The 72,089-nt window shown below is 37.9% G+C and overlaps 3 protein-coding genes across 3 annotated transcripts; 1 reads left to right on the top strand and 2 right to left on the bottom strand.

The window, feature by feature from the left end:
* Window positions 1–7,944: 7,944 nt before the first annotated feature.
* Window positions 7,945–9,180, bottom strand: LOC111884077 (uncharacterized). The gene has a single exon (XM_023880405.3). It carries the CDS (start codon window positions 9,163–9,165, stop codon window positions 8,092–8,094), a length of 1,074 nt encoding a protein of 357 aa, XP_023736173.1. The 5' UTR covers window positions 9,166–9,180; the 3' UTR covers window positions 7,945–8,091.
* An 18,755-nt stretch (window positions 9,181–27,935) lies between these two features.
* On the top strand, window positions 27,936–32,049 carry LOC111884045 (eukaryotic translation initiation factor 3 subunit C). Its single transcript, XM_023880375.3, has 4 exons — window positions 27,936–28,092; window positions 28,273–28,347; window positions 28,492–30,267; window positions 30,878–32,049. The coding sequence occupies exons 2-4, from the start codon at window positions 28,321–28,323 to the stop codon at window positions 31,847–31,849; spliced, it is 2,775 nt and encodes a 924-aa protein (XP_023736143.1). The 5' UTR covers window positions 27,936–28,092; window positions 28,273–28,320; the 3' UTR covers window positions 31,850–32,049.
* A 3,961-nt stretch (window positions 32,050–36,010) lies between these two features.
* Window positions 36,011–37,564, bottom strand: LOC111884059 (pentatricopeptide repeat-containing protein At1g09900). Its single transcript, XM_023880389.1, has one exon. It carries the CDS (start codon window positions 37,562–37,564, stop codon window positions 36,011–36,013), a length of 1,554 nt encoding a protein of 517 aa, XP_023736157.1.
* Between the last annotated feature and the right edge of the window lie 34,525 nt (window positions 37,565–72,089).

Here is a 72,089-nt window from a genome sequence, read left to right on the forward strand (position 1 = left end):
GAGAAAACCATTTAGAAACGCATTCTTAACATCAAGTTGATGTAAAACGCAGTTTCTCAAGACTGCTAAGCTAAGAACAATGTGTATTGTAGATGCTTTAATAACAGGACTGAAAATCGAATTAAAATCAAAATTGGGTACCTGGGTATATCCTTGGGAAACAAGGTGCCCTTTGAGGCGGTCCACAGACCTATCTGCATGAAACTTGGTACGATACACCTATTTTGAGCCAACTACATTAACATTTTGAGGGCGTGGAACAAGGTCCTAAATGTGGTTATCGCGTAAGGCACTGATCTCATCATTCATTGGAGTAACCCAACCTGGAGATTTAGAAGCAGATTTCAAACCTTTAGACTCAGATATTTTCAACAAAGTAGTAAGAAGATCCGATCCATTTATCATTGTAGCAAGTGCAGGTTATTGAGGATTAGGTTGGAAAACACCACATTGAGCTCTTGTAACTGGAGTTGTTGAATTCGGATTAGACATATTTGAAGGTTGAAGTGGTGTTGGACTGTCATCGGAGGGAGAGACCAAGGAAGCATCCGGTTATGGAATAGAAAAACCCCCCAGATCTTGAAGAAGGGGCATAGTGAGTAGAGTCCGGGCAAAGAGAACATGGATTGGTATACATATCAGATTTCTTAGATACTTTAGTAGAAGTAGATCCTAGTGTTTTGTTTACTGTGCATGTAGATGAAGGATCAGTGAAAGTAGAAAAATCCAAGTGTCGCTTAGGTTGGGATGAGCCATCATAAGGAAAATATAACTCGTCAAATTGTGTGTGTCGCGTAATATAAATACGACCTGTTGTTGGATCAAGGCAGTGAAATCCTTTGTAGTTGACATTGTATCCAATAAAGATACATGGTTTACTTTGTGGTTCAAGTTTATGGGTTGTATAGTCACAAAGGCATGGGAAAACTCGGCAACCAAATGGTCGAAACATGCCATAATCAGGATTGGCACCATAGAGTAGTTCAAAAGGGCACTTGTGATCAAGGAGAGGTGATGGCATGTGGGTGATTATATAAACAACAGTACAGAAAGAATCAAACCAATATTTTGCATGCAAGTTAGCCGGAAACAACATGGTCAAACCCGTTTCAATAACATGGCGGTGTTTGCGTTTAGACCGCCCATTCTGTGATGGAGTATATGGACATGAGAGTTGATGATGAATGTCATGCGTTTGTAAGGGTTCCTTAAAAGGTACACTGATAAACTCTCCACCACCATCGCTTTGAAATATTTGCATTTTTTAGAGAACTGGTTCTCGACTAAAACTCTTTAAAATGCCAAAAAATTTGGATTTTGATTTCAGCGGATACAACCAATAGAAACGGGAAAAATCATCAACAAATAATGCATAAAAACGATAACCATTGTATGAAGTAACAGGGGCAGGTCCCCATAGATCACAATGAATTAAACCAAGAACATGTGTAAATCGTTTTTCATTTAAATAAAAAGGAGTATGGTGGCTTTTTCCAAATTGACAAGGTGCACAGATATGCGAGTCTGGCGATAAAGATAAAAGTACTTTCTTATTTAAAATAGAAATAACATAGTGCCCAACGTGACCGAACCGAACATGCCAAAGAAAAAACGAGCCATGGAGTCTTTTTCGTTTAAGTGTTGTTGAGAGTGTCGAGTGAGCTCAATGAAGCACATATAAGTTACCTTCAAGTCACCCTTGAGCCAGAGGTGTTCCTGTCTTTCGGTTCTGAATAAGAAAGTGTTTATCAGAAAAAAGAACATCAACTTTGTAGTCACGAGTAAGGCGACTGATAGACATGAGATTTCTTGTTAAATGTGGAACAACTAAAACATAAAGTAATTTTAGATTAGGTGTAATTTGACAAGATCCAACACGCGAGACATGAAGAGATGTGTCATTACCACCAATTACTTTAGAATCACCTATGTATGTAGATGAAGTGTCAAGATTTGAAGGTTGAGGCGTCATATGAGCGGCGACACCCTTATCAACATACCAATCAACAACATTGTTCATGGAGCATGAATTTGCAAAAGTCTCAGCAAGGTTTGTAGTATTTTGATGATTTTCAGAAGCATATCTTTGAGGGAAAGATAGAGCTTTGTGGCCTTCTATGCCACATATTTGACAACGAGGAATATAAGTGCATTTTCCACCACGACCATTTCGAGAATACCCCCACGGTTAGAATTAGAGGAGTGACCACGACCACCAGCATGACTAGTGTTGCGTTGCTGTTGATTTGAACGAGTAGAAGCAGCGGGTCTGGTGTTTCTATAAAACACCACCTGGGTGGGAGAGCAAGCTGCCATTGACGAGTGAAAGCTTTCAAAACTGATACCTTTTGAAACCATTTCCTCAAAACTGGGTAGAGGAGTGAGAGATAAGTGGGTAAAAGCAAACTAGGTAAAGGACTCACCTAAACCACGCAAGAACCAGTGCAGTTTATCAGTGGCATCAATTGCATGACCCATGGCAGCTAATTGGTCACATAAGTTTTTAAACTTCTTAGAGAAATCAGCAACCACTTGATCTCCTTGGCGAAGAGATTGAAGTTCATCTTTAAGTTGAATTTCATGCCTTTTAGATGCATGACTGAAGGTTGCTTGAAGAGTGGTCCGTATTTGGTGAGAAGTATGACAGCCAACAACAATAGACACAACTTCGAGTATAAGGGAGGCATGTAGTAAGGTACGAACCCTCTGATCTGCTCGAACCCATTCTCAATTGGTGGAGCAATAAACGTGCCGTCACAAAATTGGAATAAGTCAGAACAAATTAAAATAGGTTCAACTTGATTGAACCAGATCAAGTAGTTGGTGGCATCTAGTTTATGATTACTTACCGGATGAACCATATTGTTGAAGGAGAGAAAATCATCAGTTCCATTTGTGGAGACGGTAGAGGTTGTAGAGGTTGTGTCAGAGGAAACGGAGGTAGGGGACATAAGGATCGAGGAAAGGTTAAAGGTGACCTAATGATCTCCTGATACCATGTAAGAATAATGATTTGTACCCCAATTGGGAGTAGGAGACTTGAATTTATACACCAAAATTAACAGATTACAAGATTTACAAGGGATAAATACAGAGTGATAAACAAGCAAAAGATAATGTATCTAAAAATATACATAATCTATATCATTGTGCAGAATCATACTTATCTTCTAGAATATTCCCAACAAAAAGTCCTTTTAAGAACCACTTTGATACCTTATACAAAACGATAACATGGAGAGAAAAAAACTTTATTAACACTAATGAAGAGCTTAAATAGCCTCATGTGTAAAAGCTAAGAAAGAAAGAACACGATAAATACAATCAAAAGATCAATATCTTATCAATTTAATCTATCAAAATCCAATAAATGTCCAATGAGATTCAAAGTGTTGATTGGTTTATTCATCATCATCATTCCAAATTTCCAGTGACATTTTTCAGTTTGTTGTTTTGTTGCTATTGTCTTTCATTGTCATTTTCAATACCATGGCAAAACCTTTTGTTTTGTTATTTTTTTTAAGAAATATCATTTTTAATTGATAAAACTGCAGAAATGGATCATGTGGTTTGTCAATTTCTTTGGATAAGGTCCAAAAAAAGTTTATTAGCAAAAAATATCATTATTTTGTGGTTTAGTTGTGGTTTTGATATCTATTTCGTTAACTTTAACACTTGGTTGTTAATTTTTTTTAAAATGACAATTTTACCTTTAAGAATCATTTCTTTAGTTCTATCTTTTAGCTAAACTAAAAGGACCATTTCTGTAATTCTTTTTTTATATTGAATTATTATACATTAAATCTTCATATTTTTAATTATACTAAATTATTATACATTAATTCATTTCTTAATTTTAATTATATTGGATTAAACTTTTTTATTTGATTATTATATATTAATTAATACTATTTTTAATATATAATATTTAAATATTAATAATATTACATTATTATATTATTATTTTCTTATAATTATTTTTTTCTTGGATTAATCTTTTAATTTTTTATTAGCTTAATTTTTTTATTCAATTATTACATTTAATTTATAATTTTCTTTATATAATCAATATTATTTTATTGGATCAGGTACTAAGAAAAGAAATGGTTCAATTATTATCGGTTTTATGCATATTTACGAACCAGAACGAACCGTTTGGTTTTTACAAAAACACAATTGAACAGATGAAATTGAATAAAAACACATGGAAAAAACCATTTTGTACAATAAAATTTGGTGGTCTTTTTCACAACTATTTACATTTATCTAAAAAAAACTTATGATAAAAACTTATAGTAATGTTATGAAGTTTTATGATGCATTTGTATTCATCTAAAATTATATTTTGTTTCGATATTATACTTTATTTTCTTTTTAATGTATGTGGATTAGTAATAGTTATATGTTTAATTTAATGTATTTGGATTGATCTACAATTTGTTTTTATGTGTATTTTTAATGTTTGAACTGACGGATTGTGAAGAGGTTTATGTCGGTGTCTTCAGGCAGCGTAAGGTAGAAGAGGTTGAGGCCCCGTTTGATAAGCATCTTTCCAGGTCCAAACATATCGTTTTGGCTGAATAGACCGGAAAGACTATTTGATTTGCACAAAAGAATGGGTCTTTCTCGGTAAGATATGCCTTTCCCAGAAAGCCTCAAAATCATATCTTTCTGGCTGAATAGGCTGGAAAGACAATTATATATCAAACCCCGCCTCTTTCTTTCTTTATTGGATTATTAATTTTTTAAATAACTTTTTTAAAATTTATTTTTTTATTGAATTATTACTTTTTTTTCATCATTCAGCACAGTCAATCAGATATACAATCAAACAGTATGGTTTCTTTTCCAGTCAGAAAACTTTCCCAGACAGCACTGTAACGACCCAAAAATCACGACCAAAAATTTCTTTTAAAACATTACTAACTAGATTTATAAAAACGTATCATAAGTCAAACATAACTTTCGAGTATTAAGTTCAAAACATAGTATCATTATCAGAGTCAAACATTCGCAAGCTGACTGACTATGGTGTGTGCTCTGCAATCTTCCCGAGCTCCTCTTTTGAAAACCGAGTGCCTGAAACCAAAATTGAAAACCATAAGCACGAAGCTTAGTGAGCTCCCCCAATCTACCACATACCACACAATAACATATAAAACACATGTTGGGCCTTGCCCACTGCATCGGACCGAAGTCCGAACTAACTGGGGCCTTGCCCCCTACATCAGACCGAAGTCCGAAGCTGACTGGGACCTTGTCCCCTACATCGAACCGAAGTCCGAAGCTGTCATCGGACCGAAGTCCGAAGCTGAATGGGATCTTGTCCCCTACATCGAACCGAAGTCCGAAGCTGACATCGGACCGAAATCCGAAGCTGACTGGGACCTTGTCCCCTACATCGAACCGAAGTCTGAAGCTGACATCGGACCGAAATCCGAAGCTGACTGGGACCTTGTCCCCTACATCGGACTGAAGTCCGAAGCTGACTGAACATAGCATAAACATATCAACTAGCATAAACACATAAACCATGTCTGAGCCACGAAGGCATCAATCATACTAACTACTACATCGGACCGAAGTCCGAAGCTGACTGGGAAATTCGTCCCCTACATCGGACCGAAGTCCGAAAATTACTGCTAGCTAAACGGGCCGGCATTGTGGCCTTAGACCCGTTCCTACTGAAAGGAAACTCACCTGAACTGCTGAGCTCTGCTGATAAACCTCTGGCTGCTACTCGACAATCCCCTGAACCGCTGCTCTTCTAGCTCTCTGAGCTATCAATATACATATAACACTTAGTCTGACAGTCAACTAAGTCAACTCTGGTCAAAGTCAACCTTCCAGGTCAACCCTACTCGCCGAGTCCTCCTAATGACTCGCCGAGTTCATAAGCTCAGGGTCTTTCTATTCGCGACTCGACTCGCCGAGTCATTCTATGACTCGCCGAGTCCAACTAGTTCCAAGTCCTGTCCTGTCCAACTCGCTGAGTCACCACCCGACTCACTGATTCGAGTCTCAACTCGAAGGGTTTGAGGTTTCGCGACCTGACTCGCCGAGTCCACTAATAGACTCGCCGAGTCCAAGGCAATCTTCAACCAACTCGTCAAGTTGTTCTTCCAACTCGCCGAGTTGATGCCTAACTTCATCCGACTCGACGAGCTGTTCATCCCACTCGTCGAGTTCCTCCTCATCTTCAAGATACTCGCCGAGTCCACTCGAAGGACTCGCCGAGTCTATTCAGTCCTTAATCCATGCAGTGGCTTTTCGAGCCAAGCAGGGCTTCCAACTCATAGATCCATACTTCTAAGGCCTATCCCCCACGTAAAGTGGCAAACTTTACGTGTAGATCAAGAGATCTAGGCTTAAAACACATTCAAACTAGGGTTTATGGCAACATACTTCTTCAACATACCAAGGGCTGATACTTTAGGGGATTCTAGACCAAAACAAACATGGATCTGAGGTAGCAACCTCAGATCTGGACCTCTAACTCGAAATGGTTACATATCATGCCAAAATGTCCAAAACTCACACATGAGAATAGATCTAGGTGCAAAGGGATTCCAAGCAACAACTTATTACCTCCAATTGGTCTGAAATGTCTTCTCAATCCCGGATCTACAGTCCCTTCTTGCACCTCCAAAGCCTTTCTTCCTTTTCCAAGCTTTAGTGCACTCTTCAAGGCAAGATCTAGCTCTAAAACGGATATGGTGGCTAGGTTTTGGTGTTCTGGGGTAGAGAGGCAGTAAAGGAACCCTAGGAAGGAGAATGAGACGCTTAAATAGGCTCCAAGTCCTGGATTTAGGGTTTTCCTCGTTCAGATCCAACTCGTCGAGTCTCCTTGGCCGACTCGCCGAGTCGGTCGCTTACACCTCGACCCGGATCCCGCTCGGACTCGCCGAGTCCCTCCATGGACTCGCCGAGTCTCCCCTTAAAATTGAGGTCTTCTTTCTTTTCTTGACTTTCCAAAATTTGGGGTGTTACAAGCACTTTACCAGACAACACTTTCTCAGACAGAAACTATCAAACGGGACCTGATAGTGTTTCCGTCGGACCTCCGATGAAGGTGATTGGCAGTGCTCCTACCGATTTTCAATGATGGCATACACCGTTTTTGCGTAATTAAACAACATTGTGGTAGAACCAATAAAATTAAAAAGAATTAATATTATACACTAAAAATTATTGATCCAATAAAATAATATTTACTATATATAAAAATAATTAATTAAAAGTAATAATCCAATAAAAATAGTTAATCCAATAAAAAATTTTAAAAAATATTTAAAATAAATTAAAACTCCAATTAAATAATATTTATTAATATATAATTATTATATATTAAAAATAATATCTAGTAATATATAATAATCCAATAAAAAGAATTAATCAAATAAAAAAGAAATTAAAAATAATAATAATAATCAATAAAATTAATAATCTAATAAATTAATATTTGTATTTATTAATATATAAATATAATATATTAATAATAATACTTATTAATATATAATAATCCAATAATCAAATAATCCAATAAAAAGAAATTAAAAAGAATTAATAAAAGAATTAGTGTGTATTAGGTCAAGAAAATTAAACGGGAAAAATTGTAGAAATGGTAGTAAAAAGATACAACTATAAAAATAGTCCTTAGAAATAAAAATGTCATTTTCAAAAAATTAACAACCAAATTGTTAAATTTAAGGTGATAGAGACAAAAACCATATATGATTCAATTGTGTTAGAAATTCCATTTGTTTTACTACAAACTTAAAAATATCTAGATTTTAATTTATTTATCTCCTTTATAAAAGCACCACTAACTTAAAACAAATGATTGCCGTCAACTATTTTAAGAATACTTAATTCATACATGCATACACCACTATATGACAATTATCATACTTCATGAGATTAAAAAACATTACTACTACTTAATTCAAATTCAACTGAGATTATTTATGTCCATACTCGTAGGATAGTATCTAAAGTCAATTAAAGGCGTTACATCTAAAGAAAAATATATATACATTTTCTATTGCAAACTACTAAGCTCATTGAAGGAAGCTATGTGAATCTTGGTTCTTAATTAGTACACATCCTCTTAAGGGACTCATAGGTTGTGATCATTGTAGTCGCAGAAATCGACATCGAAGCCCATCTTGGCCCCAACCCTCGGTAACAACCACTCAATCCACCTTCCTTCACCAAATCCCTCACACTCTGCGTCACAAACGCCCTCCTGTTACCACCTTCACCATCTAAAACCTGCACTCTTGTCTTGATCGTATCCAGTGGCATTGTAACCAGTGCCGAAAACCCACTTGCTATAGTGGCGCTCAGCCCCTGCACCGCCACCACGGCAGCTGAATCCGACGTCAACCCACCTCCAACGCCAGTATGAGAAAGAACGCCACCCCAAATCCATCGATGTGCCATGGAGTAAGAACCCCACCACACTGCGTTTGAAGGAGCATATGTCAAGATTGAAATACCGAATCCCTTGTACAATCCCCTAACACCATCTTTTTGAATAATTTTCGAAAAAGCATCGAAGCCTCCATTGTACATAACTGAACTTAAAGACCTCATGTTTGCTCCCTTTCCACCTTGAATCATTAATCTCTGACTCACGACATCAACTGGGGTCCATACCAACTGTGCAACCATGGCTGCACTTAACCCAGCTGCAGTGTTCGCAATAGCAGCTGCTTTCACCTCCGAAAGTCCCAGTTTGACAGCAGTATAACTAAGATTACTCTTGGTCATTTCTAAAGCACCCATGTAAAGAGCTCTAGCCGGAATAGTACCCATTAATGAAGTCCCAAACCCTCTGTATAAACCTCTAAAACCCTCATGTCGTAGAATCGAAGAAGCCATCTTGAAGCAAGGTGTGTCCTTCAAAAGAACTTGTTGCCGTGTTTTCAAGACAACAACTGGATATAGCATGGCTGAAACACCGGAAAACAAGCCGGCACCAAGGAAGAAAAACTTGGATTTATCCAGCATCTCCCAATGAATATTGTCAGCAGGAAGATGTATTTGGATCCGTGAATCGTCCTCCGCCACTCTCAAACTCATCCTCGAGACTTCTCTGGTGGCGGAGTATACGGCGGCAGTGAGATCAGTGGTGCGTTGTGTAGAGAGTAAAAGATTCATGGTTTGAGTTTGGGGAGTTGTGTGTGGATATAAATAAAAGTGGGGGCGGAAATGGAGTTCGCGACCAAGCGATTATGGCTATTTGGTATGGAAGGGGTCAGTTAACAATTGGAGGGCATATTGAAGGGTCGATTTGATCCTTCGATTTTCTTGTTTTCTTTTATCATATGATAAAACATAGCATTCAGATTTGTACACTAAATTAAGGAATCGAGGTTTTACATTATCATATTTCTTATTCGAACCTATAAATTGTTTTTTAATAGTTTGATGGAATGTAGATACTCGTAAAAACTATAATAGCATCTAGACAAGTTCCATAAGAAAATATAATATCTAACATATTAATAACACTTCACAAAAAAAAAATTATACACAGTTAAACTTCTATATATTAATCAAAAAATATTACTGTCAATGACTATTTTAGGTTTTTGTCATTTTAAGTTTTATTATTTTAGGTTTTGTTGTATGCATCTAACATTTGAACTTATTAATTATATACGTTTAATCATTAATCTTTTTTATTTTGTACGCATTAAAACAAATCTTTTTTTTTGAACAACGGAACTTTATTAAAAACTTAACAAAAGTCTAAAAAACATATATTACAATGAAATAGGCGTTAAAATTAGGTTATGCACCCAAGTAACCTAAATTGAGACCAGCTTCCTTAGCTTTATTGGAAATCCAAAAATATGATCTATCAACCATTGAAAATACATGATTTCCTAGGTACCACCGTCCTAAAAATAATAGAATTGAATTTCTAAAATTCCAAGTACACTAAAAAAAGTCACCACCACGGCATGCAACGCCTTTCTTTAACAACTTGTCAACCTAATATATAGAATCTGACCACATAAGTAAGGAATGAATGGAAATTAGGTTAATAATCTGAATCCCCCACCAAACCGCAACCCGGCCCCATATATCTATGAGCTCCACACAACCTGTGAAAATATGATCGATCGTCTCAACTGCTTAGGAACAAACATTATAGAAGATCAAATCCAAAAGGATATCCCTATAGGAAAGTCTCTCTCTAGTAGGTATGCTATGAAGTCTCATCCTCCATAAAAAAAAAATATTCAACTTAATTGGAACCAGTTATTCCAATAACTTCTCATACCCTCTATGACAAGCATACCACTATCCAAAAAACAGATAAGCTGATGACACTGAAAAAGAATCATAAATGTTGAGCAACCAACCCAAGTGATATGAAGAAAAGTCCAAACGAACCTCCTGTAGTAGCAGACTCAGAAGATCATCCCACTAGGATTGCTCAATACCCCGTCTCAGGGGGGGAGGGGGGGGCACCGTAAAGACTCCAGACTCCGACCAATCAAACCCGATCTCTAACTAAAAAGTTCTATGAGTATCTAACGCAAAAATCTTGTGATATCTAAAGCAACCAATCAACACAAATCTTATATAACATAAATATATATAGTATTACACATTAATATAATATGTATAAATATTTATATATAAATAAAATATTTTTACAAATAAATACATATATCTTTTTTTTGTGTATATATATATATATATATATATATATATATATATATATATATAGAGAGAGAGAGAGAGAGAGAGACACACACACTTGAACAAGGCGTGCTAAGCACAGCCCACGAGTGGTGTAAGATTTTAGTTAGGGTGGAGATCAGGAAAGAATCACACTGAAAGTAACTTGCTATTATGGGTAATAAAGTTGAAATACATTGCTATAATGGGTAAAATCAAGGTACATTAGTTGCAATATTTTTGTTAGAAGTATCATGCATTATCAATAAGAAATGATAGCGGAAATCAAGGGGAGAATCCAAGTAAAGTAAATTGCTATTATAGGTAAGAAAGTCGTTTGCAACTACCCATTTTTTAATATCAGCCACTTTTAAAAGAAATAACAAAAAAATCCATTTTTATAATAATCCAAATATAAACCTACTATACCATTCTGGTTGTACTTTAATCAAATACAACTATAAAAATAATAAGTGTAGCAGTGTAATGCTCCTTTCAAGTTGACTAATGTTAGAAAGGCATGTTCCTTCGAAATAGATGATTGATATACACTAAAAACTTGCAATCCACTTCATTTTAGTATTACAGGTCATTGCAGTAAAAGAAAATTATATTATAACATTCAGCACAAACTTTTGGCTCAAGAAAGTATTTGAGTGTTTACCTTGATCAATTGAAAATAAGTGTTTGGTTGCAAAATGAATTGCCTAGTGGTAGGGGCCTGTAATGTTTGGTCCTGCAATAGTTTGGTAAGATTCAGATTATTATCTTTTACATGAACCAATGAAAGAATACATTCACAGTAAATAACAAATGTAAATATGTTTACTTAGGCTGCATTCCAGAGAAACTCTAATAAACGTAAACAACTCAAGAACTTCCCAACATCATCATTTCATTCACTATGAAACAGATGGTTTACATCAACATATTACACCTAAAACCTCACTACATATCACACTCACACTCATATTACAAATCAACTAGAAATTTGTACATCAAACACGATTTATGAACAAACCCTAGATAGAAAACCCTAATCTACAGACGAAAGGGATGGGAGAGTTTGTGAATGAAAATTTTAATATGAATTACTGTAGAAAGGTCCATGGATATGACCCAAAGTCTGTGTACAAACTCGACTTCATGCATAAAAGATACACAAACACCCCCCACATATATATGTTGGAATAGTGTCTAAGGCTGCAACTATATTAGGCAACTATTTGACCCGGTTGTGCATAGTCCTTTTGGGTTGCCTTCACCATAGCAACTTGATAGGATGATTTATTAAGAGAGAGTAAATATTATTAATATATTATGAGAATAATATAAAGAATAATATATTGTTATTTGATTAATATAAGTCATAGAATTAATTGGAATTAATTTGGTGACTTAAAGAGATTAATTAAATAAGAGGGTATAAACTGTCCATTGTTTGATAGTTGAACTTTAGACTGTAAATCCATATAGATATATGATGGACGGATTCTAGAAGCTAGGATAGCTTCAAATCGTCCAAAGGGATATCTATGGAAAGGATTTGGATAGCCTTAAGAGAAGATTATCCAATTAGGGTTTAGGTTGTAACCCTTAAGGAGTCTACAAGTATAAATAGACCCTATGGCTAAGGGAAATCGGCACTTCATCTAAAGCATAGAAACCCTGGCCGATTTCCTTCCCCTCTCCTCTCTCCCAAATCATCCTCCTTGCTATTTGGTGTTTGTAAGCCATTAGAGGAGTGACAATTGTGACTCTAGAAGCTCCAAGACAACAAGATCAACAAGGAATTCAAAGGTATGATTCTGGATCTGTTTTATCATTGTTCTTATTCTTAAATAGTCATTAGAAGTCTTGGATTCAAAGCATGTTTAATTAGAAAGCCTAGATCCAAGCATTAGGGTTTTGCATGCGTACATAGGAAAGTTCTTATGGCTAAAACCCATCAGTGGTATCAGAGCGTGGCTTGATTTTCATTAAATTGTTGCTTAATTGTCTGAAACATAACTGCAAAATTCGTTTTTTATGTTTCTGAGTCATGGACTCGGCGAGTTCCAAAGTGGACTCGGCGAGTTGGCCTGACTCGGCGAGTCCCTTTGTGCACTCGGCGAGTCCAAGCGTCAGGAATGGCCAGATTCAGGATGTCTTCATAATTATCTTATGGTAACTTACCTTAATCATATTAGATCAACCCAAATCCAATTTTTTGATATATATGACTATTATCTTGATCTAATTAAAGATATTTATCAACTAATAAAATATTTAATTTCCTTATGTGATAATTAATTAATTATTTTGATTATTTTGGTAATTATCTTAAAAAGAAATCTTGAATAAAATCAAATATAGATAATTAGGATATTAATTGTTAATTGGAATTATTTGTTATTTGATCCTCCATGTTTTAAAATGTTTAAAACTTGCCCTCAAGTTTTGAAATTTATATTTTGTGATTAAAAGTTTTAATTTAGACAATTTAAATTTCAAACCCTAGATTTTAAAAGGTTTAAAATACAACACTATACTAATATGATATTACTAGAATAATATATATATATATATATATATATATATATATATATATATATATATATATATATATATATATATATATGTATGTATAACTAAATGCTAGTCTTACCGTTAGTAGGCCTCATTCACGAAGCCGATCTACAAGGTGGGTATAAGGTTGTGGCCTATAAAATGGCGCTTAATGGGTGTACACTCACACCCACCACTTGCTTGATTGGTGGAGGGTCGTTAGCCGAACGGGTAGGATAGGGCAACCTCATCCTCTCATTAAAAGTATAATAAGTAATACAAAGTAACTACACATATTTTTAAAATTTCCCAATCTTAGTTACTTTAGGAAAAGTGAATTGATGCAATCCCATGAAATTACACTTTGCACCCTTGCTAAGAAGTTAGTGGAGCGTGTGTGGTTTACCGACACACTAATTGGTTCTAAGCAAAGGTGGCAAAGGGTGATTCATTGTTTATCATAGTTCGATGGAGCGTGTGTGGTTTACCGGCACATCGAATAGGTGATCGTTACAATGAAGGCACCATGTGAATTTGCATGGTAATTCACACCCGCTTTGTGATCCTCGGTATCCCAGTCACAAACAAGAGGGGCATATCGAGATTTAAACATGCCATTGAATAGTTTCAATGAATCTCATCCGAACCTAGGAATTCTCAAAACATTTAGGACTAATAGTTAAGTTTTTATGGTGGAGAATTAGTGAATTGTCATTCACTTACCTTCAATTTATTTGCATGTTAGATTACGGCATCCCTTTTCTAGTATGTAAATGTTATTGTTGGATCCTAGCCCTAATTTTTCTTATTGGGTGATAATTAGGGATTCTTATTCTAATCTATCTTTGTCCTTTCTATTTGTAGATGTCGAACGCTAACAACGCTGCTGCTAGTTCTTTCACGTTAATGAGCCTTTGCCAAAAGGTCACCTTCGATGGAACGAACTTTAGCGAATGGATAAGATACATTCGCACCATTGCTCGCTATGAGGATAAGGAGTATGTCCACGATGAGAAGCTCGAGAAGATCAACCCTGAAATTGCTACTCCGGCTAAAATCACCGCTTTTGAAACTCATGAGCGAGATGCAACGAAGGTACATTGCATCATGATTGCCACCATGAACTCCGAATTCCAAAAGTCCTACGAGATGCATCAAGACTTATTAGAGAGATACCACCAGAACGCGAGACAAGAGCGTTATGAGATTTTCACCAACATGATTTCCGCTAAGATGGGTCATGGAGAATCTCTTACCATGCACCTGCAAAAGATGCAAAGGTATGTCGACCGCCTTCGCAAGTTAAATGTTGACTTTGGGGAAGACTTGGTGATCGACATGGTGCTTCACTCTTTGCCTCCGATGTACAACCAATTTAGGATGACCTACCACATGAACAAATAGGAGGTCAACCTAAGCAAACTCCAAGGTCTCTTGAGGGTCGCTGAGAGCAACTTCAAAGACAAGTCTGTTGCACCAACTCCCAATCCACATGCTTCTCCTGTCTTGGCTATTGGTCAAGGAAAGGGAAAGAAGAGGAAGGCTTCGTCTAAGAACTATCGCAAGGTTAAAGCCCGAGATGGTGCCACTTCTAGTGGAACCAAAGTTGATCCCGCTAAGCCCTGCCCTAACCCGAAGGAGGCAGAGTGCCACCACTGCCACAAGATAGGACATTGGAAGAGAAGCTGCCCAGAGTACCTGCAAGCCATCAAGGAAGGAAAGATCAAGCCATCTTTCACTAGTATATACACAATTAAATCTAACGATTCTAATCATGCTATTTCTTGGGGTTCTTGATACCGGTTGTGGTTACCACATTTGTTCTAATGTGCAGGGACTAAGAAGAAGTAGGGATGTGGAGCAAGGAAGAATCAATCTAATCATGGGGAACAGAAGATCGTCGCATGTGACCAAGATTGGAGTGTATTCTTTAGTGCTTAGGAATAATTTGTGTTTAGATTTGAACAATTGTTGCTATTCGCCAGAAATGGCTAGAAACATCATTTCATTTCATGGTTTATATAGACAAGGTTTTAGATTTTCTTTTAATAATGAGAATGGTTCTATTTTGGCTTATCTAAATGGTGTCTTTTACTTTGAAGCTATACCATGTAATGGAATTTATGAAACTGTTATGATTGTTGATAACTTAGGAAATGATGTTTTGAACATAGATTCTTTCACTAGTATGGATAAAGCATCCTTGTGGCATTGTCGTCTTGGACATGTCAACAAGAAACGCATAGCCCAACTCCAAAAGGATGGAGTGTTGGAGTCATTCGACCTTAGGGAAGATGACACATGTGAGTCTTGTTTACTTGGAAAGATGACTAAGTCACCCTTCACGAGTACGTGTGAAAGGGGTGAGGGTCTATTGGACTTAATACATACCGATGTATGTGGACCGTTTAGATCAACCACGAAGGATGGAAACCGCTTCTACGTGACCTTTACCGATGATTATAGTAGATATGGGTATATCTATTTAATCAAGCAAAAGTCAGAAACCTTTGAAAAGTTCAAAGAGTTCAAGAATGAAGTGGAGAATCAATTGGGCAGGAAAGTCAAGATGCTTCGATCCGATCGAGGAGGAGAGTACCTAAGTCTTGAATTCCACGATTATCTCAAGGAGTGTGGAATAGTTTCGCAATTAACGCCTCCTAGGACACCGCAGTTGAATGGTGTGGCAGAAAGGCGTAATCGAACCCTATTAGATATGGTTCGCTCTATGATGAGTCGTGCTTCACTACCTATCTCTTTTTGGGGGTATGCCTTAGAGACTGACGCCCATATCCTTAACCGAGTCCCTACTAAGAAGGTTGCCAAAACACCTCACGAGATGTGGAAAGGGAAAGCTCCCTCGTTGGCACATATCAAGGTTTGGGGTTGCAAGGCTTTCGTAAGACGAGATACTCACGAAAAGCTCGAAACTCGAAGTGAGCGATGTATTTTCATCGGCTACCCGCAGACATCCTTTGGATATCTCTTCTATAGACCGAAGGACAATGTTGTCTTCGTTGCGAGGAGAGGAGTTTTCCGAGAGCGAGAACTCATAAGCCAAGGAGACAGTGGGAGGCAAATCGAGCTTGAAGAGATTCAAGAGTCGATAGATGAAGGAACCTCTACCGCTGGCACTCAACCTAAGGAGGAAACTCCGGTTGAACCAATTGACGAGTCCTTACCTCTTAGACGTTCCGATAGAGTTAGAGTTCATCCCCAGTTTTATGGTTTTCATATTACTACCGAAGGGGACACGTATATTAGTGATGGTACACTAATAAATCTTGATGAACCTAATAGCTATAAGGAAGCCATGGCAGGCCCGAAGTCTGCGAAGTAGAAAGAGGCAATGGATAGCGAGATCCAATCCATGTATGACAACCAAGTTTGGAATTTGGTTGATTATGTGCCCGGACGTAAGACCGTTGGGTGCAAATGGATCTTCAAGAATAAGACCGACGTGGATGGAAACGTACACACATATAAAGCGCAATTGGTCACGAAGGGCTTTACTCAAACTCCCATAATTGACTATGATGAGACCTTCTCACCAGTTGCGAAGATAAAATCTATTAGAGTAATGCTAGCAATTGCCGCATTTCATGATTATGAGATTTGGCAAATGGATGTCAAGACCGTTTTCCTTAACGGAAAGTTGGCTGAGGATGTTTACATGGCTCAGCCGGAGGGGTTTGTGGATCCGAAGCATCCGAATAGAGTGTGTAAGCTTGAGAAGTCCATTTATGGACTTAAGCAAGCGTCTCGCAGATGGAATCTTTGCTTCGATGAGAAAGTCAAAGAGTTTGGATTTGTACGAAGCGAAGACGAATCATGTGTATATGTCAAAGCCAGTGGGAGTATAGTAAGCTTCCTCATTCTATATGTCGATGACATATTACTCATAGGAAACAACATCCCGACTCTGCAGGAGGTTAAGTCTTGGCTCGGGAAGTGCTTCGCTATGAAGGACCTCAGAGAGGCTTCTTACATTTTGGGAATAAGGATAGTAAGAGAAAGAAGTAAGAGACTAATTGGACTTAGTCAGAACACTTACTTGGAGAAGGTACTAAAACGTTTTAGTATGGAAAAATCGAAGAAGGGAGAATTACCGATACAAAGTAATGCCAAGTTGAGTAAGACTCAATGTCCGAGTACCGAAGCTGAGATAGCAGAAATGAGCCGAGTACCATACGCTTCCGCAGTTGGCTCAATCATGTACGCTATGACTTGTACTCGCCCTGATGTAGCCTTTGCTTTGAGCATGGTTAGCAGATATCAAGGGAATCCTGGCAGAGCACATTGGATTGCGGTGAAGAATATCCTTAAGTACCTTCAGAGGACGAAGGAATGGTTCTTAGTCCTCGGAGGGAGTGATGACTTGAAGGTGCGAGGGTATAGTGACGCCAGTTTTCAGACTGACAGGGACAACTACCGGTCGCAGTCGGGCTGGGTCTTTACCCTGAATGGAGGAGCAGTGACATGGAAGAGTTCCAAGCAGGAAACCGTAGCTGATTCAACGTACGAATCAGAGTACATTGCAGCGAGCGAAGCGTCGAAGGAGGCAATATGGCTGAAGAACTTCATCGGTGATCTTGGAGTTGTACCTGCCATAAAGGAGCCCATAGAGATTTTCTATGATAATGAAGGAGCGGTTGCCTTGACCAAGGAACCGAGGGATCATGGTAGATCACGACATATCGACAGAAAATATCACTTCATCAGACATCGTGTAGAAGAAGGACAACTCGTAGTGAAGAGGATATCATCAGAAGATAACCCAGCAGATCCACTTACAAAGGGATTGAGTAGGGTTAAGCACTTGCAGCATGCTAGGAGTATTGGGCTGAAGGATGATATTAGCATAGATTAGATAGTATTAGAAACATGTAATAGATAAATGTAATTAACATTTGATGATTAAATAAAGGAGTTTTATTTATGAGTAATGTTACTGTCTTATGTTAATTGTTTAACTATTGTTTCACTTTGCATGTTTTGACTTCCAAAATAATTAAGTTTATTAGGAATAATCGAATTATTCGAATTGTCCACAATCAATCATATGTTGGAAGTAGATATGAATGAAGATTGTCATGAATTAGTGTGTAGATTGTCTAAATGGTGTTAGACATAGCAAAGGGTTGCTGCAACATTCATGAGTGCTTATGAACTAGTTTTGAGCATTGGAACAAACCCGCGCTTGCTGGAATCACCTTATGGAATATGATATAAAAGGGTGATCGCAAGACGATAATATCATATAGTCTTAAAACCTAGATATATGGTTTGTTATTTGTTAATTGATTGTACATTGATAATGCGAAAACGCATCAGTAACTCGGTGTTATAAAACGCATTGTTGTGTATAGTTGGTTAATGAATAAGTAAATGCATATAAGTCGAAGTTTATCTGTGACTTTTATCTAAAAAGGTAAAAGCGATATCTCGGCCGCTCGATGATTTGATTTGACTTATGTGCCGTGCCCGGTCAGAATTGAATTGATGTGTTCGATTAAGTTCTATGTCAAATAAATCAGAGATCGAGAAACCTAAATGCTTGACTAACCATTCCATAGGATTGTCAGCATGATATCTAACAGAGGACTGTGCGATCCCTTATCTAAAGGACAAGATTGATTCAGAGTTTGACAGCGTCTTTGAGAGCTACGATTGCAAACCGAATTGTACTTGTGCATATAGTTACTAGACTTATCCAAGTGGGAGACTGTTGGAATAGTGTCTAAGGCTGCAACTATATTAGGCAAGTATTTGACCCGGTTGTGCATAGTCATTTTGGGTTGCCTTCACCATAGCAACTTGATAGGATGATTTATTAAGAGAGAGTAAATATTATTAATATATTATGAGAATAATATAAAGAATAATATATTTTTATTTGATTAATATAAGTCATAGAATTAATTGGAATTAATTTGGTGACTTAAAGAGATTAATTAAATAAGAGGGTATAAACTGTTAATTGTTTGATAGTTGAACTTTAGACTGTAAATCCATATAGATATATGATGGACGGATTCTAGAAGCTAGGATAGCTTCAAATCGTCCAAAGGGATATCTATGGAAAGGATTTGGATAGCCTTAAGAGAAGATTATCCAATTAGGGTTTAGGTTGTAACCCTTAAGGAGTCTACAAGTATAAATAGACCATATGGCTATGGGAAATCGACACTTCATCTAAAGCATAGAAACCCTGGCCGATTTCCTTCCCCTCTCCTCTCTCCCAAATCATCCTCCTTGCTATTTGGTGTTTGTAAGCCATTAGAGGAGTGACAATTGTGATTCTAGAAGCTCCAAGACAATAAGATCAACAAGGAATTCAAAGGTATGATTCTAGATCTGTTTTATCATTGTTCTTATTCTTAAATAGTCATTAGAAGTCTTGGATTCAAAGCATGTTTAATTAGAAGCCTAGATCCAAGCATTAGGGTTTTGCATGCGCACATAGGAAAGTTCTTATGGCTAAAACCCATCAATATACACTTACACATAACTTACCCAATAATTTATAAATTAATGTTTAAGTTTGTCTATGAAAAAATATTAACCTTTTAACAGGCCCCCTCAAACTAAACATTAATTTGATAGAGCATATAAGCAATTAATTTCTTTTAAAAACATAAACCATATTAAGACGATTTACAATATAATCATGTTGATTACTTCCAAGAGCTTTGGTTAGAATATTTGCATTTTGATTAGAAGATTCAATTTTATTCACTTTTAAAATTTCATTTTCAATCTTTTCCCTGACAAAATGAAGATCAGCTTCCAAATGTTTTATTTTTTCATGAAATACAGGATTCAAAACCAATTTGATTGCTGACTCATTATTACAAAAAATATCAACCAGTAAATGGGACTTTATACACAAATCATGATGTAATTTTAAAATCCAAATCATTTCACATGTAATACAACCCAATGCTATGTATTCTAACTATGTGGAGGAGCGAGAAACAATACTTTGTTTCTTGCTCTTCCAAGAAACAATAGACCCACCTAAGTAGACAAGATAACCAGTAACAGACCTACAACTAAACAAATATGTAGCCCAGTCAGCATCAACAAACCCAATCAAATCAAAAGAACTAGATTTGGTTAAATGAACACCCATACCTAGACTGTTTTTCAAATACCTCAACAACCTAAAAGCAATATTAACATGAGATTTATATGGTTTATGCATATACTGACTTAATAACTGAACCACATGTGAAATATCAGGTCGTGTGATTGTTAGATAAATCAATTTACTAATAAGCTTCTGATACTCTGTTATATTAACCAAATAATCTAAATTATCCAAATCACACTCCCGTTTAATGATCAATTAGACTCAAGAGGATTTTTTCCAGGCTTACATGCAAGCATGCCAAACTCATGAAGTAACTTTGTGTAATATTTTCTTTGATTAAGACAAACACCATTATCAGTTCTTAAAACTTCTATGCCTAAAAATTATTTCAAATCCTTCAGATCCTTGATTAAGAACTAGGACTTAAGAAATTTTTTGACATTATATAACTCAACTTTGTTATTTTCAGTTATAATGATATCGTCTACATAAACAAGAAGCACAACAACTGTATTTTGAAAATTCCTAATAAACAAAGAATAATCATTTATACTATGTTTAAACCCAAAAATGGAAAGAGAGGAACACAATTTCTCATTCCACTTTCTAGAGGCTTGCTTAAGTCCATAAAGAAATTTTAACAATCTACAAACCTTGATATCATCCTTTGAATGATATCCTTTAGATACTTATATAAACACTTTTAGAAAGATTTCCATACAAAAAAAGCATTGTTGATGTCAAGTTGATAAAGAGGCCATGAATTATAAACAACTAAAGAAATAACAAAGCGAATAGTTACTATTTTATCCACATGAGAAAAGGTCTCCTCGTAACCAATACCTTCCCTTTGGTTATAACCTTTATCCACAAGTCTGGCTTTATACCTTTCTATATCACAATTGGATTTATATTTGATTTTATAAATCCAACGACAACCCATGACTTTTCTTCATTTAGGAAGATTAGTAATTTCCCAGGTATTATTTCTATAAAGAGCTTCCATTTCTTCGGTCATAGCTTTAAACCAATTTGGATCTAAAGTTGCTTCACTATAACTTTTTGGCTCAACGGTTTTATTAAGACTTGAAATAAAACAAAGATTATTAATATTAAGAGTTGAATAGTTAACAGAATGCTTAATTCCATATTTGTGTTTTCCTTCTACAACATAATCACTAAATCTAACTAGCATCTGAACATTACGTCCAGATCTAGTAACCCTAGTTGACAAACTGTCTGTAGGATTAGAATTAGTTAAATCATTTTCCTCAGTCAAAGTAGAAGAACTTGGAAGCATCTCACCAGAAGGAGGCACATGTACCTCAACAGTTCAGTTGCTGACATTAGAGGGACAAGTCTCATCCGGTTCATGGTCTACACTAGCACCATCCAACTGATGGTCACTTCTCAAGTTTTATAACCTAGTATTATCAAGAAGAATACTAGAATCCAATGACTTTTCATAGGAAAACAGGTCACTTGAATTCAAAGGGACATTGGATTTATCAGTCAAAGATGAAGACTTAAGCTTGAAAGGAAACACTGATTCATAAAATTTTACATTGCTATAAATAAAAACAAGATTTGAATCAAGACTAAGAACTTTATAACCCTTTTTATCAAAAGAATAACCAAGAAAAATGCATTTATCATCTCTTTCAGAAAATGTATCAGAATTATTCAATTTAGTGGCAAAACACAAACAGCCAAAAACTCTAAGTTTATCGAAAACAGGAGTACTATTATAAACAAGTTCATAGGGAGAAACAGCATTTAAAACAGAAGTAGGAGTTCTATTAATCAGGAAAACAGAAGTTAAAATTGCATCTTCCCAGTATTTAAGTGGTATACCAGACTGAAACATTAAGGATCTAGCAACATTTAAATTATGTTTGTGTTTTCTCTCCACAACCCCATTTTGTTGAGGAGTATGAACACAAGATGTCTGATGTAAAATACCTTTTGACTCTATTAACTGTCTCATTTTGTTGTTTAAAAATTCAGTATCATTATCTAACCTAACTTTAATTTAATACAAAATTGATTAAGTAAAATATTAAAGAAATTAAATAAGAACACAATCATAAACTTCATCTTTTGAATTCAACATATAGACCCAAGTTGCCCTAGTGTAATCATCTACAATAATAATAAAAAAAAAAGACCTAAATACTTCTGCAGTTGACACTCTATAGGGTCTACAGACATCTAGATGAATTAACTCACCAAGTTTAGAAGAAGTATGTTGACTAATTGGAAACGGTTCTCTTGTTTTTTTAGCTTTATGACAGACATCACAAGGTCGAAGAACTTCATTACCAATTTTAAGTTTGTTTTTTAAGGAACCCAAGGCTTGATCAGAAGGATGACCAAGTGTATTGTGCCAAATTAGTTTAGACACACAACAAACAGAAGAGTGGTAAGCAAAACTAGATGTATTACCTGAAGGTACATTATTTATGTAATAGAGACCTCCAGACTCTCTACCACTCCCCACTATCATCTTTGATTGTAAACCGTGAATTTTACAACTATGCTCATTAAAAACAACCTCACAATTACTGTCTTTGCAAACCTTATGAACAGACAACAAATTAACATTGAAATCAGGAATAGCAAACACATCAAATAGAGTTAAACAATCAGATAAATTCATATTACCATTTTTTTTCTATTTTAGTCGAACTGGCTAGTAGATCTAACTTAGACACATCCACAGTGTCATGAAGTAGTGACTCAGAACCAGTTATATGTTAATTAGCACTTGAGTCAACAATCCACTTTTGAAAATTAACAGAGGCATTAAAGGATTGAAATAAGCAAGTACCTGCCATATTAGCACTAGCAGATGCTTCCTTATTGACTTGCCTATCACCAATAAGTTGTAAAAATTTGATGTATTGATCCTTAGTAAGTTAGTGAAGCTCAAAATCACCAATAGAATCAAAGAAATTAGAAGTACTTGAACTTCCAAAAGAAATAGTAGTGAAGTTGGCAGAAATTTTTTTTACCAAAATTATTCTGATTATTTGATTCATTTCTTGATTTGAAATCCTTAGGATAACCAATTAACTTGTAACACTTTTCTATAGACCTTTAATACCACAGTTCTTACACTGAACAATTTGATTATTATTCTTATTAGTGTTATCTCTCTTGTTAATCTTGTTATTAAAAACAGTAGACCAAGACTTAGACACAGACTGCCATGACTGAAGAGAAGTAAAAGAGCCATTTATTTGAAGAAACTCTTCTTTTGACACAATTGAGAAAGCAATTTTCACATTAGGTAAAGGATCCATTAATAAAATGTGACTTTTGATTTGATTATATGAGTCATCAAGTCTAGACAAAAATTGCGTAAGTTTCATGAGATTAGAATGATCTTTGAGTTTAATAGAAGCCTCACAGGTACACTTAGTTAAACTAGTAAGACCATCAAATTCTTTTGATAAAGAATCAAACTTATTGAAGTAATCTGAGAAAGAAATACCATTTTGTTTAAGAGAATTAATTTTTTGGTGAATGTTAAACACAACAGAACCATCAGACTTATTATAGGTTTCAATAATATTTTCCCAGATATTCTCAGCAGCTTCAAAATAAGCTTGACTATGATAAATGGAGTCAGAAATAGAGGACAAAAGCCAAGAAAAAACAACAACATTGGCTGTATCCCATTTAGTCTTTTTTTGACTCATCAACATTATTTTTTTTAAAATTTCATCAATAAAACCTAACTTGTTTTAAGCCTTAAGGGCCTTAGAAATAGAACTTCTCCACAACCTAAAGTTTTCATTACAAGTTAACTTGGTCGTAACAATTAAAGTAACAACATTATTAGATGGGTGGATGTAGAGAGGGTCATCAAAATTAATCTGATCATCCTTCCCACTTCCACTAGGTGGATCAGTAGAACCACCAACCATAAAGAACAGATAAAAGACAACCAAGAAATATCAAGAAAGAAAACAAACCCCTGAACTGATCTTATGTCTAGATGGTCACCACGTATGTTTAGGGCCCAAGACAAATAGTACAGAGGCAAAGAACACCAAACATATATCACAAAACAAAAAAGTAACTAGTGTACACAAGACAACCAAGATCTCCTAGATCAAAATAATAGCAAAGGAGAAAGGAACAAGAAGATCCTCACAAAACTTTTAGAGAACGAAGCAAGAAGGAATCTACTTTCTTTATCCATTCCCTACAAGGTTTTATCGGTGATGAAATTCGACCCCTAGAGAGTTATTTCAGACAATGAGATTAATTGACGAAGTTTCAACCAATGATGACAGCAACCTAATCGACGAAACTCACCACAACAGAAACATGCAAGATCATAAAACAAACCTCGTAGTACCATGATCTAAAAAGTAAAACACAGATATTCGTTTCGATTTCACGGAGTAACAGAAGAAAACCCTAAATCGAAACAAATAATCGATAAATCACAGTTTGCGAACTAAGAAACTAAGAGTTCAGAAGAACCCTTGGATCGATCAACAACTATGACAATCGAACAAAAAACTAAGGAAGAAAAAAAGAGATTCAGAAAATACCTCAACAATCGAGAGAAAAACAAGTCTTAACGAGCGTCGTAAGAACAAAATCGGAGCCTAAAGCTCTGATACCATCTAAAAAACGTAAACAGCTCAAGAACTTCTCAACATCATCATTTCATTCACTATGAAACATATGGTTTACATCAACAAGTTACACCTGAAACCTCACTACATATCACACTCACACTCATATTACAAATCAACTAGAAATTTGTACATCAAACACGATTTATGAACAAACCCTAGATAGAAAACCCTAATTTACAAACGAGAGGGATGAGAGAGTTTGTGAATAAAAAATGTAATCTGAATGACTCAATCACTCAGCTACAACACTTAAGTACTTCGGGTAGAAAGGTTCATGGATATGACCGGAAGTCCGCATACAAACTCGATTTCATGCATAAAAGATACACAAACACACCCCCACAAATATACACTTATACATAACTTACCCAATAATCTATAAATTAATGTTTAAGTTTGTTTATGAAAAATATTAACCTTTTAACAGAAACCATACTTTGGATAATAGAACTAAAACCTAGTAATGAAAAAAATCTCAAGATAAAGATTTGGTTAATGAAATTCAATAAAACAAATTCATGAAGTTTTAGAATTCGTATCAATTTTTAAATATGAAATTAGCTCATTCGGAATCTAGGTGAATTGTACTTCTCAGCGATAATACTATAATTTCATAAACAAAAACAAACATATAGTAAAACATGATAAATTGATTTAAAACATTAGCCAAGAATTTATGTTTTAAAAATACTTCCACCATGACTCTTCCTTAATATAGCAAGCACAATCTATTAGGTATATACTAATTGAAAAGTTATATTTAAAATGTACATTACAGTAAAAACAAATTTGATATTTTTGGAGGAACTAATGTTCTCCTAGTAATACATAAAATATACATAAAATATATATAGTAAACAATAGCTTCGTAAATTAGTAAATTAACATTTCTATTTTCTACCCTTTTCATGCTTACATTTCTGTTGTGTTTCACCATCATATTTTTATTAATGTAAAAAATTGTAAATAAACATGGAAGTCATCATTAAAACCTAATTGGCACAATATTAAATGCAATATATAATATATTTTTAATATTTATATACGGTATACTATATCTTTGTTTACCAAAGATCACACCATATGACTTTGTTTACCAAAATCTACATGTAGGCTACACTAAAATATATTGGACAAGAATATGATTGGATTTAAGAGGCAACCAAATTTGCAATTAGAATACACATGGATCAAGTAAAGCTTATTCCTGGTATATATCTCATTGCTCAATGGCTTCAGTTTGTCAAGACGTTTGTTTCATCTAAAACATGAAAAAATCTCATTGTCTGAACTAAGAAAAACATAAAGTAAGTCTTTTGTGACATAAGTATACAATTCATCAAAAACAGTTTATCCATGTTCACAGTCCAATTTCTATAAGTCCAATTTCTATAAGTCCTACAGATTAAAAAAATCCAAAATTTAAAATTTCAATGTTCCTATAAAAAGAATCTCAAATTCACCAATTACTAACCATTGATGTAGTAGACCTTGGTGACGAAGTACAAAACATCGTTAGCTCGACTGCCTGGGAAAAATAATCACTTCAAAATTCAATTTGATTGAAAGATTGAGGAATATGTTTTTTGAAACGAAAAATCTAATCTATTCTTACCTAAACTACTCCTTAATTTCACATATGTTCATGACGGAGTTTGAACCTTCAACCTCAATAAGAGAGGAAAACACAAGATACTGCTAGACTAGAAGTCTTTTGGTAGAAAGTGTATATGTAAAAAGATAACTTAAATATTTCAACATTTTTTTCTTACATATTCTTTTATTCTTTTTAAATGACGACATTTATTATCGTATAAAAATATAACTATTTTCATTAAATATGCTACATGTCATAATTTAAGATGAGCAGCAGAATATGTAAGAAGAAAATGTAGATAGAGAAAATCAACAACATATGTAAATGTGTAGGGATAATGTATTTTTGTTGCTAATTTTTTATTAACATAATTTACAAATGATTCAATTGTATTAAATTATATAAAAATGTTGACTTCATTGCTGAAAAATTTAAATTATGTATCATCTAATACTTTAAATAATTTATTTTTATTAATAAACCAACTAAAAAAGAAAACAATTAGATTAATGAGACACATAAAGAGTATAAATTGATAAGCCGTTTTTTTTTCGGGCACCCCCACAATTCCTATTTATACCCTACCTTTTGTTTTTTTTTAAATCTTTTTTACTATTTTTTTTTGTCTTTTGTTGTTGTTTTTTATTTTTTTTGTTGTTTTTTTGTTATTTTTTTATTTTTAATATTTTTAATAAATACATATTATTATTATTATTATTATTATTAAAATTAAAAAAATTGATCGCACTATTTTTGCGTTATTTTTTTTTCATTCAAACTATCACTATGTTATTTTTTCGATCGGGCTATCCATGTATTATTTTTCCATTCGAATTATCCTCATGTTATTTTTTTCCATTCCGACTATCTCTGTGTTATTTTTTCTGTTCCGACTATCTCTGTGTTATATTCCGTTTAGACTATTCATATATTATTTTTTTTCCGTTCAGATTTTTTTTTCTTTCATTTAGACTATTAAAGAGACATTAAATCAAATCAATTATTTAAAATAATAATAATAATATTAATAATAATTACAGAAATAATAATAATAATAATAATAATAATAATAATAATAATAATAATAATAATAATAATAATAAATAAATAAATAAATAAAAAATAACATAAAATAAAACAAAAATACTAAAACCAAAAACACCAAAAATATAAATTATATGAAATCAAAATGAGTTTTTAAGATGATAAAGAAAACAAAAGAGAAGTATATGGAGAAATGCCATGGATGAAGGAGGATATAATATTTTTCCAGAAACTTGGGCCGAATCAAAATTCGAATTTAGCCCAATTTAAACCTGATAATAACATATTTCCCGAAACTTGGGCCCAATCAGAATATCAGATCAAATCAATTAACTGTCATCTTTCCCCCCTTAATAAAAACCTAAAATTGCCGGAATCGCCGACGCAACTCGGAAGAGCATTCTCCCTCCATTCTCCTACGGCCATCATCTGCCTTTTCACTCTTTCAGGTACCGTATATCACATCTCTCTCTGCTCTCTTGTACTATTTATTGCTGCATTATTGAGTACAAAAAAAATTCGATGTATTTTTCTGTGTTTTGTTGCAGATCTGTAATTTTGGCATTTGGTCGTAAATTTTTTCTTAAAGTTTTATAACAATATGTAATTTCAAATGTCTTATCGTGCAGTTTCGGTTATACTTGGATTTGTGATTTGCTAATCTGCGAGATAAGAAAATGGCGTCGAAATTTTGGAGTAATCAGGTTTGTTTGCCACTGGATAGTGATTTTCTTGTCAATGATTTTTATTCGTGAATCAAAAGCTTAATAAAGAAACAGTCTCATTGTTGCGTTCGTGTAGTTGTTGAAATTTTGATAATGTGATCTCATTACTTTATATTTCCACAGGGCGATAGTGACACTGAAGATGAAGTTACTGATTCAGAACAGGATGATGTTAACGAGGGGCAAGAAGCTGCTATCAGTGCCCCTGGCGCTAACAAATATCTTGACAATAGTGATAGTGATAGTGAAGACGGAGATAGTCATAAGCGTGTTATCAAATCTGCAAAAGACAAACGATTTGAGGAGTTGTCTGCAACTATTGATCAGATGAAGAATGCAATGAAGATTAACGACTGGGTGAGTCTTCAAGAGAGCTTCGACAAGATCAACAGACAGCTTGAAAAAGTCATGAGAGTTACAGAATCTGATAAGGTCCCTAACAACTATGTCAAAGCTTTAGTCATGTTAGAGGACTTCTTGAATCAAGCCATGGCAAACAAGGAGGCAAAGAAGAAGATGAGTAGTAGCAACGCCAAAGCTTTGAATTCAATGAAGCAGAAACTTAAGAAGAACAATAAGCAGTATGAGGAGTTGATTAATAAGTGTAGAGAAGCTCCCGAAAGCTTTGAAGATCAAGAGGATGTAGAAGAGGTGTCTGAGGAAGAAGATGAAGATGAATCCGGTTCTGAGATTGATGACCCAACAAATGCAGAATCAGAATCAGAATCTGGGGACGATGAAGATGAAGAAGAGGAAGAAGATGAACCTGGTTGGGAGAAAAAGATGAATAAGAAAGATAAGTTAATGGAGAAACAGTTCAAAGATCCAAACCAAGTCACTTGGGATACAGTCAACAAAAAGTTTAAAGAAATCGTTGCAGCTCGTGGAAGAAAAGGAACAGGAAGACTCGAACTTGTTGAGCAGTTGACTTTCTTGACCAGGGTAGCTAAAACCCCTGCACAAAAGCTTGAAATCCTATTCAGTGTTGTATCTGCACAATTCGATGTCAACCCAGGTTTGAGTGGACACATGCCAATCAATGTATGGAAGAAATGTGTCCAGAATCTTCTAGTAATCCTTGATATTCTAGCCCAATATCCAAACATTCTAGTTGATGATTCAGTTGAACCTGAAGAAAACGAGACCCAAAAAGGAACAGACTTTGATGGGACTATTCGTATATGGGGTAACCTTGCAGCTTTTCTTGAAAAAGTAGATGTTGAATTCTTTAAAAGCTTACAATGCATTGATCCTCATACACGTGAGTATGTTGAAAGACTCCAAGATGAGCCTTTGTTTTTTGTTCTTGCTCAAAACATTGGAGAGTATTTAGAACGTGTTGGGGATCACAAAGCTTCAGCTAAAGTAGGATTAAGAGTTGTTGAACTTGTTTATTACAAACCACAAGAAGTATATGATGCTATGCGAAAACTCTCCGAACAAGATTTAGAGAATGAAGAAGAGCCAAAAGCTATGGGTCAGGGTCCAATTTCATTTGTGACAACTCCTGAAATTGTGTCAAGAAAGCCGAGTTTTCCTGAAAGTAGTAGGGAATTGATGGATTCATGTGTTTCTCATATTTATAAACATGGAGATGAAAGGACGAAAGCGCGTGCCATGTTATGTGATATTTACCATCATGCCATTTTGGATGAGTTTTCAATTGCGAGAGATTTGTTGCTTATGAGTCACTTGCAGGATAATGTTCAGCACATGGATATTTCAACTCAGATATTGTTTAATAGATCCATGGCTCAACTTGGGCTTTGTGCATTTAGAGCTGGACTTATTGCTGAAGGGCATGGATGTCTTTCTGAATTGTACTCTGGTGGGAGAGTCAAAGAATTACTTGCTCAAGGTGTGTCTCAAAGTCGCTATCATGAGAAGACTCCTGAACAGGTAATTTCTCTACAGTTTCTCCCTTTATGAGTAAATTACATTTTTGGTCCCTGTGCTTAGATGTTTTTTTAATTTCTTCTCACTTCTCAAAACAAATCTTTTTCTTTTTTGGACCTTATTTCACAGCTTTACAATCAAATATTCAAATGCAACTAACTAGGGTTTTAAGCCTGTCAGTTGTGGCAAGAGGGACAATTTCTGTAATTTTGTTACACAGGGACCTTTTTTTAATTTTGTGTTACACATAGGGACCATTTCAGTAATTTCCTCTTGCACAGGGACCATTGCTGTAACGTTGTTACACAGTGACCCTTTCTGTAGTTTTTTCTCAATAGGGACCAATTCTGTAACTTTGTCTATTCACCACAGAGGGACCATTTCTGTAATTTTGTCTTATACAGGGATCATTTCCATAATTATGTTACAAAAAGGACCGTTTTTATAGTTTTTTTCTCACACAGGAACCATCTCTGTCATTTTGTCTATTTGAAAACTACAGGACCAAAAGTGCAAAAAAGAAAGATAAAATACAGTAGCTATGATTTTAAACTTAAGCACAGTTTGTTAATAAAATCAAATGGCATGTAAAATGACGATTTTGCCCTTACAGGAACGTCTGGAAAGGAGAAGACAGATGCCATACCACATGCACATCAACCTGGAGCTTCTAGAAGCTGTGCACTTAATCTGCGCGATGCTTCTAGAAGTCCCAAACATGGCGGCCAACACCCACGACGCCCGCCGGAAAGTCATCAGCAAAACCCTCCGCCGCCTGCTGGAAGTCAACGAGCGGCAGACATTCACCGGACCACCAGAAAACGTCCGGGACCACGTCATGGCCGCCACGCGGGCCCTCACAAAAGGCGACTTCCAAAAATCATTTGATGTCATCAACTCCCTTGACGTCTGGCGGCTCCTTAAAAACCGCAAAAACGTTCTAGAAATGTTACAAGACAAAATCAAAGAAGAAGCTTTACGGACGTATCTTTTCACCTACTCTTCGTGTTATGAAACCCTAAAACTTGACCAGCTATCGGAGATGTTTGACCTTTCGAGTGGTCAAACTCGTTGTACAGTCAGCAAAATGATGATTAATGATGAGTTGCGTGCCAGCTGGGATCAGCCGAGTGAGTGTATTGTGTTCCATGAGGTAGAGCATAGTAGGGTTCAGGGTTTGGCGTTTCAGTTTATTGAGAAGGTGGCGGTGTTGGCGGAGAGTAACGAGAGGGCGGTGGAGGCGAGGTTGGGTGGCGGTGGGTTGGAGGGTTTGCCGGCGAGGAGGCGGGAGGGGCAGGATTATGCGGGGGTGGCTGGTGGTAACAAGTGGGAAGGGAATATGGGGTATGGTGGAAGGGCGGGGAGTGGCGGTGGTGGAAGGGCGGGGTATGGCGGTGGTGGGAGGGTGTTTGGGCCGGGACAGGGGTATCAAAGGAATCAATCGAGAGGTGGGAGTGGGTATCAGGGGTCAAGGTATCATGATGGTGTTTATGGTGGGGGAGGGGGGCGGAGTTCGGTGGTTAGAGGTGGTCAGATGGATGGGTCTACTCGTATGGTGAGTCTGAATAGGGGAATTCGTGCTTAAGGAAAAAATATTCTTTTTGGCTTTGAGATTTTGATCGCAGTTTTGTTTTTGGGTGAAAGAACACGTGGGGTTTAGACGTTGTATGGATACTGTTTCTCATTTTGAATATTTATGGAAAATGTAATGTTATCTTTCTTCTTTAGTTGCTGTTGATTATCGATTCTTCATGTCTATGGAAAGTACTATATTTAAATTTTGCATTTAAGATTCCATGACATGGTTTCTGATTCCGAGTGTTCATAGAAATGCCATTTTCTTTAATAGTTGCTCGAGACTTCTTTATCTTGGTATAGATAATTGCTAGGTGTGTATGTTTCATCTTACTAGTCAAAATGTTCTATAATACATTCTTTAATACTACTCTTATCTGTATGAAAGAACAGCAATCTAAACTATTGGCCTTTTTTGGACATGACCATGCATCTCTTTCATAATTTCTTCAATTTTCGGTTATATGTGCTACTCCTAATGAGTTTTTGTAGTTGCATTTGGTATGCTATTCAACAATATTTTACCACAAATCTACCTCAACATCCTTGTTTCTACTAATTTCATCTTCCTCTTGTGGATTTTAGTCGGCCAATATTCAAATTCATAGAATATGACATGTGTAATAACTATAATATAAACTTTTTCCTTCAATTTAACTAACTAGATGCCACCATTTACTTTAACTAATCTGTCTTTACACGATGGGTGACTCTACTTCCACTCTTCCTCCTTTATGGACCATAAACCCTAGATACTTGAAACTCTCATTCGAGATAAAAGTTTGTTTCCTTAAGCTTACATCTACTCTTTCACCATACCTCTCCTTGTTCAAATCACACCAAATATACTTTTTGTTTCAAGGGTGTTGATTTGTAGCCCTTTTTATTCTTATGTCGCCCTTTTTATCCTTAAGCTTACATCTACTCTTTCACCAAAAAAATATCATTGGCAAAAGCATACACCAAAACACTCCCTTAGGAACTCGCAAGATATTTCGTCTATATACATGTTGATAGCTAAACCCTATAGAGCCCAAATTCCATCGAGAATGATATGTGTCTGGGTCCGAACATATATAGTAGACTGACAATACATATTAAGAATAGCTACAATGTAACTAACGAGGGACCGTTTAGCTTCCAATGTCCTTAAAATCGTCTCTTGTGGAATGTTATCATATGTCTTCTCAAGGTCGATAAAGACCATATGAAGACCCTTATTGATTTTTCTATATTTCTCCATATGATGTCTAAGGAGGTGGATTGCCTTAGTTGTCGACGTCACAAACATGAAAATGAAATGTTTTTTTTTAACATTCATGATGATATGCAACCTAGCCTTAAGAATTGTCTCCTACGGTTTCATTGTATGACTAAGTAACTTATACCTCTACAGTTCTTGAGGCTTTGGGCTTCACCTTTACACCCCATTCCCGAGTTGAACTTAAACGAGAGAAAGGAAAGGAAATAGGTGTAAATGAGAAGAAAATAATAGAAATTGGTGTTCCCGAGTTTCATTAAAGGAAGGAAGTGGATGGAAATGGAATGATCACTTTCCCTCCTATCTTTCCTTCCGATTTGGGAGGATTTGGAAGGAAAGAAGAAAATGATTAATTTTCTTTCTACTTCTCTCCAAGTCGGGAACACAAAAGAAAATTTTGTTTTTCTTTTCTTTCTCTTCTTTTCTCTCGTGACTTTCTTTTCTCTTCTTTTCTTTTCTTTTGATAAACTCGGGAACGGGGTGTTATTCTTATAGTTTGAGATCATAGTACTTAATCTACACTCCTCAAGCATCTTGGCGGTCATTAGGATAAAGTTAAATAAGCTTGTCAGTTACTCACCTAACTCCTTCCCTAAGACATTGACATACATTAATTGATACAGACCTACAACTTTGTTCCGTCCCATCTTCCTCAAAGTCATCTTCACTTCCACCATACTAATCCGTAAGCAAGAACCCTCTCCTTCAGTTTGGCACCTCCCCAAAACGTCTTCTATAATCCTGTTCATCACAATCAAAGAACCATCATTATATAAATAATGAAAACATGACCCCATTTCCTCTAAATATCCTCACCATTTACTAGAACTTGGTAATTGTCATCCTTAATATACCTAACATTCCATAAGTCTCTTTGTCTTCTTTCTAGCAATTTAGCTAGCTGGTATATTCCATGCTCCCTTTCTTTTGTGTCCAATCTTCTATACATCTCTTCATATGTCATGGCCTTGGCTATAATTATAGTTTTCTTCTCATCATGATTGACCTCTTTGTATATTTCTTTCACCTTACGTCTTTATTCTTCCCTACTAGACTCAAGAAACTCCTTAAAGCAAGCATGTTTAACTTTGACCTTCGCTTGGACCTCTTCACTCCGCTATCATATTCTCTACGATCTTTCGACTTCTCTAAAGACATCCCAAGAGTCTCTATAGCTACCTCTATGATAGATTTGTCCATATTATTCCATAAATAATATGCACTTCTTGCAAGGCCAATATAACCTTCCACCTCAACAACTACCTTACTCCAAAAGGCCTTAGTTGTTGCCTCATTCAAGTTTTTTCTAAAATAAAAAAAATCATTGGTACTTCCTTTAAGCCTCATTCTCATTCTCAGGAGGAGATGCATAACCAATGATCTTTGTTGCAATGAACATGTGCCACCTAGTATCACCATGCCATCTTTGTATACCCTAAGATTTCGTCTCTGCAACAACATAAGGCATAAGGTTGTCGATCTGGTGTTATGTCCCCTTCCCCTCAAAAGGTAATCAAATGACCATCCCTTACTCTAAAGGAGTTTACGATCACCACATCGTACTTCATACCAAAATCTAGTAGAGAGGCACCCATTTATCTTCCTGATACCAAAACCAAAGCCCATAAGAACACATAACATAGGTACCTATTTGTCCTTCTTCATATATCAATCAAAATCTCCCTTAACACCACACATTGATCATATGTAATGTTCCAACCATTTCATCCGATGCATCCTATAAATTCTTTTATCCGCTTTACCTTGCCCATAATGTGGGCATAAGCATACACTATGCTCCCCACATCCCCATTACCACAACTTTGCTCACCAAGATCCGATCACCAAGATACCTACTTCATTCCTTGCGTTATCTAGACTCGCATACCATAGCTTATACTCGGTATACTCAGTTTTTGCACCCTTCCACCTTGTCTCTTGAATACACGCAATATCTACCTTCATTTCCTTAAAATCCTCATACGGTCCAACAACTTGACATTAAGGGAACTTACATTTAGGGAACATATTCTCAACCTAGATTCTTTCATATCCCTCCCACTCCTCTCCCACTAGACCCCCTTGACTCCCTAGTAGTGCCCCTCCTTGAAACCCTTGTCTCCCTGCTAGGAGGACATGGCCTCAATCTATCGCGGATACCTTACTAGTTACTTAGCTATACTAGGTCGAACCTCACGCTAAACATGAAAGTGAGCGGTACTCAGATAGAGTGTGTGGGTGGAACAAAGGACCTCCTTTTTTATAAATTACTCAATACTATTTGTAATCATTAATATATAATTATTAAAATTATAAAGTTATATCATATAATGCTTTATTATGAATGATTTGAAGAAAAAATTGATTTGATGATATAAGTTGGAATTAAAAAAAGTCGACTACTTAAAGTAATGCGAAGGAGCAAATCAAACAACAAGTTGCCATTTTATAACCTTAACAATCAAATAAACATATCCTACAACATATGAAAAATTAGCAACTACAATGTGGAACTCCAAACCTACAATAGGGAAAGATGATTTGCAAAGCTATTTTTGGTTCAATAAACATCATTCATTCTTCAATCGTTATCTTTGTTCATCTCAAACCATTTTTGGTTCAATAAATCAATTGAAGGCCTACATCCGCTTATTTTTCTGCAAAAATGTTACTTTTCTAGCAAACCTTAAACTCGTCCACATTGTTGTGCCTCATCATGTGAAAGGTAGATAAGATACAAAGTGATCCGCTAGGTAGCTGATAAAGTCCTAAGGACTACATAGGGATACAAATTCACATTGATATTAAACTCATATACTATAGTTGTTGCGACTCAAACCCTTTGACTTTTTCTATATTATACAAGCTATGCCCTAGGGGAAAACATCTTGGTGCAAGCACACAAACTTTTCAAACAACAGAAAAACCCTTCATGTTCATCACAAAACCCTTATCAACCATTTCTTGACACACCCGTTTCACCATTTCCTCATTTCCATCATCCCTATATCCTTCCATCAAACAACCATACATCATACCATCAAGATCAAAACCATTTTCAACCATCTCCTTCACAACCCCTTCAACCACCTTCATTCTCCCTTTACCCCTAACAAGACCACAAATCACAACACTATACGATAAAAAATTTGGTCTACAACCCATTTTCACCATTTGGCTAAGAACATACACAGCTCTATCCACATGCCCTAACTCCACAAGAACTTTAAGCACTCTATTAAAACTATAAGCATGAGGACGAATTCCATGCCCATTCATTTCTCTCAAAAGACCAATAGCATCATTTGGGCAACCAAGTTTACAAAACTCATTCACTAAAACCTCATAACATTTGGAATCTGGTTTAATTCCACGAGTAATTAAGTTCTTGAAATGTTTAAAAGCTTCATCTGATTTCCCAGCTATGCAATATCCCTTTAGTAAACTTGTATGTGTGGTGATTGTATCTTTTAAACCGTTTAATCTCATCTTTGTCATCATTCTTTTTGCAGCATCAATGTCTCCACACACACAGAAGCCATTTATCAAAGCATTATATGTTAATTCATTAGGGTCAAGATTTCTTGTCACCATTTCATCGAATAATTTCTTTGCCTCTTTTAGATCTTTTATTTTGCAATACCCATCAATTAAAGTTGTGTAAGTCACTATATCTGGCAAGCAATCTTGAGTTTCTTTCATTCTCTCAACAAGTTTTAGTGCTGTATCTATTAAACCTTTTTTACACATTCCGCTAACCATAGTGTTGTAAGTATGAAGATTTGGGGTTGAAGGCATTTCGTCGAACAGCTTCTGTGCTTTCTCGATCCTACCCGTTTTACAAAACGCTTTGATCATTATAGTGCAAGTGGAAACATCTGGCTTGACAGTACCTTCGCTAGTCATCTGATCAAAATATTTCTCGGCCAAATCAACTTGATCTGCTCTCACCAAAACTCCCAAAATTGCGTTGTAAGAGAACAAGCAACGACATGAAGATCTAGTCTTGACGCGATGGAATAGATGCAGAGCCCAACGAATATGCCCCAGATCTCCGTGAGCTTTTATGAGCTTACCCACCATGAAATCCGACAACTTGTTGCTGGATTCGAGTAATTCAGTTGCTAGAGAGAATAAGTTTCGAGAAAGAAGGAGGTCGGTGATGGCAATGTAAGAGAAATGGTTGTGCGAGTAATTGTTGGGATTGGGGTTAGGGTTTGAGGCCCAGTTAAAGAAGAAGAGGGCATGGTAAGGGTTTTGCTGGTTCTGTATAACGCGAATAACGAAATGAGGGTTTAAATGTGGGGAGAAGTGATTGAGAATTGAAGGGTTTGGATTCAGAGGGTGATTTGGGTGTTGTGGGTTTATGATTTGGAGGAGAGAGGTTATGGAGGAGATTGTTGCAAGGATCTGAGATGGGATTTCTGATAAAGATCTGCGGATCTTAGGAGATGCCATGGCCATGGCCGTCGTTGTTGAAGATCAAATTTTGAGAGATGATGAATTTTAACAAGCGGGAATGCTTAGACCACGAAATTATAAAATTTCTTAAAAATCCTTAATATTTTTAAATTTTATATAAAAGCTAGTTACTTTATTTTGACAAAATTGTAAAAATATCATTTTCTCGCCGAAACACCGCCTTCTTCGTCGGAACACCGCCTCCTCGCCGGAACAAAACTATGAACAACCATCCACTTCTTCATCTCTATCTTTCTCCCATACTCTCACCATTGTTTGTCGGACTGCTATCAGAAGCGTCACTTTCTCCAAATTTATTTGCCGAAGATCATCACCACTATTTACCATCACTACAAGAAAAAAGGGTATTACTGGCGACAAAAATCGCCGCTATTGCTCACGAAAGTCGCCGCTACTGCTTTGTCGCTATTGCTCAAAAAGTCGCTGCTAATGCTCACCGTCGCCGCTAATGATCTATGTCGCCGCTATTGGCTTTTTTAATTTTTTTTTTAAAAGCAGCCATTTCCGGTTGTCAAAAAACGGATACATAATAACGTTAAATGCAGAAAAACCGATACGTTAAATGCAGAAAAACGATTACATAACATCCAAGTTTTATAATACCATACATACACCAAAATAAATAACAAAATTCTTATAAATTTTTGTCGTACTACAATCTCTAATAAAAGATAAAACTAACACGACGTGTCGTCATCACCGCCACCCTCGTTCCCTCGTTCCCTCCTATAAGTTTCATAGTATTCTCCGAATTGTTGGACATTGGTAGAAGATTCTCCAACTACATAGTAAATAACAACATATAAACTTGTAATTTAACCTATTAACTTAAACCAACCTAAAGACTACCAAATGATAAGAAAACTACCGATTACGAATTTATCTATATATCAACAAGCTATCAAATTAACAAACCAACTAACTACATTAACCTTTTAAATTAAACCAACAATCAAACTAACAAACCAACAAACTAATAATTACCAATTTATTTACAAATACACATTACATAGGAACTATCATAGTAATTTACTTTAAATAACATTTTCAATAATAACATCCTACTTGTTTTTTTTTTTTTTTTTTTTTCCATTATGACATTGTAGTTTACACATTGCATACAAATACACTCCAAATTGCATACAAATACACACATACATACATTATACACATATATACATACTTTTTATACACATAAAACAACCATCAACACACTACAAATTGCATACAAATACACACATACATACATTATACACATATATGCATACTTTTTATAAACATAAAACAACCATCAACACACTCCAAATTGTTTATAAATACATACATACATACATTATACACATATATACATACTTTTTATACACATAAAACAACATCAACACAATCCAAATTGCATACAAATGCATACATACGTACATTATACACATATATACGTACATTTTATACATGCACATAGATGAAATACACACAATTTTCGCACACATATATGAAATACACATACATATAACATATTTCACACACATATATGAAATACACATATATATACACACAAAACACATATATAACAAATTACAAAAATGCACCTGTGGTGGTGGTGTAACTTAAGACAACAAAAACCAACAAAAAAAACAATTAGGATTGGAATTCTGGTCAGAAGAGAAAGAGAAACAATTTTGTGCAACTAATCACAAATACAAGTAGAAAGCGACATTAAAAGAGAAGGAAAAGAAGAAAAGAGGAACGAAAACACAAACCACAGAGGAAATCGACAGCAACAGTGCCAGAATTAATGTCACAGTTAAATCATCGGAGATGTGGAAGTGGGGAGTTTTCGGTGGTCTATAGGCGTCGCCGGTATGTCTTCTAGCATCTGGGAAACTCGATTGAGCAAAAATCTTCGAAGAGAATGGATAAAAACACAGACAAATGAAAGCTGTGAAAGCAGAAAGGGGTTGTTATTTGCGTCGACCTTTAGTGGCGACATCAATAGCGGCGACAATTAGCCTTTAGCGGCGACAAAAGCCAATAGCGGCGACAACTAACGAGGGAACTTATGCCGCGTCTTTTTTTCGAGCTTTAGCGGCGACTATTTTCGACCTTTAGCGGCGACAAATTGTCGCCGGTATTGCTTTTGTGCGAAAACGATGCCCCAACCGTTGGATTATATACTCGATCGGACGGCTAAGGTTTACCAGAAGGGGATAACGCGGATTCAGGCAACAAGGCATTAGCGGTGACACAATTAGCGGCGACATAAGTCTTTGTCGCCACTAATTGTGTCGCCGCTAATGCATTGATTTCTTGTAGTGCATCCAAGCTGCAGGCATCAGAGTCGAATCTGCCATCCTTCTACCCAAACGATTTAGGGTTTTCGCACCATAAAAGTTGTCGCCATCTATGTCGCCATGGAGGTTTTAGATCTGAAGATCATGTTGTTAGGGTTTGCATATCGGCAACGACTCACTCACTCTCTCTCTCTCTCTCTCTCTCTATATATATATATATATATATATATATATATATATATATATATATATATATATATATATCAAAAAGTCGTGTGAACAAAAAGTGCCAACGAAGGTGGCACTAGGGTTACCGATGACGACAACGTTAGAGTTTTGATGCCTATGGTGGCGTTTGCATTTTGATGCTTTCGACAACAAACATATGGTGTGAACATGTGTTGGTACGACCAAGGGTGATGGCTCCGGTCGTTCGGGTCAGGTAGGTGGCGATTATTTTCGATGATAACGATGACGTTGACGATGGTTTTTAGCAAGACAGTGAAGAGAGATAGATGGAGTTGGTGTATGTTAAAGGAGGGGGATGGGGAGGGGTTGGGTGGTGTTAGTTTTTTTTTCATTTGAAAAGTAATAAAGTAAATAAAAAATAGAAAAAGAAAATAATATGGATAAAATAATATTTTTCAAAGTTGCCTAGTATTGGGGTGTTTTGGATGACGGTTAAATCGATGGATCAAATTTGCATGAAACTTTCATTTTTAGAACGACCATACGACGAAAAAAAAAGTTAGCCTCAAACTGCACTTTTTGATATATCAAATTAACCAAATTTACAATTTACTCTTCAAAGGAAATATGAAATTAGTGACCATCAAACTCTATAATCATCGGACAACCAATGGTGTTATGGGAAAAGAAATGACGTTTTAAAAACTTTTTGTAAATACAAATGAATTATTTTTCCAAACTTTAGAAATAATGAAATATAATTTAGTTTTATAAAATAACAAATTAAAAGACAAAAGTGAAAAATAGTCCTTTTTTTAACATCCCAAAATCTCAAGCTAAATTTTTCTTTTTTAAAATAATAACATCCATTTTTAATAAAACCACATTCAGAATACATCATTAGTTCATAAAGCATTATTTTGAAATTAGAGTTATAAAGAAAACAATGTGGAATCTTGATTCATAAAAGTGTTAATGTGTGTGTACAGCCACACCTTCATCGTCCGATAAGTACCTGCAAAATAGTTAATCCACAACTGTAAACACAAAGTTTAGCGAGTTCCCCTAAAATATCTCATACAACATCGGCATAACAATTAGCTATGAGTTATCAGCAACCCTGGAGACTATCAACAATCTTAGTGGGCTAACAACACGCCCAGTGGATAAACAGCCCCCACCTGGGTTATTAGCAACCTGGGGACTGTCAGCAGTCTCATGGACCTTTAGCAGTCCAGGAGTTATCAACAACTCAATTCACATATAGAAGAAATCAACAGATAAGACCTAATTGGTCAACATGCACATACTACCACACATGCAAGTATAATGAGAGGACTCACCTCGTGAATAGCAGCCATGAATACAACAACTCTCACACTCAGAGTAGACAGGACCTATAAGACACCTAACAATAGTAAATTCATACCCTATCAGCCCACATCCTTTAAACCTTAGTTTAACCCAAAAAGTCAACCATGGTCAACTTCAGCCAACGGTCATGTCGTGACCACCCATAGGTCACGTCGTGATCAAACTCAGACAAAACAGTCGCGAATACTCTCTTCTCACGACGTGACATGCTACTCCTCATGTCATGAGATCCGCTCTGGACATCTTCCACACCTATCCATACATGTCCTAAGAATTATCTCAAAGTCCCTAAGTCACTACACCAAACCACTATTAATCTCAAATACATGTGCCACCCCTAATACACACTATCGCTCATCATAGACTCTCTCCATCTAGGATTCTTCTTACGCATGAGCATGCACTAGGATGCTTTTATAGGAACTCTACTATTGCCAGGTGCTTAGAAAAGACACCACAACCGCCTAGATTCCCAACTCAGACTTCCCCATACGCAAGTGCTCACACTGACACACTATAACACTCTTCCAAGGCCACTTGTAACGTCCCATTTTCACAACATTTTTTTCATTTTTATTAAGGTAAAATTTCCCAATTTATAAATCCATTATTAAGAAAACTATTTATTCCAAATTACATTTATTAAAAATCAGAGTATCATAGAAAACGTGGAATCCTCAATGTTGCTGATGACTGTGTACAATCCCGCCTTCGCTTTCCCATAGTCATCGATGATACCTGAAAAAATAAACAACTAGGTAAGCATAAAGCTTAGTGAGTTTCCCCCAAAATACTACCATAGAAACAGATAACATATACAATCAAACATGTTAGGTCCAATCAACCATTGGGTTGGAATACCCCAAGCCCAGTCAACCTCCGGGTCCAGTCATCCTCGGGATGGAATACCCTAGGTTGGAATGCCAATATACAACGGGTCCAATCAGCCATCGGGCTGGAATACCCAGGGTTTGTTAGCATACCGCCTCAACCCTACCGCTCTTCCCGAGCCTCCGTGCCTACAAATTACAGTCGGCCCGCACTAGGTATCTTGGCCTACAACATTAAGCAAGACCGCCTCAACCTAAACCAAACACAACATGTCGAAATATAAACAATCAGGATCTAGTAGGCACATAATATAAGCAAACATCAATCATATAGCTCGCTACTGCCTACTAGTCCTCTCACAATATACAGTCCTTCTACCAGCTAACCTCCATAGAATGCGTAACCATAAGTAACCAGAGGTGAGATAACCACCCGAACAAATGATCCTACTCAAGAGCCACAACCAAACATGGAACGGGCAAGAGAGCCTAGACCAAGAGTTCTCAGGCTATCCTACATGACCACATACAGTCCATAAGGGCACTCCATATATGACAACCAACAAGTATAGATAACATACAATTCTACAGATTATTACCACAAAGCAACATACTCAATACTAGGAGACATATCTAAAAGATCACTACAACATAGCAGCATACTTGATACCAGAACACAAATATAACATATCACTCCAGCATAACAGCATACTCAATACCAGAACACAGATCTAAAAGATCACTACAACATAGCATCATACTCAATAACAGAACACATATCTAACATATCACTACAACATAGTACCATACTAAATATCAACAATCCAAGGAATGCATGTTCGTATATACTCAGAGGTGAGATAGTTACCCAAACAGATGATCCTACTCTAAAACCACAACCAAACAAGGAACATGTAAGAGAGCTTGGATCAAGAGTCCTTAGTCTATCCTACATGACTATAAACATTCGCTAAAGCATCCCTCTACTAACATATAACCAAAACTAGTGGGTCGACATTGGTGCCTTCGACTCACGGGTACAGCGAGGCGAAACTCACCTTAATATACGTGTAGTAACTACCGTAGCAATGAAGAACTCTACCAGCTTCAACTCACTTCCAATTACCTACATGAAGATACTATATTCAATACCCGATCATAGGTCATAGTCAATTGCAACAGTGACTATTTCACATGAAATGGCGATTAGGATTCCACATAAAATGACAATTAGGTTAAGTAAGAACATTTAACCCATTAAGGACTTAATCACCTAAGGGTAGGGCCGATTAAGATTTGACTTAGTCATTCTTGGGTGTAATAATAATCCAATCAATAGCCCAATTACACGCCCGATCATTGTCCAAAATAGAGCTCCCCGGTTCTAGGGTTTCCACATAAAATGATAACTAGGGTTAGTGTTCCATAATTAACCCCTTAAGGACTTACTTCATTAAGTCTAATATTGCATTAAGTTAATTGTAGGTCATTATTAAGTATTATTTAAAGTTTAATTAACAGTTTTAATGCGGGTCCCAAAAAATTCCAAAACTAGGGTTTTCTTGACGTTAGGGTTTTTCTAAACCCTAATTAGGGTTTCCAACCCCAAACTCGATCCACACGGACTAAAGTTAAGTGCTTAGGTAATTAAATGTTTAATAAATCGGGCACCACCCACTGCCATCTCGAGCAGTGGTGGTTGGCTACAGTCCATGGCGGCGAGGCGGCAGCCACCATTTTTAATGGCGGGAGTTATAAATTTGTAGGTCCAAACACCATCCAAAGCCTCTCGGTTTACACGGGACGTTAATCCAACACTTACACATGCACACAACCACCCGAGGTAGCGCCTGGTGGTGGTAGAACGGTGGCAACCACTATGGTCGGCTGCCATGGTGGGTGCCTTTTCGATTTCCGGCCAACAAATTTAAACACACACACGCAACATCGACTGAAACATGCACACACATCAACATCTACTGAAATACGTACACACACATCTGAAAATACCCATAAATGCCGCTGCAACCTCACCATCGGAAGAGGACGGCAGCCTGAGGGACGACGAAAGGGCAGTGGTGGCGCTAACGGATGGCGCTAGCGACGGCGATGTAGCAACAAAAAAAATGGAGAAGAAGAGGTGCAAACGAGAACAACAAAAACAGCAACCACGACGTCGGCTTCGACGGTCCTTGGATTCGTCGGCAGTAGCAGCGGTGGCATTGGCTCGGTGGTTCACGACAACAACATGGAGGTGGCGGCTGGAGAGCAATCTAGGGTTAGGGTTTCGAGTGTGCATGAGACGAGGGGAAGGGAGGGGTGACGGGTTTAATTCTCCGTCTCCCATTATAAACTTGAATACATTTTTACAAGATCGGTCCCTGCTTCCACAATTCATTTTCAATTTAATCCGACTAATTACCAAACTGCCCTTACTTGACGAAATTCTTTACATTTCAAGTCCAAATGTCATAATATAGACCCCAAAATTCCAGATATTATAACATTTAAATCCTTATGGATAACACTTATAAATTATTACGGATTTAGTGCTAAAATAAAAATAAAAAAATATAAAATACATCTCGGGGTTTTAGGGTTTATTTATTTAATTTTATTTATTTATTTATTTTAAACGGAATGTTACACCATTAGGAATACTCATCCCCGCACCGCTATCAGTTGCAAAAGGAACTTCTATCGATGCCAATTAACTATCTTACAAATACAATTACATACAACACAGATTAAATAGTCTTTCAACTAAAAGATCCTGTGACAACCCGAAATTTCCATTCTGAACAAACCGTTTGAAGCCAATAGAAGTAGAACAGTTACAGTGAAAACTTAGATTTCGTGTATAAGTTTGGCAGTTTTCAGGATTTTACACTTAAGGAGATATTAGGAGAGTGGATGCACTAGGGTTTTGTGCAACACTGTTATTCCAATATTCTAGGACATTAGATTTCGTTCCAGGAATAAAAATATTTTCTACCAAAAATATCTCAGGACTATAAATAGAATTTTGAACCAAATTGGTTCATTAGTTGAATTCCAATTAGAGAAAAGCCAAAATTCTCTCTCATGGATCTAGGGTTTTTATCCCAAATTGTGAGTACTTCGATCTAGTTATTTTATATAGCTTAGATTGTGTTTAGAAACGCCAATTACATAGCAAATCTGCAAGATTCGGGAGTTTACCGCCCAAGAACGTTCTTGGGGAGTAAACTCCAAAAAGTGGCTTAAATGCTACCTAGTCCTTTCCCCGTGACTTGTAACTACCTTAGACTTGTATGCTAGTGTGTATACGACTAGAAAACATCGAAATCGGATTAATAACCCAAGATTTGGGAGTTTACCGCCCAAGAACACTTGGGGAGTAAACTCCATTTTAAGGTCCTAAAGCGTTCCAATGACCCTCAAAGCTTTAGAAATCGAACTAGAAGCCTTCATTTCATATTTAGGACACCAAAATCATTTCAAAACATGGATGAAAATGAGTTCACGGCCAAGGAGCTTCTTGGGCCGTGAACTCCATGTTAAGTGCCCAAAATGCCTTCATTTAACCAAGAGACTAGCCTAGCACATTACCTTGATGTGTCTAAGACCCAAAACACTCAAAATACCAACACCTAGGGGTGTTCACGGCCGTAAACACATGGCCAATTGGTTCATGGGCCGAAAACTCTAAATAGGGGTGTTTTGATGCCACAAACACTTCCTAAGGCTTAGGCTTAAATTAGGACAAGTACCCTAAAGTGTTTAAAGCCTAGAAAACATAAGGAATAACATATATTAAGGAGTTTACGGCCAAGAGTAGTTCTTGGGCCGTAAACACCTATAAAGGGGTCAAATGACACCCTAACTCCTTCCTTATGCCTAGAACCCAACATAGATCATTACCTAGAAATGTTTGAGACTTGAAAACACCATAAAAACCCTCCCAAGGGAGTTTACGGCCGTAAACTCCAAGGGAATATGGTCTCTGGGCCGTAAACTCCCCAAAGGAGTTAATATGGCACCCAAACACTTGTTATAGCCTTGAAACAATTCACCACATGAGTTGTATAATTGTTAGACACCATTTAGGGACTTGGTTGAGAGTTTACGGCCAGGAGTGAAACATCCCAAAAATACAGTCTAAAAATTTCGTTTTAAATCAGTAATAAAACCATATTCATCGACGTCATATAAGAATCATAAACGATATATCTCAAAATATCATAACAACTGTCAAATATATCAGAGTATAAACATCCCAGGCTGAACAAATGGTGTGTGCACTGCAATCTTCCCGAGCTCCTCTTTTGAAAACTGATTACCTGAAACCAAAACTGAAAACCGTAAGCACGAAGCTTAGTGAGCTCCCCCAAACTACCACATACCATACAATAACATATAAAGCATCTACTGGGCCTTGCCCACTGCATCGGACCGAAGTCCGGAAACTAACCAGGGCCTTGCCCTCTGCATCGGACCGGAGTCCGGAACTAACCAGGGCCTTGCCCTCTGCATCGGACCGAAGTCCGGAAACTGCATCGGACCGGAGTCCAGAACTAACCAGGGCCTTGCCCTCTGCATCGGACCGAAGTCCGGAACTAACTGCATCGGACCGAAGTCCGGAACTGATTGGGACCTTGTCCCCTGCATCGGACCGAAGTCCGGAACTGACTGAACATAACATAGCATAAACATATCAACTAGCATGAATACATATACTGCATACTGCATCGGAACAGAGTCCGGAACACATAACACAAAACATGCTTAAATCACAAAGACATCAAGCACTCTAACTACTGCATCGGACCGAGGTCCGGAACTAACTGAACATAGCATAACATAATCATAGCATATAATATAAACACATATACTACATACTGCATCGGACCATAGTCCGGAACACATAACTCATACCATGTCTGTATCACAAAGACACCAAGCATACCGAACTACTGCATCGGACTGAAGTCCGGAACTACTGCTAATTAAACGGGCCGGCATTGTGGCCGTAGACCCGTTCCTACTAGAAGGAAACTCACCTCACACTGCTGAAGTCCCCAAGACACAATCCCACACTGCTGAAGTCCCGCAGACTCGACCCCAGCTGCTGGCTGACAGATTCCCGAACTGTCAACACCAAATAACACCCAATTAATAATTGGGTTCTAACACATAACTAAAAATACATGCTTTGGATAATTACTACATTACCCCTAGCTTGGCTTACCCAATCCCAAGGCCCAATCCATAGGCCCAAAGTCAACTAGGGATCAAAACCCAACATATGGCCCAATTTTCCAAATTGGGCCCAAACCTCTACATGGACATCCCTTAAGGCCCAATTGATCAGTCCAGTCCAACATGTATCATTCTAGGGCCCAATATCATACAACCATCTAGGCCCCAACTATGGCCCATCTATGGCCCAATTTTCCAAATTGGACCCAATCCTTCATATGGGCCTTACCCTAAAGCCCAACTAATTACTCTAGCCCATTTGGTTATTCTTGGATGGCCCAACACGAAGCCCAAGTGAAATTAGGGTTTCACATCAAATGATAACTAGGGTTAAGTGTTTCTTACTTAACCCACTAAGGACTTAACACACTAGGGACTTAATCCATTAAGGACTTAATCCATTAAGTCCATTATTGCTTACATGAATTCCTGCCAATGATTATTATTTAATATTTCACTTATTAAATAATTTCTCGTGTGTGTCTTGATAATTCTCAAATATTAATATTTTCTCACTTAGCCCATTAAGTTCTTTACTCTACTAGATAAATTGCATGGAAAAGTTTGGGCTTAATTCACCATCCAATCCCAATGGCCCAAAAGTGGGTCCAAATAAGTCCAAGGCCCAATACTCATAATTAGGGTTTTCCACCCAACCATGGCCCAATAGGCCCAAAATTGCTCTTTAAGCCCATTAGGGTTTTCTAGTGGGGCACCACCCACTACCACCTCGGGTGGTGGTGGTCTACGGCGGCACACAGCGGCAGCCACCACCTTACGGTGGTGGTTACTATTATTTTTATTATTAACCAAATTAATTACAATTACAATGTTGATCAAAACATAACCACACACACTAACACACTAACTAACACACACACATCCACACCATGGTGGCCGACGGCGGTGCTTGGCGGCAGCCACCACCTCACGGTGGTGATGGTGGCTGTTCTTCAAGAATTCCGGCTAACCAATACCCAAACATCACCTAACTACAATAAATACACATACATACGATTTCTGTTGCAAACGAAGCCAACCACTCTCTTGGTGGCGATGGTAACACAAGAAGTCCGGCAGGAGCTCCGCTATCGGTGACAACCACCATGGCCGACTGCCATGGTGGTGTTTTGTGACACTTATTCGACAGGAACCTTACACACTCGCCCTTAATCGGTATCTAGAAACTGAAGCTTCCTGAATAAGCCACCACGGGTGGCAAACGACGACCAGCACCCACCATCGGTTCCCACCGATATACTCGATGTCGGCCACAGAAATAGTGAAGAAACAGACGTAGGTGGGAGGCGATGGTCCAAACCAAGAGCTCCTTTATGATCACGACTTGCACTGTGACAAACACCATTAGCTCTCTCGATCTCGATGATTCTCTAGCAGCAATGTCGCAAAGGCGACCCTCCATGGCAGTGTAGCGGTCGTCGGCACTCTAACGACACAGCAGGCGGCGGTCACACTCTCGCCGACAGATGGTGGTTTGGATAATGGCTAAGATGCGGCGGTAGGGTTTGACGATGCAATCGGCTGTCGAGGAGCTCCCAAGCGATGGTGGCGGCTGAAGATTGGCGACCCTAGGGTTTTGCTTTGAGCGATGCTTCCATACACAGGAGGAATGGACGGTTCTTAAACACCCGTCCCATTTAAAAGTTCATCCAGATTGACATATTTAGTCCCTCCTTCCCATATCCACTTCAACTTAAATCCAAAACATACCAAACAGACCCTGACCTCCGTAATCCTTTTCAATTTAATCACGAACATACTCTTTTAAGCCTCGACTTCCAAAATTCTTCACAAATTAGTCCGGGAATCACATTTACTAATTTATATAAATAAACGGGGCGTTACAAGGAGTTTACTCCCCTGGGCCATAAACTCCAAAGAACATGGTCATTAGACCTTAAACTCCCATTTGAGGTATTGCACTCCTTTGTTGCAACCCATTAGCCTCCTAGCACTTGACCAAAAGTGTTTCTCTCGCGTTTAAATGTTTATACTTGTATAATTAGTGTTTTAATCACTAATTATTTATATACATATGTCTTCATATGTAATTAGGATCATTGTGTGTGTCTAAAGTCTTCACTTGACACCGAGCACTTGCCCGATCCTTCCTTACGATAACAGTCCGTTCAATTCCAGTCACTTACTGCAGGTGAGTTCATACCCCTTAACTAATGTTTTAAACTATTTTTAAATGTTTTATGGGGGGGGGGGGGATACAAGTAGAATCATGCTACTTATTATATCAATCACATGTGATTAATAAGTAGAATTATGCTAGTTATTACATCAATCACATGTGATTAATATACAACATTCAAATGATTTGGCTACTCATTAGCTGTTTTACCAAACAATTTCCTTCAAATGATTTTTATAAACATTTTATATGTTTTAAACTCCTTATTACACTGTATATTTTACTCTGTATATCACATTTCAAACTTATTTACAATTGTGTTTCAAACAAATGCTTCTTTATACTAAACTGTTTTATCAAACCCATGCCTTCAAATTGTTTTATAGGTTGACATCAAGTCGATCTTTTCTTAAAATAATAATTATGTTTCAAATGTTTTACAAAAATTATTTATGCTTTTATATTATAAATTGCATGCCTCTATATGTATAGTTATATAAGAAATGTTTAAAAGACTTAGGAAGGCTATCCACCCTATTTCCTTTTCGCGCTTGAGATGTGGTCTGGTGGGATATCGGGTACTCGTCCGAAGGTCGTTTAAATATTAGTTATATATCATGTGTACATATATAGTCATAAAAGGTCCTTCCAGTTCATCCCATGCCCTTGGGTAGCAAGGGTATACATCCATGTTCATACGTACCAGTTAGATTCTAGTAAACTACCATATGGGTAGTTTAGGAAGATACTAGAACAATTACTAGAACGCGATATCATAAAATGAGTCAGTTCATTCATGAGTCAATACTTTCTAGAGCATTACAGTACATTACATATACAACTATACTAGAATGATTACATTACTATACTTGCTAGGTAGAGAGCACGTACATTACAGCTAGAATAGTTCATTACATTACATATACAAGAATACGTTAATTATTGTGATTTAAATCGGAGCATGACTTAAATGTTATGACCCGAGTTGTAGCCAGAGTCTCTTGGAGGGAGAGCGTGAGTTTGCATATAGATCTATACTGGATTGACAATCCTACACCTTGCTGCTAGCTACAGCCGGACCTGCAGGTCTGCGGATGCCAAACGTCATTCCGTTATTACGACCATTCGTATGTCGTTGTTATCAGTCGATAGTATGGTATAATTTATCACATAATGCCTTAATATAAATCCGGTTTAAGGTAATTAGTACAGCAGTAGTTCTTATAGCGCTACGATTTAGCACTACATTAATTTTCCCTGTACACATATTTAGTGATATTTTCACTTAAATTATAAATGTAAAAACTATATTTTGATAATGATAGTTACACTTGGGAATATTACACACTTTTACAAGAGACGAACATATAGAACAGTTAAGTCTTGGTAGAAGACTACATAGAGATCAGTCAAGTCTTGGTAGAAGACTCCCTGTTATAATAGTAGGAATCATAGGGATTTCTAGGGTTTTTCAAACGTTTACAGTTGTTTTACAAACATTTTCATACTTACAGTTCATATACATTTTCAATACTTACAATTCAATTACTTACAAATTCTTACATACAAATTAAGACACTAAAATACTTATGATCTCACCAGCTTCAAAGCTGATACTCGCTTTCAAAATTACTTGTATCCTCAGGTCATCATAGACAGGTACCGATGCAAGGAGAAAGGAAGATGGAGCTTGTTCAAGACTCATCTTTCATTTTGATTTATGCTCTAGTGTTTATCAAAATTTGATAGAACATACTTGTATAATAATTCTATTATTAATGCAATGGATGATGTTGTTGCTTGTTTACTACTTTTCATTGTTGTGATACTGTACATGACGTCCTCCGCCCCAGAACGTTTCCGCCGTTCTTGGTTTTGGGGTGTGACAGATTGGTATCAGAGCATTGTTTATAGTGAATTAAGTATATCAACCCATAAAAGATATACTAACTATAAATACATAAGGGATTAAAAATACTCTGACCAAGACTTTATACTTTAAATAATAAAATATTTAATAAAGTATACGTACCTACATTCATACTAAAATCAGTGTCACTAGGACAGTACAAAAGAATTATGATTGTTGGGCAACACAGGTGGGCTTAGAGACATATGGTCAAAACTGGGACGATATAGCCTGATCACCTATATTATCCGAGGGTTGACTAGCATGTGCCTAAGTTTAATTGTGTGGTTGCAACAATGCTAAAATCTTACCAACCCTACCACAATGAGAACAATAGAACATAACATTAAAATTAAAATACTATAGGAGTATTTGGTGTTACTATAAGTACTTTATACTTGAGAACTAAAACTGGATCTTCATTACTAAGTTGATAGTTGCTAAGTGGATACACTAAGGCTATATGTAATTAGGATGTTATAGACTTAGAATATGTGGAAATTTTGCCTTACCCCTATTCTGTGTGAATTTGGAATTAAGGTCACTTATTCGAAGGTCTATCCTGTTTAGATTACACATAGCTGGTATGCACTTCACAAATAGCGATGTAACTAATGAAGGTTTTCTAAATAATTATCTAGATAGTTCGTCTAATAATTATTCTCTTACCCTAAATTCTCACATAGAAAACATAGCTGGACTCTATCCCCTCGGCAACCAGTACCTTCCGAGTGAGGTCATAACTGGTTGGTTTGGAGAAGAAACAGAGAATGATCATCCTATCCCCTTGAATGATCACCATGATGAAGACCTTTCGTATGATGCTAACTCCGAACCAGAGGTTGAGAACCTACCCCGAGCAGCTCCCTTTCCAATTCCTAACCCTCGTCCGGATTTTCATGGCCCGACCCCCCTGAGTGAGTGGAATGCTTGGAAACATGGAGCCAAGGACAAGATCAGCCCATGCCATTTAATGGCGACCAAAGCTTTTGTGACTTGAACAATGGGGGCTCAGCAGATAGAGTATTGCCAATCTTGGTCCGCTGAGTGACCCGAAATGAGATTCAAAGCAGGACAGCCCTACATCAGATTACCGAAGTTGTCGCCAATGCGAGAATGCATACCCTCCACACCATTCATCTAGAAGATGCTCACGAGCGATCAGAGAGAAACCATGAAACCCTGCTGCAAACACTAGCTGAAACTCAAGCCGAAGTCATAGAGCTCCGAGTACGCCAAAGGGTGTACGAAAGACACCTACTTGATGTAGAACGTCAACTGGCTGAACTGAGAGTTCACCAGAGGGGTGACCGTCGTCAGTAGTAGACTCTTTACTTTGCTTCCCTTGTTAGAAAGTAATCGTTTTCTGTCTTTGCCTGATGTGGCATTTTCCATGAAATTATCTTGTACTGTAAGTACTTTTAGTTAGGTCCTTATGCTGTCAGGAACTATCTTCTGTGGATATGATGTAGGACCTTTACAAGGTCATTTTTCCCGAATCTTTACGTCGTGAATATCCAAGATATTAACAGCCGGCTAACTTCTGTGTCATTCTTCATTCAAGTACTTTTATCTTACTTTCATTGGAGTCTATCTGAATCATGCTTTAGTCAAGTCATTGGACTATAGTAATTTAGCTTCGAAGACATTTCCAGGTCTTTTCAGTGGTTGGATCTTGTTATTCACCAACCCACGATACCTCGGCTTGCACAGCAAACGTTTTGAGACCATTCTACGAACTTACTTCTACTCATTACTAGGACTGCATCATAGGGATGTAGGTCAAACCTTCGCGATCATACTTCCATTCCGTACTAGGACTGCATCATAGGGATGTAGGTCAACCTTTCGAGAACATACTCTTACTCTTTTCTTGAGCAATCTAAGTACATCTAGGGTCAACCTGAATCGCTCACAAATCCTTATCTTTCGTGTTACAGAATCATGTCGTCATCAGGAAACAATCAACCGAACAACGAAACCCCCATCCTCCATATCGACACCACTACATTACAAGCTGCAGTAGCAGCTGCTGTGACAACTTTCCTTACACACATCAACTCAGGCAACACAAACAAGACTGAAAAAGGAATCGAGAGTTTAGATGGTAGTACCAAACCGGGAAACCAACAAATAGTAACAGTCACTGGCTCGCAAAGTCGAAAGACAGAGAACAAGAAACAGAAGCGTCAAGCTCAGAGGGAACGCAAGAAATCCCAAGAACTTACTGTGCAACAACAACAAGTGGAAACCCCTGCCATCCCAGTACCGAGAAGGCCATACGAGGAAAACTCCCGAAGTGTGATAAGTGTAGTTTCCATCATCATGGGGCTTGCCATGAGATGCAGTGTTGCAATTGCCTAAAAATAGGGCACCATGCTCGTGGCTGTGGAGTACCGGCACGACCCATCACTCAAGTCCCTTTCATCGGGACTAACCCTACACACGAGAGTAGTTATAACGCCGAACGCTTTAGGAAGAAATTTTTCAAAGTGGAGTAACGAGGAAGGCACTCGTGTCCACATAACATTGGCTAAACACCGCAATCCCGTCACCAAAGCTAGTACTAGCCAGTCATGCCACCAATGCGGTGAGATAGGGCACATCAAGAAGGATTGCCCTATAGCAAAGAACTCTGGCGCAGATGGGAAAATTCTCAGGATCACAGCTGCAGGAGAGCCTACTCCGGAACCCTCGTTAATGTAACTTAGGCGTGTTGTTGTAACAGACTTATAAACTATCCAGGACTAGTGCAACTAGAGTCTTACCTTTTGCGAGATCTTGTCTGTATAGGGATTCTCGTACTGCGTATACTTGTCTTTTTGTAGTATATCTTATTCGCAACAATAGTCTAGTGGTAAATCTGAAGTACTGTAACTCTGTTCATGATTGCACGGTTGTGTTTTGTCTGTAAAACGTCTTATGTTCAAATCTAATGTCTTTAAGTTTCAGTATGATTCCGACATTACCATACGACTCGATTCAATTTGATCCTCACAAAAATAGCTTCATACGTACATCTCTTTCTTCTAGATCACTTTTCCAGCGAAGCCGTCATATCAGAACACCGAAGTACTCATGCCAGGAGTACCTCTTAGTTTTTTTCCAAAGAAACCCCCGAAGTACCACTCGTGCAGTACGTCAAGTTTAATCCAAGGATTCATGCGATTGATCTATCACTGAGGAAGGTATACATAAGATTGATATATAATCAAGCTTCTACAGGTTTAGAATTGATGATTCCACTTTAACTTCTTTTTCCCCGATGGGATGTAAGCTTAAAGAAGAATCAGTTATTCGACTACCTTTTCAATATTAATTATATACGACTCGTATACCCGAAGTTGTGATTGTGAAACCATGTATGAATTCTAATATGAACTTCAGGACGGAGAACTGCTTAAGACTACGAGTAATCACATCATCATGTGAACAAACTTAGAACCCAGTATGACTCCCGTAAACAGATCACCCTATAGTTTAAACACCTACGGAGATACAAGAACAGTCCGGACAACTTAGCGAACTACACAGAAATAGAATTAGAAGACTAGGTTTCTCACCCTAGAGAACCCCGGTCATATTCTTCCAGAGATCGACGGATCGCATAGTATGTACCTCGGTTATCGAGGACTCCGTCAAGATTTTTCATTAGAAATCGTTATCTCTGCCTCGCGTAGACGAAACGGTTGAGAAAACGCAAGGAAAGAAACTACTTCCAGTAATGGATCTGAGATCCGAATATCACCAGTTCGAGTGTTAGGGAAAGATGTCCGGAAGACTATCTCCTGAACTCGATGCGGACACTTTGAGTCCGTAGTGATACCCTTCGGATAGGACCAATACGCCCATAGTTTTCATGAGCTAAATGAATAGGGTTACGTTTTTCTTACTTGGATCAGTTCGTCATTTCCCCATGTAATGACTTACTTATCTTCCTCGTAGTAAGAAGAAAACCCATGGAAACATTTCCTACAGAGGAACTTTAGCGAAGTTCTCTAGGAACGAGTTTTGAAATTGAAGAGTCAAATTTCTATGACACACTGTTAGTAATGTGGAAAATTTTGAGTACTCTTTCAATTTGTCAAAGCCGATGAGCATTTGTCGACGCCAGAGACGCCGACAGTCACTCGTCAAATTCTAGGTCTTACCGACCTACCGACTTAGTTCATTCAAAACTCCTCGCAAATTACAGAAACCCGTATGACTTTGACCCAGCAAGGGGTGGCCCTTGACTGGGAAGTTAAGCAAGAAGAGGAACCTTTGGAATTCCAAGTGAGTGACCAAGCTCTTTAGGTTAACTCACTCTGGGAATGGCCTAATACGCTTCGTACCGCGTGGAAAGCTAAATCCAATATAGTTAGGACCTCCGAGATTCTCATCAGAATCGGTCCTGTGTCTCGCACAAACTAGACCTACTCCGCGAACTCAGTAACATACATCCTACTCTTCGCGTCTCGATTGTGGAACCATACCTTTCCATTAGGACTCTTGTAAGTCCACTCGTCGAGATCCTTGCCTTCGTATTAGAACCGTAGTGACCCTCGACCGAGAGGTCAAGCGGACGAAGCAACGCCGTCGCCAGTTAGTGAAGGTTCATTGGAATGCCAACCGAGAACCCGATTTCACTAGGTGCGCTAGAACAAATCGATTAGGAAGTTTCCTCCTTACGACTCGATCATTCGTGCATACTTCCTTACCTAAATTCTTATTTCGGGACGAAATTCCCTTCAACAGGGGGATGATGTGACAACCCGAAATTTCCATTCTGAACAAACCATTTAAAGCCAATAGAAGTAGAACAGTTACAATGAAAACTCAGATTTCGAGTATAAGTTTGGCAGTTTTCAGGATTTTACACTTAAGGAGATATTAGGAGAGTGGATGCACTAGGGTTTTGTGCAACACTGTTATTCCAATACTCTAGGACATTAGATTTCGTTCTAGGAATAAAAATATTTTCTGCCAAAAATATCTCAGGACTATAAATAGAATTCTGAACCAAATTGGTTCATTAGTTGAATTCCAATTAGAGAAAAGCCAAAATTCTCTCTCACGGATCTTCGGGTTTTTATCCCAAATTGTGAGTACTTCGATCTAGTTATTTTATATAGCTTAGATTGTGTTTAGAAACGCCAATTACATAGCAAATCTGCAAGATTCGGGAGTTTACCGCCCAAGAACGTTCTTGGGGAGTAAACTCCAAAAAGTGGCTTAAATGCTACCTAGTCCTTTCCCCGTGACTTGTAACTACCTTAGACTTGTATGCTAGTGTGTATACGACTAGAAAACATCGAAATCAGATTAATAACCCAAGATTTGGGAGTTTACCGCCCAAGAACACTTGGGGAGTAAACTCCATTTTAAGGTCCTAAAGGGTTCCAATGACCTTCAAAGCTTTAGAACTCGAACTAGAAGCCTTCATTTCATATTTAGGACACCAAAATAATTTCAAAACATGGATGAAAATGAGTTCACGGCCAAGGAGCTTCTTGGGCCGTGAATTCCATGTTAAGTGCCCAAAATACCTTCATTTAACCAAGAGACTAGCCTAGCACATTACCTTGATGTGTCTAAGACCCAAAACACTCAAAATACCAACACCTAGGGGTGTTCACGGCCGTAAACACATGGCCAATTGGTTCATGGGCCGAAAACTCTAAATAGGGGTGTTTTGATGCCACAAACACTTCCTAAGTCTTAGGCTTAAATTAGGACAAGTACCCTAAAGTGTTTAAAGCCTAGAAAACATAAGGAATAACATGTATTAAGGAGTTTACGGCCAAGAGTAGTTCTTGGGCCGTAAACACCTATAAAGGGGTCAAATGACACCCTAACTCCTTCTTATGCCTAGAACCCAACATAGATCATTATCTAGAAATGTTTGAGACTTGAAAACACCATAAAAACCCTCCCAAGGGAGTTTACGGCCGTAAACTCCAAGGGAATATGGTCTCTGGGCCGTAAACTCCCCAAAGGAGTTAATATGGCACCCAAACACTTGTTATAGCCTTGAAACAATTCACCACATGAGTTGTATAATTGTTAGACACCATTTAGGGACTTGGTTGAGAGTTTACGGCCAGGAGTTTACTCCCCTGGGCCGTAAACTCCAAAGAACATGGTCATTAGACCTTAAACTCCCATTTGAGGTATTGCACTCCTTTTTTGCAACCCATTAGCCTCCTAGCACTTGACCAAAAGTGTTTTCCTCGTGTTTAAATGTTTATACTTGTATAATTAGTGTTTTTAATCACTAATTATTTATATACATATGTCTTCATATGTAATTAGGATCATTGTGTGTGTCTAAAGTCTTCACTTGACACCGAGCACTTGCCCGATCCTTCCTTACGATAACAGTCCGTTCAATTACAGTCACTTAATGCAGGTGAGTTCATACCCCTTAACTGATGTTTTAAACTATTTTTAAATGTTTTACTTATTATATCAATCACATGTGATTAATAAGTAGAATTATGCTAGTTATTACATCAATCACATGTGATTAATATACAATATTCAAATGATTTGGCTACTCATTAGCTGTTTTACCAAACAATTTCCTTCAAATGATTTTTATAAACATTTTATATGTTTTAAACTCCATATTACACTGTATATTTTACTCTATATATCACATTTCAAACTTATTTACAATTGTGTTTCAAACAAATGCTTCTTTATACTAAACTGTTTTATCAAACCCATGCCTTCAAATTGTTTCATAGGTTGACATCAAGTCGATCTTTTCTTAAAATAATAATTATGTTTCAAATGTTTTACAAAAATTATTTATGCTTTTATATTATAAATTGCATGCCTCTATATGTATAGTTATATAAGAAATGTTTAAAAGACTTAGGAAGGCTATCCACCCTATTTCCTTTTCGCGCTTGAGATGTGGTATGGTGGGATATCGGGTACTCGTCCGAAGGTCGTTCAAATATTAGTTATATATCATGTGTACATATATAGTCATAAAAGGTCCTTCCAGTTCATCCCATACCCTTGGGTAGCAAGGGTATACATCCATGTTCATACGTACCAGTTAGATTCTAGTAAACTACCATATGGGTAGTTTCGGAAGATACTAGAACAATTACTAGAACGCGATATCATAAAATGAGTCAGTTCATTCATGAGTCAATACTTTCTAGAACATTAAAGTACATTACATGTACAACTATACTAGAATGATTACATTACTATACTTGCTAGGTAGAGAGCACGTACATTACAGCTAGAACAGTTCATTACATTACATATACAAGAATACGTTAATTATTGTGATTTAAATCGGAGCCTGACTTAAATGTCATGACCCGAGTTGTAGCCAGATTCTCTTGGAGGGAGAGCGTGAGTTTGCGTATAGATCTATACTGGATTGACAATCCTACACCTTGCTGCTAGCTACAGCCGGACCTGCAGGTCTGCGGGTGCCAAACGTCATTCCGTTATTACGACCATTCGTATGTCATTGTTATCAGCCGATAGTATGGTACAATTTATCACATAATGCCTTAATATAAATCCGGTTTAAGGTAATTAGTACAGCAGTAGTTCTTATAGCGCTACGATTTAGTACTACATTAATTTTCCCTGTACACATATTTAGTGATATTTTCACTTAAACTATAAATGTAAAAACTATATTTTGATAATGATAGTTACACTTGGGAAAATTACACACTTTTACAAGAGACGAACATATAGAACAGTTAAGTCTTGGTAGAAGACTACATAGAGATCAGTCAAGTCTTGGTAGAAGACTCCCTGTTATAATAGTAGGAATCATAGGGATTTCTAAGGTTTTTCAAACGTTTACATTTGTTTTACAAACATTTTCATACTTACAGTTCATATACATTTTCAATACTTACAATTCAATTACTTACAAATTCTTACATAGAAATTAAGACACTAAAATACTTATGATCTCACCAGCTTCAAAGCTGATACTCGCTTTCAAAATTACTTGTATCTTCAGGTCATCATAGACAGGTATCGATGCAAGGAGAAAGGAAGATGGAGCTTGTTCAAGACTCATCTTTCATTTTGATTTATGCTTTAGTGTTTATCAAAATTTGATAGAACATACTTGTATAATAATTCTATTATTAATGCAATGGATGATGTTGGTTCTTGTTTACTACTTTTCATTGTTGTGATACTGTACATGACGTCCTCCGCCCCAGAACGTTTCCGCCGTTCTTGGTTTTGGGGTGTGACAGATCCTGAACTACAACGCTTGGAATCAAACTAGAGTTGCACAATAGGACAAATCAAACATTTTAAAACTATTTAATATTTATGGCATGTAACTGAACATGTTCGCTTAATAACTAATTTACATCAATATACGTTTCACATAGCACAAAGCAAGCAACATTCGAGCAGAAAACAACAGGCAAAAAGGCATCATAAGGATCCTTAGCCTATACACTATCATTCATCTCTAACAACTCATATATCACACACAAAAATCATCTCCCCTAAGCAGGCACTATAACATAATTCATAACATGCACATCATACTATAGCACATATAACAACAATTCAGTCACAACATATAAAGCAAGTATGGATATTTTAGGAAATCACTTGTCAAGCTCCGACTGACTGTACACATCGCATCTTCTCTTGAAACAAATCTTTTACTAAAAAGTTTATGAAAATCTCAGATCCATAGTTTGAGTTTGTAATCCTATGAGTGTTCATCCAAATCCCTCGAACCAGGTGTAACAACTGCAAAAATAGGAATGGTCTTACTATGCAATATATTGAGTGTAAACAATATGAGTATTATCAATCAATGAGAGTCCAATGTGTTCTGAGGTTCACATTGCAATTTGGATCCATTGCAAGAATCACATCCAAGTTCGAGATTCACATCCAGTCATATCTGATCGCAATTTGATCTCCTTTCGCATCCACCACTTGTTCACATCTACCTGTAGCTCAAAAGTGGTTCGCATTCGCATCGGGTCCACTAGTGATTGTGAAGGCTTACGATCATTCGCGGTCAGTCGCATCCGATCACAACCAACACCCTTTCCCAATCAGTATCACTTTCGCATCCTATGGCCCATTCACACTCATCAGCTTGTTTGCATCCATAATCATCAGAGTGTGATTCATTACGACCGTTCACATCAGTTCGCATCCATTCACACTCATCATTCCATTATGAGGCGTGATGTTTCCGAGGTGACTCTTAGACTTTCGAGGCCTCACATTCACATCCTAACTTCCCTAGATTGGAAATCACTTCACATCCAATTTTCTTTTCACATCCTTCACTGCATTCGCACTCAACATCACTTCTACATTTAATACTACTTTCGAATCCACAACAATGCAACTCATTGTGACCGTTCACATCCAGTTGCAACCAGTCATAACTACTACCGTATTTCTGCCTTTTTGCAATCATATTCACACATTATACTTGCTCCTTACTGTTTCTCAAAATATCTTTTAACAAACTTCTATCTCTAAGTAACTAAACTATCTCCAAGTAACTAGACCTTATCCCCATGTCACTAGACATTCCACTTGCAAGGTATATTTTATATTATCCTTGCAAGATATTTTCACTCCTTTCCTTCCCCTATAATATCAATGTCTCTCTCTTCCTTTTCCCCTTTTTCTTTACAACCTAAATTTTTCTCTCTTATTTCCTCATAATTTACTTAAGACCGAAGCCAAAAGAGGGTTGTTGCCTTCTAGGTTTTCCTGCCCATTTTATCCCTTTACACATTTTTTGCTTGGTATTTTCACCCCAATTAGCTTCTGAATTAGAGCACCATAAGACCTAAGAAAAGCTACCTTTCATTCACCAAAAGTCTTATGTCTCAACTCTTTTGGTCACCTACTTTTAGACCGAAGAAATAAACAAGGTAAACATTTGTTTTCTACTTGCTTTTTGTCATAAAATTTTCTTATGCTAAGTAAATCAAAACTTAGCAAAACTCTAACTTATTGTTAATGAATATCTTTATGTGTTAAGACCTCCCAAAAGGCAATCAAATCTCAAGATTCGGTGGAACTGGAAACTTCATTAATCTTCGTCGAACCAAACAACTTCATGTGGCGAAAGTGAGTTTTACGGCCCCTTTTATCTTTCAAATCTTACCGCGCACACGCTGGGGGGGGGGGAGTATATGCAAACCTGGAGTTTAATTTTATGTTACGATTGACAAACTTTTACGGTTACCATTTTTAATCAAGTTATATATATATATATATATATATATATATATATATATATATATATATATATATATATATATATATATATATATATATATTTCATTTTATGTCACTTTGTTACATAAAATGATTATAGTTTATATATAAACACGTTTTATACACATGTATCAAACGAGATTTAAAAAAATGATTGAATTTTCTTTTCACATGCATTTTTACTACTATAGTTTAGATTGTTAAGATTTTGGTTGGTTTCACTTAAGCTGAAATCTAGTTTTAATCAAAACACAGTCGCTGTGCTGCTAAATCGTGGATAGGAAAACTTTGTAGCTTTACATGTTTATTAAGCTTTTCAAACAAAAGTTTCTGAACATAAACAATTGAGAATTGTAGCAAAAACTTGGATAGGAATTTTTTTGTAGCTTTACATGGTTATTAAGCTTTTCAACCAAAAGTTTTTCCAAACTTAAAACAATTGAGAATTGTTACTGAAACTATTGGGGGTCAGTAAGGGCATCGACCAAGTCCTCGCATGACGGCCTAGTCGCAATCGAATGTCTGGTCCTGGAGTGCTGAATGCGCTATATGGGTAAGGCTGCGCCCTTTCTAACACCAATTGGTTTTAGATCAACTGGTGGCGTTGATGTACAACAAGTGGTATCAGAGCTAGTGACGAGGGTTCAATTCTCTCAGGGAGCAATTTCTGAGGGGGGATTGTTGGGGGTCAGAAATGGCATCGACCAAGTCCTCTCATGATGACCTGGAGTGTCACAATCGAATTCCTTGTCCTGGAGGACTGAATGCGCTATATAGGTAAGGTTGCGCCATTTCTAACACCAATTGGTTTTAGATCAACCGGTAGTGCTGATGTCCAAAATAAACTAGAGATTGTTGTGGAAGTTTCTCATTCATCAACACTAAGAATCACCAACTTAGTGAAAAGTACTCTATAATAACCGTTAATCCGGTGTGAGTGAAGAATGTGTGTGTATGGATTTATACGGGTTGACCACCCTGTATGTTGGTTGCTAGCTACAGCCTTCGTTAGATGAAACAGACAACAACTTCTTGTTTTTATATTTTTATCACAATTTTGATGAATGCGTTATTAGGACACTTTCTTGTTTTTATCTAGCTCTTTTTATCACGACGTTGAAGCATGATTAGGACAACAAGCACTAAAGAGGATATTATGCTTCATAGAGGTAAAACTAGTCATAGTTCAATAATAAACTCCATAAAAGCCTGAATTTCTTTTCAAAAATGTTAATAAAAGTTAGAATGGAATTGTATACAGTATAAGGATTTACTCTTAGAGTAGGATTAAGTGTAGTGTTTTATTAAAATAAAAAAAACACTTAAAATACATAACACAAAATTTATGTTGACTTTAACTTATACTTCATAAGTGAATCAACATCCATAATTGTATGTGATTACAAGTACATTTACACTTAAGTCAGGGTGACACTCATCATTGATTGTTTTACCACTTTAAATTATAAAAGTAACATTTTTGTAATCTGATAACTGTTCACTCTTATATAAAAAAATTCTTTTTTAACAAGACAAAAAGAGTCAAAACATGTACGACTCGCCATGTAACACTCCAAAATAAGGTATTACTTTGAAACCCTTGAAGAAATCTAATGTTAGCATAATATCCCCTTAAGTACGTTGGGCGTACTTATGAGTACGCTTAGCGTACTGTGCTGGGATGATCGCGACGGAGCATCACGTACGCTGGGCGTACGTGTCGGATGACTTAACCCTAAGTTTCGGACGTCGGGCCTATTTAAACATCCTTAAGTCCCTTGGACTTAACCGTAGAGATCCTCCACAACCTTAGAACGTCCTTCTACTCCAGAGATAGCTTGTGAGACCATTTTTGAGCTTAGAAAGGGTGATGGTGACCATTTTTAGTGACATTCAAGAAAGAGAAGCTGTCAAGGAAGCTTAGAGTGTCACTGGGCTTCAAAAATTTGCATCTAGGTCACCTTGAGAAGCTTCTGGAGGTATAAAGATTGAACCTTTCCATCTTAATCACTAGCTCTAGCTAGGGTTTCTAGTTTTGTACCCTTTGTTGACTTTGGATCTCCTCTTGTGAGTTAAGCAACTCCAGAGGATGGAAATGACATATCTGAGGTCCTTTGGTCCATTTGCAACATAAAAATGGAGTCTTGGTGGGTGTTTTGACCTCATGCATGGGTTAAGAACATTAAAAAGGTCTTAATGGGGGTGTTGGGAACATATGAGTCATGCAAAGGCATAAAGTTGCCAACTTTATGCCCTAGATCGTCTTAATAAGCTTAGATATGACTTTTAGATGTAAGGAAATTAAGTATTAAGCACTTAATGGAGAAAGTGCTTGATCTGTTAGTACGTTGGGCATAACCTAGCGTACGTTGCGCATACATCCCAGAGACCCAGTACACTGCATGTACCAGGGTGGTACGCTAAGCGTACGCACCACAGATGGGCTTGGATCTGTTTTGGGCCTTAGAACTGTTGGGCCTCATTTTGTTTTTGGACATTGTTGCATTTTGGGAATAATGGGCCATTTTATATGATTTGGGCCATTGATGTTATAGTAGGGCATTATTGGGCCAAGAGACCCATTAATGATTTTTGGACATAAACTTGGGCCCATTAACAAAGAAAGGATATTTGGGCCTTTATGGAAGGACTTGGGGTTCGGTTTCCCTTGATCATGTGATGTCCTAACATGGGTTAATATTATTATTCAGCACGGGAGGTTTCAGACAGTTAGGAGAGCAACACTGGATTCTTTAGACAGAGGTGAGTTTCTCACCATACTAATGGGTCTAAGGCACCAAGGCCGGCCCATTTTATCGTTTGTACAGATTGATAGTTGGTTATGTGATATGTAGCTAGGACATTTGTATGAAAGACCCTGAGAGGTTCCCATAGCAGTATATTAAGACCATGAGGAGGTTCCCATGGCATCTGGTATCAGTCCTTGGAGGGTTTCCATGGATTCTTAGTATGCTTATTTGTTTAGCTTGTATAATATATTTACAATTTGTGAAGACCACGTGGGGGTTCCTGCGACAATTAGCCAAGACCACGTAGGGGTTCCATTGGCGGCTAGTCAAGACCACATGGGGGTTTCCCATGGCGTTTGGTGTAAGACCTTGGAAGGTTTCCATGGCTTCCCTATATGTTGTATGCATGGCTTATGTGGTTTGTGTAGCTTTATAGCTACTATAGTATATGTGATTTATGTGGATTGTGTGAGGTATGCTCTGGGGAACGCACTAAGCATTAGCTTGCAATTTTTGGATTTGTTACAGGTGCATCTGTGCCCAAGGTCAAGGGCAAGGTTTGATGGCACGACGTGCACTCTCTCATCGATATTGTAATGGGACGCTCTGATTTTTTTTAAATGAAGTTGTAATGTATGTGGATTTGAAAACAATTGTTTTTGGATTTCATGATTTATGGAAATATGTTTGATTACTTTAAAATGAAAATTTTCTTTTGAAAATTTGGGTCGTTACAAGTTGGTATGAGAGCCTTGGTTTGAGGGATTCGGGCACACTCTCAGGTGTGTCAGGACTCAAACTAAGGAAATGGTAAAAGTGTTTTCAAAAATAAAATGAAAATGCTTTTAAAGAAAGGAAAAGATGAGAGTGCAACGCGCGTGATCAATCGAGCCAAGTAAGTAGTTTCCTATTGTGTTAGCCATGTTATACTGATATTTGAGCTTTGATGATTGTATGGAATTTGCTACGTGTATTCTTTTAAAAATGTATATGGTTAAGAGCTTATAGCCTTAGAATGATTTATTTGGCCTTATTTCCTATTCATTTTATGGTTGTGGTCCTAATGTAGAATCTTTTATTCGAAAGTCTATTTGATCCTTATCTGTGTATAATTTGCATGCATGAAGGTAACCTATTATGATTGGTCAGATTGATGTGAGTATAGCAAATCTTAGGACATCCTAGGATTTGAGATATACGGTTATCTGTGGGATATGGTTTATTTTGGGACAAATTGGAGTTATCATGTAGAGCTTTGGGGAAGGTACGGGTAGGTGTGGAAGGTAGTATTGGGCCCATACTACTGAAAGCACATGACTTGTACCCAAACCAACGTTAGACCTGGGAGATCTAATGAGAACCAGTGTGGAAAGATCCCTATATAGACAATTAGACATCCTGATCATTATATTTTATGGTATTGCAGTAAAGTATGGTGGTGACACGACATGGGGCTGGGGGATCAGGATCCGGATCTGGATTTGGGGCTGGATCAGGCAACTCTACCAATGTCATTGACGAGTGGTTGTGTGAGCTCATTGAAACCGAGGTTATGAGGGGCATCCTTGACGCTAACCTAGTCATCTTTGGGATGGTCAAGGAGGGTATGATGGAGATTATGGAGGAGAGGCTCAGGGCATTTAGAGCCGAGATTGATGCAGGGCAGGTTGGGGCCCGAACTCCTTCATTCTAGGAGTTCAAGGCGTGCGGGGCACCAGAGTTTTTTGGGGCCATGGACCCCTTGTTAGCCGCCACTGGGTGGCGGATATCGAGAACGCTCAACGCACGAGTTTTTCCCCGGATGTGGCAAATGTGGGATTCGCTTTTTGCATGCTAAGAGACAAAGCCCGAGATTGGTGGGGGTGAGGTTACTAGCCAGGTGGGCCCAACCGGTGTGGTTGAGATGACACGGGCCGAGTTTGTTCGACGATTTGACTTGGAGTTTGCACCATCCATTGAGGTGCAACGACTTGTGAGGGAGTTTCAAGACCTTCAGCAGACCACCAAGACTGTGGCGGAGATCACCGCCAAGTTTTGGGAACGAGCTTTGTTGATCCTACGGTACGCTACCGATGAGGACATAAGGAGGAAATGATATCATTCCATGATGAGGTTTGATATCCAGGAGTTTGTGAGCTTCACAGGGTACAAGACCCTGAACGAGATGGTAAAGAAGGCCCGTGAGCGGGAGATAGAGTTAAACTTCTGCACCAAGCGGAAGCCTGAGCAGGCACAGACACCAGTGGGTCAGGCTAAAAAGCCTAAGACCTTAGATTCATCCAATAAAGGCCAGCAGGGCCATGGTCGGTGTGCCAAGTGCGGGAAACCGCACAGTGGGAGCTGCCAGGGGTTGGGCCCGGTATGCTATATTTATATACAGTCGGGCCACATGAGCAGGGATTGCCCCAAGAAGGGCTTGATATGTTTTCACTACGACCAGGCTGGCCATAAAAAGGCCGATTGTCCGAAGTTGCAGGAGGGAGGGAGAGCAGTGGCAAAGCCTATGCCTGCCACCTTGAGGATTACTGAGGGCCTCCCTATTAAGGTGGAGACTCCAACGGTGAAGAGCCAAGCCTTTCAGATGACTACCGAGGAGGCTCGGGTGGAGCCGGACGTTGTGGCCGGTACGCATTCATTTTCTCAACTTTATGTTTATCAGTAATTGCTTATATGTACGTTGTGCATGTATAGGGACCTTTTTGGTCAATGGTATGTCGGCTCATGTTTTGTTTGATTCGGGTGATACACGATCATTCGTGTCTCTTGTGCTTAGCAAGAAGTTCCGGCACGCGCCGGGAACTTTGGATTCCCCGCTCGAGGTAGAGATTGCAGATGATTGCACTGTGAGTGCCGCGAGGGTGTATCAGGACTATGTCCTGAATGTGATTGGCGAGAGGTGTCGCGTTGATCTAGTCCCGATACCGTTACGAGGACTGAAGGTGATTATCGGGATGGACTGGTTGGGGGCCAACAGGGCCATGATCGATTGTGAGCGACAGTTAGTGAGGGTTCGAACCCCAAGTGGGGGAGAACTGGTTATACATGGTGAGAGGGCATCACAGGGGCCTACTCTCTATTCGGATGCGAGGGCTAGGAGGTTTCTGCAGCAAGTATGTACGAGATTTATGGCTTATATCCCAGATATGAGGGTTGAGACCACGACGAATGTGGGCAATGTGCCGGTTGTATAAGAATTTTGGGATGTCATTCCCAAAGAGTTACCAGGAGTGCCTCCGGAGAGGCAGGTGGAGTTTCACATTGAGTTAGTGTTAGGTTACACTCCGATAGCGAAGGCACCATACCGGTTGGCACCACCTGAGATGCAGTAATTATCTGCGCAACTTCAGGAGCTGCTAGACCGAGGGTTCATCCGTCCGAGCAGTTCCCCGTGGGGAGCACCGATCCTGTTCGTGAAAAATAATGATGGATCACACATGATGTGAATTGATTAGTGAGAGATGAATAAACTATTGGTGAAGAACCGTTATCCGTTGCCAAGGATCGATGATTTGTTCGATCAGTTGCAGGGTGCGTCTTGGTTTCCCAAGATTGATCTTCGGCCGGTGTACCATCATATAAGGATTCGGGATGAGGACATACCGAAGACAGCTTTCAGGACTCGGTATGGGCATTATGATTTTGTGGTGATGCCGTTTGGGCTCACCAATGCCCCAACAATGTTCATGGATCTCATGAACAGGGTGTGTAGACCGATGCTGGATCGGTCGGTGATCATTTTTATTGATGATATCTTGGTCTATTCTAAGACCAGGGAGCAGCATGAGCATCATTTGAGGGAAGTACTGGAGACCTTGAGGGCGGAGAAGCTTTATGCGAAGTTCTCCAAGTGTGATTTCTGGCTACGAGAGGTACAGTTTTTGGGGCATATCATCAATCAGGAGGGAATTTCGGTTGATTCAACCAAGGTTGAGGCTGTAATGTAGTGGGAAGTATCGAAGAACGCATTAGAGATTCATAGCTTCTTTGGTTTAGCGGGATATTATCAGAGATTTATCCAGTATTTCTCCAAGATTGATGTGCCATTGACCCGCTTAACCAAGAAGAATGTGACCTTTCGGTGGGACACAGATCAACAGATGGCTTTTGAGACCCTGAGATGGAGGTTATACGAGGATCCAATCCTAGTACCCGAAGGGTTAGACAATTTGGTGGTGTACTGTGACACATCGATTTCAGGGTTAGGTGCGGTTCTGATGCAGAGGGGGCATGTGATAGCTTACGCCTCGAGGCAGTTGAAGCCTCATGAGGCGAATTATCCTACTCATGACCTGGAACTAGGGGCAGTGGTGTTTGACCTCAAGATTTGGAGGCACTATTTGTACAAAGTGCGGTGCACCATTTATACAGATCACAAGAGTTGAAAGTATTTGATGGATCAGCAGAACCTCAACATGCGACAGAAGAGGTGGCTGGATGTGCTGAAGGATTATGATTGTGAGATCCTATACCATCTAGGGAAGGCCAACGTGGTGGCCGATGCATTGAGCCGCAAGATGGCAGGATCCCCGATTAGGAACATTTGTATGAGGATGATGGTGATTTCTCCTTTGTTGAATTTGATCAAGGAGGCCCAGGTCGAGGGAGTGAAGAAAGAGAATTGGAAGATATACAGAATCCAAGGACAGTATCCTTTATTTGTTAAGGATAGTCGTGGCCTTTTGATGCAGTGTGGCCGGGTGTGGATATTGGTGACTAGAGGAATGAGGTAGAGGATATTAGAGGAGGCGAACAAGTCCAAGTTCTCTATACATCCAGGGACTACGAAAATGTATAAGGACTTGAGATTGAGTTATTGGTGGCCCTACATGAAGCGGGAGATCACCTGGTTCATGGACCGGTGCTTGACCTGCAGGAAGGTCAAGGCCGAGCATCAACGGCCTCATGGCAAGGTACAACCATTAACCATTACCATGTGGAAATGGGAAGAGATCGCTATGCACTTCATCAAGATGTTACCCAGGACGACGAGAGGTGTAGACGCCATATGGGTGATCGTGGACAGACTGACGAAGAGTGCCCACTTCATTCCGATTTCAGAGAGTATATCCACTGAAAAGTTGGTGGATATTTATGTTTGAGAGGTGGTGGCTAGGCACGGGGTGCCAGTATCGTAGTCTCTGACCGGGATGTCCGGTTTACATCCAGATTCTGGAAGAAGTTCCACGAGGAACTGGGCACTCAACTATATTTTAGCATGGCGTACCACCCCAGACTGATGGCCAAAGCAAGAGGACGATCCAGACACCGGAGGACATACTTCGAGCATGTGTGTTGGATTTTGGAGGTAGTTGGGACACGTATCTCCCACTGACAGAGTTTTCACACAACAACATTTATCATGATAGTATCGACCGATCTCCATTCGAGATGTTATATGGTCGGAGGTTTCGAACCCTAGTTTGTTGGGACAAGGTTGGACACCGGGTCATGGGGAGCACTGAAGTAGTGCTCAAGACTACCAGACTTATTCAGCAGGTGCGCGATCGCTTACGGGTCACGCAAAGCCGTCCGAAAAGTTATGCTGACCGACGACGATCATATCTTGAGTTTCAGGTGGGGGATTTCGTGTTGCTGAAGGTGTCGCCCTGGAAGGGGATTATCAGGTTTCGAAAGAGGGGCAAGCTGGGGCCTTAGTATATAGGCCCGGTCAGGATCACGACCCGGGTGGGCAGGGTACATATCGCCTGGATCTGTTGGAGGAGCTTAGTCAGATTCACAACACCTTCCATGTGTCTCAGCTTCGGAAGTGTGTCACTGATGAGTCCTCAGTCGTATCATTGGATGATATTTAGGTGGATGGGAGCTTGAAATACATCGAGAGGTCGGTTGCCATCTTAGATAGGAAGACGAAGGGTGTTAAGAACAAGGAGGTGAAGTCGGTAAAGGTGCAATGGCAGCACCGAAGGGGCTCCGAATGGACTTGGGAGCCGGAGGAGGAGATGCGAGAGCATTATCCCAATTTATTCACAGCTACGGACTTCGAGGACGAAGTCTAGTTCAAGTGGGGAGAGTTGTAACACTTCAAAATCAGGTATTACTTTGAAACCCTTGAAGAAATCTAATGTTAGCATAATAGCCCCTTAAGTACGTTGGGCGTACTTATAAGTACGCTTAGCATAATATGCTGGGATGATCGTGAAGGAGCAACACGTACGCTGGGAATATGCGCCAGATGACCAAACCCTAATTTTCGGACGTGAGGCCTATTTAAACATCCTTAAGTCCCTTGGACTAAACCCTAGAGAGCCTTTACAGCCTTAGAACGTCCTTATACTCCAAAGAGAGCTTGTGAGAGCATTTTTGAGCTTAGAAAGGGTGTTGGTGGCCATTTTTAGTGACATTTAAGAAAGAGAAGTTGTCAAGGAAGCTTGGAGTGTCATTAGGCTTTAAGAATCTACATCTAGGTCACCTTGAGAAGCTTTAGGAGGTATAAAGCTTGAACCTTTCCATCTTAATTACTAGATCTAGCTAGGGTTTTCTATTTTTGTCCTCTTTGTTGATTTTGGATCTCCTCTTGTGAGTTGAGCAATTCCAGAGGATGGAAATGACAGATCTGAGGTCCTTTGGTCCTTTTGCAACATAAAAATGGAGTCTTGGTGGGTGTTTTGACCTCATGCATGGGTTAAGAACCTTAAAAAGTCTTAATGGGGGGTGTTGGGAACATATGAGTCATGCAAAGGCATAAAGTTGCCAACTTTATGCCCTAGGTCGTCTTAATAAGCTTAGATCTGACTTTTGGACATAAGGGAATTGAGTATTAATCACTTAATGGAGAAAGTGCTTAATCTATTAGTACGATGGGCGTAACCTAGCATATGTTGCGCGTACGTCCCAGAGACCCAGTACGATGCGCGTACCAGGGCGGTACACTAAGCTTACGCTCCACAGATGGGCTTGGATCTGTTTTGGGCCTGTGAGCTGTTGGGTCTCATTTGGTTATTTAACTTTGTTGCATTTTGGGAATAGTGGGCCTTTTTATATGTTTTGGGCCATTGATGTTATGGTAGGGCCTTATTGGGCCAAGAGGTCCATTAATGATTTTTGGACATGGACTTGGACCCATTAACAAAGAAAGGATATTTGGGCCTTTATGGAAGGACTTGGGGTTGGGTTTCCCTTGATCATGTGATGTCCTAACATGGGTTAATATTATTATCCAGCACGGGAGGTTTCAGACATTTAAAAGAGCAGCTTTTGGATTCTTCAGATAGAGGTGAGTTTCTCACCATACTAATGGGTCTAAGGCACCAAGGACGACCCATTTATCGTTTGTACGGATTGATAGTTGGTTATGTGATATGTTGCTAGGACATTTGTATGAAAGACCCCGGGAGGTTCCCATGGCAGTATATTAAGACCATGAGGAGGTTCCCATGGCATCTGGTATCAGTCCTTGGAGGGTTTCCATGGATTCTTAGTATGCTTATTTGTTTAGCTCATATAATATGTTCATGACTTGTGAAGTGTAACGCCCGGGTTTCAGGGCTAAGCATTTT

This window comes from Lactuca sativa, chromosome 8 (genome assembly GCF_002870075.4).
Source record: "Lactuca sativa cultivar Salinas chromosome 8, Lsat_Salinas_v11, whole genome shotgun sequence".
NCBI lineage: Eukaryota > Viridiplantae > Streptophyta > Magnoliopsida > Asterales > Asteraceae > Lactuca > Lactuca sativa.

Coding starts and splice junctions, on each gene's coding strand:
- LOC111884077 (XM_023880405.3), bottom strand. CDS start 9,165: ATGAATCTTTTACTCTCTACACAACGCACCACTGATCTCACTGCCGCC.
- LOC111884045 (XM_023880375.3), top strand. CDS start 28,321: ATGGCGTCGAAATTTTGGAGTAATCAG. Junction 28,348..28,491: donor CGAAATTTTGGAGTAATCAG/GTTTGTTTGCCA, acceptor ATATTTCCACAG/GGCGATAGTGACACTGAAGA. Junction 30,268..30,877: donor ATGAGAAGACTCCTGAACAG/GTAATTTCTCTA, acceptor TTGCCCTTACAG/GAACGTCTGGAAAGGAGAAG.
- LOC111884059 (XM_023880389.1), bottom strand. CDS start 37,564: ATGGCCATGGCATCTCCTAAGATCCGCAGATCTTTATCAGAAATCCCA.